General features: G+C 41.3%; 3 protein-coding genes across 5 annotated transcripts in view; all 3 read left to right on the forward strand.

Moving 5' to 3' along the window:
• The first annotated feature begins 1,738 nt into the window (after positions 1-1,738).
• On the forward strand, positions 1,739-37,017 carry MDM1 (Mdm1 nuclear protein). Of its 3 annotated transcripts, XM_074942087.1 has the most exons (15): positions 1,739-1,904; positions 3,157-3,271; positions 8,397-8,770; positions 9,217-9,351; positions 10,793-10,972; positions 13,964-14,103; positions 15,997-16,096; positions 21,917-21,955; positions 22,344-22,519; positions 25,802-26,086; positions 28,985-29,133; positions 29,228-29,352; positions 31,874-32,123; positions 34,044-34,112; positions 35,903-37,017. In XM_074942087.1, the coding sequence occupies exons 1-15, from the start codon at positions 1,887-1,889 to the stop codon at positions 36,010-36,012; spliced, it is 2,265 nt and encodes a 754-aa protein (XP_074798188.1). In that variant the 5' UTR covers positions 1,739-1,886; the 3' UTR covers positions 36,013-37,017. The 3 variants fall into 3 exon arrangements, with proteins under 3 accessions (XP_074798188.1, XP_074798189.1, XP_074798190.1); XM_074942088.1 differs by lacking the exon at positions 21,917-21,955 and having other exon boundaries at positions 1,740-1,904; XM_074942089.1 differs by lacking the exon at positions 9,217-9,351 and having other exon boundaries at positions 1,744-1,904; positions 35,903-37,016.
• A 12,025-nt stretch (positions 37,018-49,042) lies between these two features.
• IL22 (interleukin 22) lies at positions 49,043-51,883 on the forward strand. Its single transcript, XM_074951614.1, has 5 exons — positions 49,043-49,263; positions 49,853-49,918; positions 50,014-50,157; positions 50,458-50,523; positions 51,723-51,883. The coding sequence occupies exons 1-5, from the start codon at positions 49,063-49,065 to the stop codon at positions 51,849-51,851; spliced, it is 606 nt and encodes a 201-aa protein (XP_074807715.1). The 5' UTR covers positions 49,043-49,062; the 3' UTR covers positions 51,852-51,883.
• A 17,222-nt stretch (positions 51,884-69,105) lies between these two features.
• IL26 (interleukin 26) overlaps positions 69,106-72,089 on the forward strand; it is a 6,875-nt gene continuing 3,891 nt past the window's right edge. Inside the window, exons 1-3 of the mRNA XM_074951628.1 lie at positions 69,106-69,267; positions 69,719-69,775; positions 70,829-70,960. Of these exons, the coding sequence (XP_074807729.1) occupies positions 69,106-69,267; positions 69,719-69,775; positions 70,829-70,960 (351 nt within the window). The remainder of the gene's footprint in view (positions 69,268-69,718; positions 69,776-70,828; positions 70,961-72,089) is intronic.

Below are 72,089 nucleotides of genomic sequence, written 5' to 3' on the forward strand. Positions count from 1 at the left end.
GTATATTACATATCAACATTAGGATTTTTTGGCCTTTGATATCCCTTAATACAAGATGTGAAACTTCCTGAACATTTGGAATGCAGAACATCGCTTCCTCCTTTATTTCCTTGAATATACACAAATGTTTTATTTTGCTTATAAGGTAGTTATTAAGTTCCCCATCACCTCACACCAATCAACAAATTGCAGAGGAATGATTATTATTTACCTTTTATACAGGGCCCGGCCCCACCTAACTTTCGGTGAAATCAGTGGGAGCTGGATTAGGCCATATTTCAGTTGGAGCGCATAGTGCTTTCCAGACATAAAGACAATAAGATCCCTACCTCAAGAAGCTTAGTCTACACTAGACAGACAAATCAGTGAATAGCAACAGCAGATCATGCTAGGTACGAAGGTGGAGAGGGTCAACAGCAGAGGACAGAAAGGGTATGTAAAGTACTCCATAAAACTTGTTTAATATTTCTAGTGTTTTGCGCCTCTCTATACCATGTTCTTTTAATTCAGTATAATCAGGTACACATAGTGTCACAATGGAGATTAGGAGTGGAAAGCTAGTCAAAAGAAGTGAGCCTTGAGCAGAGATTTGGGAGGAGACAGATTAAGGTCTGCTGGCTCCATAAGGGTCAGTGAATGGCTGCAAAGAATGGAGGAAGTAGTGGCACAGTGCCTAAACAGGCTTCAGAAAGACATGAAACACAATTTTGCTCTATTTCTCTAAAACCTACTTTCAGGTTTGGTACTGATGTAAGTAACTAACAGATTAGGGATGTGATTTTTTTACCCATATAGTTAAACGGGTGTAACTCCCTAGTGCGAATTCAGGACAGGGCTACACTTAAAATGCTGCACTGATGCAGCTGCACCGCTGTAGCGGTTCAGTGAAGACACTACTACACCCACCGGAGAGGTTCTCCCATTGGGGTAGTTAATCCACCTCCCTGAGGTGGTAGCTATATAGAGGGGAGAAGCTCTCGAGTCAACATAGCCCTGTTTACATGGGGATTAGGTATTGCTCAGGGGTGTGAATTTTTCAGCCAGCAGTTATATCAATGGAAATTTATCGTTAGGGTGACCAGACAGCAAGTGTAAAAAATCGGGACAGGGGGTAGAGGGTAATAGGCGCCTATTATGAGAAAAAGACCCCAAAATCGGAACTGTCCCTAAACTTCGGGACACCTGGTCACCCTATTTATAGTGTACACCTGGCCTCGGTTACAGTGGACACTAGTAGTGCACCTTGTACCAGCACAGCTCATTCCCCTTCCTGGGCACGTGTAGCCCTGGGCTCCTCTCCGCCTTTCCTTCACTGGGAGCGGTGCGCCACGTACCCGCACCGCTCCCAGCAGCAAGCCGGCGCGTGTGCCCGCACCTCACAGCGAGCCCCTCCCCACCAAGCCACCAGCGACGCGCGGCTGGGGCCGAGCCCGCTCCTGCAGCCCTTCAGCACCGGGCCAGCGGACCCGCTGCCCGGTGCGGGGGGGGCGAGCGGCGGAAGGCCCAGCTAGGAGCCAGCCCGGGGAAGCAGAAGCCCCGTAGGGAGCGACCATCCCCTCCGCGGCAGCGTCTCGCGGCGGGGGAAGCCAGCGGGCTCGTGCTGGGCGCCGGCCTCGCGCTCGGGGCTCCCCGGAGCAGCCCCCGGCAGGGGCAGCCCGCGCGCGGATGGGCAGGGCCCGGGCCGGCTGCCTGGCAGCCGAGGCGTGGGGACACCAGGCTCCGCTCCCGCTGCGGCTCCTCTGTCCTGCCCCGCCGGGGAAGCCGGCTGCCGCGCCTGATTGGGCGGCTCCCCGCGCAGGCGCCGGGGGAGGGAAGCCAGGCCGGGGGCTTCGCCAGGGAAACGGGAGTGTTTACAGCCGCTTGCCCGCAGCGGCCCCGCCGCCGCTATGCCCGTGCGCTTCAAGGTGAGGGCGGCCGCCCGCCAGGCCTTCCCGGGCCCTGGCTTAGTCTCCGGCCTGCCCCCCGCGCCGTCCGGCCGAGCACCGGCGCTGTGCGAACCAAGCGGGCACGGAGCGGGTGATGAGCTGCGTGGAGTGGGGTCAGGGCCGGTCGGTCCTGGTCCTGTGTGGACACTGGGCTGGCAGGGGATGGTGCAGGACCCGTGTGGACACTGGGCTGGCAGGGGATGGGAGGATTGTACAGGACCTGTGTGGACTCTGGGCCGGCACAGGATGTGGGGATGGTACAGGACCTGTGTGGGCACTAGGCTGGCACGGGATGGGGGGGATGGTGCAGGACCTGTGTGAGCACTAGGCTGGCACGGGATGGGGGGGATGGTGCAGGACCTGTGTGGGCACTGGGCCGGCACGGGATGGGGGGATGTTACAAGACCTGTGTGGGCACGGGGCTGGCACAGGAAGGGGCGATGGTACAGGACCTGTGCGGGCACAGGGCTGGCATGGGATAAGGGGATGGTGCAGGACCTGTGTGGACACTGGGCTGGCATGGTATGGGGGGATGGTACAGGACCTGTGTGGGCACTAGGCTGGCATGGGATGGGGGGATGGTACAGGATAGGCGGATGGTGCAGGATCTGTGTGGGCACTGCACTGGCATAGAATCGTTTGTGTGGGCACTGGGGTACTGAGGTAGAGTACAGGAGGAGGGTTGCGTGTTGGTACAGGTACAGTGTGGCACCAGGCTAGCACAAGATGGGGGTGGCATGTGGGTGCTCATCCAGTAGCGGGTCTCTTATCTGAGACGAACTAAGGGGATGTGGCATCCCGCTCTTATTTATGTAGTACAAGAGATGTACGAGGTGTTCAGCAGAATATGTAGAAAAATAAGGTTCTTGCTTCAAAGAAGAGTGATTCAGACAAATATGATCCAAGGAACAAATTTGAGATGAACTGGATCCATAGTATTTATTTCTAAAAATGTAGTTAAAACTTAAAATAGTATGCAGATTCTAGATGGTATCCTTGACATGTGAAATGACTTTGTATTTGCACTGTTTCAGACATTACTGTCAGAAAACAGAACAAAAACTTTTTGCTTACTTTGATCAAGATTGTTTTAGAAGCAGAGTTACCTACCTGCTTATCTGACCGATTATGCTTTACAATGTGCCTGTGGATATTTAAGTGCTGGGAGATCTGTTGTTGGGAGGTAGGTGGAAAAATGGCACTACTCACAGTGTATGTCCATTTGCTGTAGGGATTGAGTGAATATAAGAGGAACTTCAAATGGAAAAAGTCAGATCTGTCAGAGTTTTGTAACCCTTCACGAGAGCAAAAATCCTCAAGGGCTGGACTTCGGTCTGATCAACTAGGTAAGCGATTAGAAATAACTGCCATAACTCATACATCATCTTTGCACAGAGCCCAAGTTTTGCAGAGAATGAACTAGTTTACATTATTTATCTAAAGTGAGAAATGTACATGTCGTTCAGTGGTGTATGTCCAGCTCTAAACATAGGCACAGAGTTAGCACAAGATGGGTTGTATTGCAGGGGTACAGGGTGGAGGTAATAAAGCAAATTAGTTATAGTAAAATAATTAGGCACTATTACTCTTTGCATGAAACAAGACAGAGGCAGGAATGGGAAGAGATGACAAAAGAGGCCACACATTAGGTGGAAGGCAAAAGATGAGTAGGAAAAGTTTGAACTAGTGAATAGGCATAAGAGATTAATGAAGGGATATAGATATGAAATAGTCTGCAGAGTGTACATATTAGAGTAAGATTGGTTGCCTTGTTTGAGCTTGACATTTAAGCATTATAAGAGTCATCTACTGGTAGTAAAATTGGTTGTCAATGTAAGCATCAGGCAATTTGATAGCTTTGTCAAGACAAGTAATTATCCTATCTTCCATCTCACCACCTTATGCTCTAAGTGCGAGGTAGTGTCTTTGACCTTGCCTTTTCTAACAATCATATAGCAATGTGTATGGTATTATTAAAAATATTCCCAAAACAGAACACTTGTTCCCCTGCCAAGAGAATGAGAATAAACACCTGACAGGTTGCAGTCATGTTGCTTAATGCGCTACTGGAAGTCTCTCAGACTTCCATATTATGGTGATGAGAGCAATATAAGAACATGCATAGTATAGAATAGAGGTGAGTTACAATGAGATTTCATGAAATGTGAATTATTAGGCACCTGGGACTCAATTCTGTGAGATGCTGAGTGCCTTTTCTATCAAGACCCAAGAGCTCAATTCTTCATGGAACTAGAGTTTTGTTGGAGGTGCTGAGCACATTCAGCTCCAAAGTGTCAGCACTGTGCTCAGCCCTGTGCACAATCAGGGCCCTGGTTTGGATAGTTCATCATGCCCTTCTCCTTGGCCTGGATCTTTTTTTTTTAAAATTGAACTGTAAGTAATCTCAGTTTAGGTTTTTAAAAAAAGATAACTTCAAGAAAGATCAAATCACAGGATAGGAAAATATCTACTTTAGGAAAACAGCAAGGTTTTTTTTTCTCTTGAGCTAAAAATAAATTACAATCCTTGTTAGCATGGAGAGTTAATTTAACAGTATCATGGCAGTTCTCTAACAAAAGTGCCATTGTTGTACAAGTCCCAACATTTGCACTTGCATTTTCTTATTAAGGAAACTGCACGTTTCTACCCATTGTTTTCATAGGAATACTACATTTTAAGTACCATTTGTGTCTTAAACTAGTACTTGCATTTTAACAATTTATAATCAACAAGTTGTCTCCATGTTACTGGATTTTATTAGTCAAATTATTTCCAAAATGAATATCTTAAAAATTGCAGTGATGCTTTTGAAATTGCTTTTCCATTCCTTTTGCTTCAGTCTGTTGCACAAGATGGAGTTTAATGTAACTTTGAATGAATTCAGCAGTGTTGATTTTTAAGTTAAACAGCTCCCCACACCCTTTTTGGAAAGTCCTCAGATGGAGTTTTGCAAGTGGCATTTAAAAATCACCTGGCCATCAGAGTCTTCTCTGTGTGTGTGTCTCAGGACACAAAATAAGAGTTTGGAACTGTGTTATCTGTGCTGGTTCTCTCTGGTCTCTCAAACCAACATGGTCTTCAAGTGGTCAGTGACAGCAAGACTCTCAAAGCAATTCCAAGAAAGCTACAAGCATTCCCTTTTATTTGAATCCAGTATTACTAACACCAAACATTCAAAAATCATGTCTTAGACCCAAAGTCACAGAAATGGCTAAAATCTCAATTAAAAAAATTGGGTAATTTTTATTGCCTTCTGATTTGAGCCTTTGTAAACTGTCACATTTTCAAGCTTTTTCCATAACTGTGAGGGCTAGAAACTTTAAACTAAGATTCTCATCTACTCACATGCCTCTGGGAGCTAGGGATTTAAGCTAAACATCAGATATCACAAGACTCAAAATCATGTGGGTTGGCAAAAAAGCCATCTGTTTTCATAGCTTTTGTTGTGCTTAGGTTATGTCTCCCAGACCTTTGCTTCCATTTTATATGCCCACCTCTTTTTCTGGTCACATTTAATCACACACATCCTTGGAACACTACTCACAGACACAGATTGGTGTCTCCACTGACTGATAATGTTTGGCTCACTTTTGGCTCTTTTCTGTTGAAATGCATACTTAATAGTTTCTCTTAACAGATTGTGGCAATTTAAGAATTACTCATAACACCTACCCAAACAAACAGATAGGTCAGCTTGAGTGCTGAAAATTTAATTCTGCCATATTCCCAGTGTTCCTCCAAATGTTACATTACTACTTTTGGCATTTATATGCTTTGTAGCCCAAACATTCTATGCATCTGACATTTTATATGCTACCTTCTGCCTGAAAGACAGTTTATTCTCTTTCCAGCTGTACCCTAGTTCCTCACAGATTAGTTTATATACTCTGCAACTATTCATCTCAGCCAAATAGAGTCCTTTGTTAGTTGTTTAACACTCTCCAGCAGGATTCTGTTGTCACACTTTAACTACTATATGTTTAACCACCCATTTCCCTCTTAAAATGACTAATTTTGTTCTCCTTATCTTACATAAATCAGCTATTTTTTTATTGTTTAAAACCATCTCAGATAATCAGTGTCTCTTTTTTGTGTCAATAGGGAAAGATGTTTCCTAAGCTTTAAAAATATTGTGTAATGTATTAAAGATATTAAGTTATTTTAAAGGCTACTCTCGAAGATTTTTTTTTTTTTTGAAAGAAGAAATCTGTGCAGGTGTCTGTGCAGAATGTTATTATGCATATGGTGACAGGTTACTGCTCTCCAGTGACTGTAAGGTTAAAACCTATTCAGCAATGCACCTATGCAACATACATAAGTAGTTTAGGAAGTTCCATGCCACGCTTGGCCAGTGCAGATTGATGATTTGATAATTTTAGCCAAATTAATCTTTGTAGTGACTGCGGGTTAAATTTCTGTCCTCAGCTATGCTCGCTGACTCCCATTGACTACACTGGAAGTTGCAAAAGAGGCTTGTACGACTTGATCTTGTGAGGTTTCAGAGTAACAGCCGTGTTAGTCTGTATTCGCAAAAAGAAAAGGAGTACTTGTGGCACCTTAGAGACTAACCAATTTATTTGAGCATAAGCTTTCGTGAGCTACAGCTCACTTCATCGGATGCATACTGTGAAAAGTACAGAAGATCTTTTTATACACACAAACCATGAAAAAATGGGTGTTTACCACTACAAAAGGTTTTCTCTCCCCCCACCCCACTCTCCTGCTGGTAATAGCTTATCTAAAGTGATCACTCTCCTTACAATGTGTATGATAATCAAGTTGGGCCATTTCCAGCACAAATCCAGGTTTTCTCCCAACCCCCCCACAAACCCACTCTCCTGTTGGTAATAGCAACAGAGACAAACACCTACAAGATCTCTATCAAGCATTCTTACAACTACAATACCCACCTGTGGAAGTGAAGAAACAGATTGATAGAGCCAGAAGAGTTCCCAGAAGTCACCTACAACAGGACAGGCCTAACAAAGAAAATAACAGAACGCCACTAGCCATCACCTTCAGCCCCCAACTAAAACCCCTCCAACGCATTATTAAGGATCTACAACCTATCCTTAAGGATGACCCAACACTCTCACAAATCTTGGGAGAGACAGGCCAGTCCTTGCCTACAGACAGCCTCCCGACCTGAATCAAATACTCACCAGCAACCACAAAGCACACAACAGAACCACTAACCCAGGAACCTATCCTTGCAACAAAGCCCGTTGCCAACTGTGCCCACATATCTATTCAGGGGACACCATCACAGGGCCTAATAACATCAGCCACACTATCAGAGGCTCGTTCACCTGCACATTCACCAATGTGATATATGCCATCATGTGCCAGCAATGCCCCTCCGCCATGTACATTGGTCAAACTGGACAGTCTCTACATAAAGAATAAATGGACACAAATCAGATGTCAAGAATTATAACATTCACAAACCAGTCAGAGAACACTTCAATCTCTCTGGTCACGCGACTACAGACATGAAAGTTGCGATATTACAACAGAAAAACTTCAAATCCAGACTCCAGCGAGAGACTGTTGAATTGGAATTCATTTGCAAATTGGATACAATTAACTTAGGCTTGAATAGAGACTGGGAGTGGCTAAGTCATTATGCAAGGTAACCTATTTCCCCTTGTTTTTCCTACCCCACCCCCCCCAGACGTTCTTGTTAAACCCTGGATTTGTGCTGGAAATGGCCCACCTTGATTATCATACACACTGTAAGGAGAGTGATCACTTTAGATAAGCTATTACCAACAGGAGAGTGGGTTTGTGGGGTGGTGGGGAGAAAACCTGGATTTGTGCTGGAAATGGCCCACCTTGATTATCATACACATTGTAAGGAGAGTGATCACTTTAGATAAGCTATTACCAACAGGAGAGTGGGTTTGTGGGGTGGTGGGGAGAAAACCTGGATTTGTGCTGGAAATGGCCCACCTTGATTATCATACACATTGTAAGGAGAGTGATCACTTTAGATAAGCTATTACCAGCAGGAGAGTGGGGTGGGGGGAGAGAAAACCTTTTGTAGTGGTAAACACCCATTTTTTCATGGTTTGTGTGTATAAAAAGATCTTCTGTACTTTTCACAGTATGCATCCGATGAAGTGAGCTGTAGCTCACGAAAGCTTATGCTCAAATAAATTGGTTAGTCTCTAAGGTGCCACAAGTACTCCTTTTCTTTTTGATCTTCTGACAGGCTAAGCACCCACATCTTCCACTGACTCAGCTGGGAATTAAAGGCACTCAGCATGTATGTAAGAGCTCAACATTTCACAGGCCCATAGTTTGTAAACTGTCTTTGCTCAAAGATCTACAAAATTTATTAAAAATCAATCTAGTGTTATATATTCAGATTCTCATCCCAGTATGTTAACATTCTGATCTTGTGTTCCAGTGTCTTTAAATCCTAATAGACTTATTTTATTGTGCTCAAGCTTAATGCATATTTTGTAGGAATCACAAGAGAGCCAAACTTCATTTCCAAGAGAAGGGTGCCTTACTTCAATGCACAGATTTCAAAGTCCTTTGATTGGAGAGGGGACAGCGATTTGGAGGGATATTTGGACGACGCACCAGAATTCGAAGGCGCTGGGCCTGCAGAGTCACACACAGATAACCACAATAATGATAGAAATCTGGAAAACATTGAAACACCTGAAGCACCCAGGCTTCCTAAAAAAATTCGGTCTCACTCTGCAGATTCTAGAATTGAATCACCCATCACCCTTGCAGAAAACAGTAGGAAGAAGTTGCCACCCGCAGCTCCAGTGAACCAGAAAGCAGTATTTGTATCTCCAAAAAAGCACTTAGAAAAAATGGATAATGGGGTAGGGATCATTAGAAAAACTTTTTCCCTTTCTTATAGTCTATGGTTGAAGTTAATAATGTGACTATTACAGTAAATTAAATACAGTTAAGCAAGCTTTCATGCTTAAAACTTTCTTCTTTTTGTTATAACTTTGTCTCTATGCAACTCTGTATTTTGATGTTAATCTATGTTAAGACCCCATTATGTTGGAAGAGCTGTTTGTTAGGACCAGATTCTGATTCCACTTAAGTCCATGGGAGTTTTACCATTTATTTCAAGTGAACTAGAATTTAGCCCATGATTTGTAGTCTTCCAAGATATTGTCGAGAATGAAATAGCATATCTTTCATTTAGTTAGTTGGCCTGATCTAAGGATGTGGATTATAACAGCTTAGTTAAAAGAAAATTGCAGCAGCAGAAAGTAGAGGAGAACAATAAGTGGAGATTTTTCTGGTTCATTGACAGTTTCACAGAGTCCTGCAAAAGAAATCGGGCATGAATATTTCACCTTCAAATAGTTTCCCCAGAAATTCTGAATATCAAAGGCAGTTTTTATGGAAAACCCCCCAAAAAAACTCTCCAATGCTTGCAGCTGACCAGGTAATTTTAAAGAATCTGAAAAGTAAATATATAATTTAGTTTATCAGTCAATAAAGTCATTTAATTACCATACTTTCCTTATATTTTGTTATGGTAGATTGGTATGTTATTTACAGTGCCACTTTTGTTTTATAATATATAAAAGCCCATTTATTCACATATGATCCCTTATAAAAGGATCTGATCCTGCCTCCCCCTATGCAAGCAAAACTCTCATTGCAATTTCATGTACTTCAGTGGGAATTTTGCTTGTGTAGAGTCTGCAGGATCAGTTCAATAATAGGTAGGTGTTGTAATATCACATTGTTTAAATTATGAAAGACTTCACAGAGCGCTCCTTTTCATTGAGATTTTATTACTAATCTGTACGATGCTCTCCTAATTGGTGGTCATTAAAACAGCTGTTCCATTGCAAAGAACAGGAAGTCTGAAGCTGTAAGGTGTTTTTTTTCTTTTGAAGTTTACTCCAAAAACATACAGTGTAAGGGCCCTGACCCTGCAAATGTTTACACGTGTGTTTAAATTTACTGCTGTTTACTACAAATTTGAGATCAGTGGGACTACTCAGAATAGTAAAGTTATACATATGTAAAGTGTTAGCAGTATCAGGATTTAAGATTGAAATTTTTATCATGAGATTCTAGTGTTATTAACAGAGTATTGTATCTTGACTTTCTGACGTATATCTGTAAACAACCTGATGAAAAGTACATCTGAATATTACAGTAGTAGAGATACCTGATCCTTAAACAGGTGTATTAAGAATGCCCAAATTATCTTGACCTCAAGATAATTGTTCTAATCCAAGCCCATATAGCAAAGTTGAGGAAAATTTATCTCTATGGCATATGGCGTGTCCTTTAAGTTTCAATAATCTGTGGGAAGATCAGGTCTGACCAGTTGTAGAATTTGCTTGACTATTACATCTTCGTTTATAATACAGAATTAATTGCAGAAAAAGGAATGGATCAAATTACTGTGCAATAAGAGCCTTATTTTAAACCATGAAAGAGTCCATCAGTACTTACTGACAGGCTGTAATGTAGGTTTTATCGTGTATTGTTTCAAAAATCTGTGATCCCGAATACCAATCTAAAGGTGAATTGCAAAGATTTGCCAACTACCTTTGTCCCCAACCGAAGAAAATATGCTTTTTTAAAAAAAAATAAAATAAAGTCACAAATAAGGAAAAGTAGTTGGGTCTAGACTTAGAAATGTCTCTGAATTACATTCATGCAAAGGAATAAACTGAAAAATAATTACTGAAATTAAGTAATTTCCCCATTTAGCCTATAAATCTAATAGGTAACTTTTCCTCATGCAGTATTTGTTCACCCTTTGCTTCTCTGTGTGCATATTGGAGGAATCACTAAGGTAACTAATTTTGAAAATTTGACTTTAAGATTAGGAAATTAACTTCTTTTGTTTTTTAAATTCAAAGGTTATTCACAATACAAGTAAATCCATTCCCCCATTTAAGTCTCCCACAATTATCCCTGAAACTGAATATGAGAGAAGTTTCAAAGTTTCTCCTCCAGCGATGGGACCAAAACTGAGGTGTGATTTGGAAGAGAGAGAATTTCCTGTATGTGCACCAGTAAATATCTCCCCTGAAAGAAAGGTATTCATATACATCTTTGAATGGTATTTCAGTAGTCTGTTTATAGTGTTTTTTTCTGTTAAGTTTTATAATTATTCCATTTGACATTGCAGTCCATTGGGAATGATTCTGCTCTAAAAAAGGACTCTAAAAATAACATTGTGAGGCTCCCTGGTTTTGTCTCTGTGATTTCTGTGTCAAGTGTGCTCAGTTTCCAAAATAAAAGATTTTTCTTTTTGCTAACTGCCAACCCAAATCCTTAGCTTGGCTCTGAGATTCTTTCCTTTCTATGTACTGCTGCTAGCAATATGGATTCTGCCAGGCAAGTTATGCACTGCTTGGCACCTGTGCAGTCTCTTGATGACCAAGAAGGAGTAGAATTCAGTTAACTTTCTATTGAGTGTGTTGGTTCTCAAAGTCTAACAGGAGTAAAAAGCAATAATTTTTTTGTAATCACAAAACTCCAAAGCTATGCATTTGAACATGTACAAGGAACAAATCCAGTGTGTGTAAAGGTACCAATTTTACAGTCAATTTTCAGACTATAGTTACACTTAAAGAAAAAAATGGGTGCAGGGATTGTAACTTTTATTCAACTCACTTTTTAAGTTGATAGCACACCATGTAGTATAGACAGATTCCAGTGTCTAGTTCAAACGTTAGGATGTCTTTTGTAAAGCCCAGACAGCAGTCAACTACCTTTTAGGTCTTACATACACTAAATTATTTTTGCAAAGATTTCTTAACCATTGCTATTGCCAGTTCAGCTGCACTACCACCAGCGCACTTGAAGTTTAGAGAAGGTGTGGGTTGTTGGTGCAGGTTTGGCACCAATTCGTCTTGAGTTGGTTTAGAATACACTATGGTAAAAACACTGGTAGTGACAGGGGCTTTTTTTCCTGGTAGCAGAGCTGAACTAATTATACCAGTAGTAAAAAATGTTTAGAAAAAATATCGGTGTAGACACAGCCTTCAGGGAACATGACGATAGTCTTTTTATTAAATTCAGATCCACTGGAATAATGGTATTCTGTCTGGCTGAGAGTTCCAAACTACGTAAAATCTAACCTACTTTGCACAGTAGTAGGATAAACAAGATTTTTCTAGTATGCTGCTCACTGTTTTACCCATTTTAAAGCCCTACAGAGTAGGCTATGCATCCTTCAGTAATGAGGTCTGGATGGGACTCTGTTCAGTCCATCATATCTGTTTCTTGATAAACTAGCTTTTGCCCTCTGTTTTGCTTCTCTAGCAAGTATGAAGAAAGTCTGAAAAGTTTGGGGTTTGGTTTAAGTTTTCTGCTTATTTTTAAACATTGGAAATACAGGTTATAGTGTACCCTGGAAGAGAACAGGAGAATTAAGTAAAATTATAACAAGAGAAGAGACAGTTGAGCAAATGAAGGAGTAAGGAATTTTTAGTTACGCTGTCTGAAACATTTTTTATATATATTTATCTTCAGTGATGAATATATATTTTGGAGAACAGTGTGTTTCTAAAGATTCATCACACCCACCCCTTCAGTTACAGTGTGCTCTTGCAATATACATCTGAGGGCCTCCAGCAAAACCAGACAGCCACATGTGACAAAGCTGAGATTTAAGGTAAAAAACAAGCAGGAAAAATGACAAATTTGAACAGGGGAAAAACCCTCAAACCTTTTGTAAATCACAACGCAGCAAAAAAGAGCGCAAGCCAAGTTTTCTAAAAAATCCTAAAATTCTTCTCACGTCACTTTTAGGGGCTTTCTCACAAAATAATAGAAGAAATACAAAAATTCCCCCTACTTTAGTGCAACATTAAAGATGTACCATATTTTTTAAATTTCAGAAATGCAAAGATAAGATTTATATAGCAGTATTAACTTAGCCACCTTGCATAGGTGTAGTGCTATTTTATTCCTGTGGTTTCTTATTAAATGTGTAGTTTTATGTTAAATGTATTCCATAAAGTATATAGGATGTATGATGTGGCTGAGTGAATGTTGCAGTAGGAACCTGAATATTGGCATTTCCAGGCTTTGAGATTTTTTCAAAACAAGCAAGCTTAACATTGTTGTCTTGTAGAGATTACATTAAATATGTGTATGAGAGCTTGTCTACATGTATGTTAGTGCGCAACATGTGGGTGTGCACTAACTGGCCATGTAGACCCTGCTGGCGTACACTAAAAGTTCCCTAGTGTGCACTGAATAGCTGGCTAGCCAACAGTACTGCAGAAAAGGATTGGGGGTTATAGTGGATCATAAACTGAATATAAGCCAACAACGGGATGCAGTTGCAAAAAAGGCTAATATAATTCTGGGATGTATTAACAAGAGTGTCATATGTAAAACGCAGGAGGTAAACATTCCACTTTACTGAGCATTGGTGAGGCCTCAACTGGAGACTGTGTCCAGTTTTGGGCTCCACACTTTAAGAATGGTGGGGACAAATTGGAGATAGTTCAGAGGAAAGCAATAAAAATGATAAAAGGTTTAGAAAACCTGACCTGTGAAGAAAGGTTTAAAAAACTGGACATGTTTAGTCTTGAGAAAAGGAGGCTGGGGGAGACCTCAGAACAGTCATCAGATATATTAAGGGGTGTTATAAAAAGGACTATGATCAATTGTTCTCCATGTCCGCTGAAGGTAGGACATGATGTAAAGGGCTTAATTTGCAGCAATGGATATGCAGATTAGATATTAGGAAAAACTTTCTACCTATAAGGGTATTTAAGTTCTGAAATAGACTTCCTAGGAAGGTTGTGGAATTTGCATCATAGGAGGTTTTAAAAAACAGATTGGACAAGCACCTGTCAGGGATGGCCTTGGGGTACTTGGTCCTGCATCAGTGCAGGGTACTGGACTTGATAACTTCTTGAGGTCCCTTCCAGCCCTATATTTCTATGATTCTATCATTTAGAATGTTAAAAAAAAAAAAAAAAAAGGCTAGTGTGACATAGAATTTGCATTTGCGGAGTTTGTTTAGTTTGTTAGCTAATATGGTATTTCTAAAATTATCTTTGCCTTAGAATGAAAGGAAAGAAACATTCCTAAAGCCAGCGGGAGATTCACCAAAACAAGGGAAATCAGAAACAGAACAGAAACCACCCAAACGAAAAAATAAACAACATATTACTCAAAAGCCCCGCTCTTTACATACAAGTCTTGGGTATGTATATATAGAAAAACTGAACTTAGGTATTCAGCACCCTAATATTGTGAGGGGTGGTGGGCATTCATCATTTTGACATTGGAATCAAGTGTATTACCTTAGCATATCTGTCTAACACCTCTTGTCCACATACCTCTTTTTTTTCAACTTCATACTAGCATTGTGATTGTGCTTGCTGTGGATAAACCAAAACACTGCTTCATCCTTCACCAGCTCATGCTGGATCAGTGTAGTGCTGGAAACAAAAGCAGGAGTTCGGTTAGTTCTCCCAGTCCAGTCCCCTATTGCTGCTGTTTATCTTTCAGTGACTGCTTTGAAAATGTAGACTGCTAACTCAGTCACCTGTCAAACTGCTCACTTACTGGTTGCATGCTGGCCTTGAGGTACTTGGTTGTTCTCTGCTCTGCCCAGTTCCCACCATGCCTCATCATAGGAAGGCACACAAGATTAACATGAAAACTTTCCTGAGCCATAGAGTCACCTGAAAAACATGGAGAAAACTGAGTTAGTCAGATGATGCTATGGGTATTGCATATACCTTCTGCCTCTCAGCATTACTTACATTGCCAGGATTGCCTTGGTAGTCCATACACTTTTTTAAATTTTTTTTTAAAGCAGCAGCTCCTATGCTTCTAAGATTTGAAAAAGAGAAAAAGAAAACCCCAGAAAATGGACATTAATCAGAAACGTACAATCCACCCCACCACCTTCATTCTCTAGTAAATCCATGTGCCTCCCCATTGTGCTCCTTCACCCACTTGTCATCTTTAAGGTTTTACTGGGATGGGGTGGCTCTGTGTCTTCTGTCTAAGCCTGGGCCACTCCTGTCTCTGGACCTTGGAAGATAAGTTTGTTTTGCTACAAACCAAGAAAAAACACAAAGGCAACAGATGCATTTATTCATGGAAAAATAAATGAAAATAAAATGAGATTAGGCTCCTTAACTCTTTGGTTGTCAGTGTTTCGGCGTTCAGGCTCAGAGTCAGTTTGGCAGTGGCTTTTGAGGGAAGGCTGGTGATCGTCTGCCATGGTATCTGATTTCTGTAAGACTGTAGCCGCTGCCCTTCATGATTCTACAGTGGCTATTTGTGCAGGACAGAAGCATTCAAAGCAGTTACTAGAGCAAATCCAAATTGTGAACATGCAAACACACAACACTTATCTATTGATAGAAAGAAACTGCATCTGATATGTGTCAATGCTTTGCAGTATATACTCCTGAAACAGAATGACTAGTGTGGATGCGCTGCAGTGTTGCTTCTTGAGCTGGTTCAATCACACCATCATAGTAGAACATACGGGACCAAGTTGTGTCAGTTTCAGGGAAGGGAAAACAGGACTCTGTTTGGTCAAAAGTTAGGAGAGATGTCAACTATGAATTTTTCCTACATATTAATATATACTGGGTTAATTTCACTTTTTAACTTTTGCCTTTTATAGTCTGTATTCCTGAAGAGATGTTGGACAAAAGGTTATTTCAAGTTTATGCTGAAAATGAAGTTAGTTGTATTTTGGGCCAAGATTAAAAGAGGATGATTGAAGTGCTCAGCAATTTTTTAGGTAGACAGAGCTAATTTCAGTATATGTGTTTATGTTTGTACGTTTCACATGAGGGGAAATGTGTGAAGACTAATTAATTTTAGTAAGTGCTGAGCACTATTGAAAATCACAGTACTTTGTTAGGTGCCTAAATATGCCTAACTTGAGGCACACGTTTTTCAAAGTTTTGGCTTTGGAATTCATCTTTAATTGTCATGCAGCTTTTACTGTGCAATAGCACTTATAATTATATTTATGTAATTATGAAATTTGTTTTTAAACAGTCTCCTAGATGATAAACAAAATAAATTAAATTTTACTGTCTTCCCCCCCTCCCCCTTAATGTTCTAGGAAGGTGAACACTGAATATAGATCAAAATTTTTGTCCCCAGCTCAATATTTATACAAAGATGGAGCTTGGTCACGTATCAGGAGAAACATGCCAGATCAAGTGAGTATCCATATAAAATTTTCTAAGCATTCTTTTAGGGCCCCAGTGAGCAAGGTGCTGAGGGTCCTCATCTCCCATTGAGGAAATTCAGGATTCACCCCCTTTGTAGGGGGACCAACCCCAAGGTACTCCATTCTATCAAATCCTTGCAATATCTTTGTGTGGTTCATGGGGCAGACATTGTGACTCCACAGTGGGACTTCCGTGCCTAGGACATGCTGAGAAGGTAGGGTCCAACTAGTTATGACCAAACCAGAGTGGAAATGTAATTGAGATGGTCTGTGGGAAAGGCCTCTCATTCTGAGTGTTTGCAGAGTCAGTGTTCAAAGAAACTAATGCAGAGGGAGTGAAAAGGAATTGTATTCCGACCCCTTGCTTCACTTGCTATACCAAGCAAGTTTACTTTGCTTTGTTGAGATAAAGATATGTTTTGCCTAAATGTGTATATATAGTATTGTATGGGGAACTAATTTTGTAGTTTGTTCAGATGTGTCACTGTAAAATTTTAGAACAACTGAACCTCATAATAATTACTGTGAAACCAAACTCATGAGGACCTAAGAGGACTAAAAACAAACAGTATTTTTTACTTTTGGTATGTATTAAACCTCAGCTTAGTACAATTAAAATTTTAGGAATTTCTAAGTTATTGAGCACACTCTGATTGCAAGTGTTATGGAAACCCTTTGCTTTTAAAGTGAAATACCATTTTGTCAGATGACGACTTCCCATGCCCGTAGGATTTGAGATATTGTGAAGGTAACACTCAAAACTCCAGGGAGGGAGTTTGAGATAGTGTGTGGCTGTAAGGTAACCCAAACTGGTTATGGGGTGGGTGAGGACAAGGAAATAAAATGTTTATCTGCTAGAATCTTTTTTCCTACTACTTTTTAGTCTAATCATGCAGTACTTATCAAAATCATGGATGAAGCGGCTGTTAATGGAGAACTACTTTGTGCCTTATCAGGCAATAGTGATCCTTACTGGGGTGAGGTGGAGAGTTTTAGGAGGTAAATGTTTGTGGCCTTTCATTAGAGAGTAAGAGAAATGAGGAAATTCCCACATTCTAGGATAATAGACCTATGTTTCCAGTTGAGCCTGGCCTTCCCCAAGAGATTTTTTGTTTATGGGGAGTCACAGAGAAAGCTAGTTGGAAGTCACATGGGAACAAAGAGGTTCCATGATGAAGTATTCAAAACAAAACTGGTAGGATTGTACACTCACTCACTCTTCTCTCCACCAGATTCTCGTTTACTTATGACAGTATATTTTTATAGTGTATACTTCAAAAGTTGTTTAACTTTCCCTTTCATCTTCCTTGACTGGGCTCTGCCATTCAGATTCTGATTTATACTTCACCTGAGAGTATATCAGGCTAGTTCTGCCTGTAGACAGAGAGCAGTATATAGCTCTTAGAGCAGGGGTGCAGCAGCACCCCCTGGCTTAAAGTGCTTTCCCTCATATACACGGTTTACAGTTTGGTTCAATGGCTTTGAGCACTCCCACTATAAAAAGTGTTCCAACACCACTGTTCTAGAGGGGTGTTCTCATCTTGCTGGCTCTTATTACTGTGTCTGACTAATATCCTCACACAATGAAATGAGAATACAATATAACCCTTTGTCTCTGAAATAGTTTCACTAGGGAGGCTTGTAGTTATTTTTATTATACCTTTTAACTAATTAAAAATGAGTTGAAGTAGTAAAGGCTGAAAAGTAAGTTAAAGCTGGGAATTTACCAAGCTTCAGGAGAAAAGGTACAAGAAGGACTTAAAACAAGTTAATAACTCTTATGGACCTGATCTTTGCTTCTCCACTAGTTTTTCTTGAGTTAAGGCCTGCAAGATCAGGCCATATGTGACAAATAATAAATAGAACTGAATAAAATATTTCAGATACATTTGCAATTTAAAAGATTTCCACCATCTGAGAAATAGATTTCTGTAAATCAGTGAGACGAATATAGATCCCTAACTGGAAGAAAAAGTGAAGCTATGATCAGTTAAATAAAAACCCCCAAAACAATCGCCCCTCCTTTTCCCCAAAAAAGAAAATAAAAAACAGTGACACAAATGTGCTTTGGCCCTTCACAACTTAGACCTTTTCTGCCTAGCTGATCTTGTAATTTATCACGCTGTCATCCACCACTGTCACTTTGCCAACAACGCTAGCTTTTACTGCCCACCCTGTCAGCTTCTCCGTTCAACCACCACCCTGCCTTCTCCATGCCATCCCGGATGCATGTGGAAAAGTTCCATGAAAAGATGTATACAACTACTATCTTAACTCTATCAAATCTCTCCTTAAAACTGGCCTCTGCTCTGACATCTACAAAACATTGCTTGCTGATTGTAGCTAGATAGGTTCCCGCATTCCTACCATTCCTCTTACTTTACCTCTACCTCCAATTTAAAAAGTGTAACAAAACTGTGCCAGTCATGCCTGTATTTATTTCCTTGAGTGTTATATCCCCATTCCCAGGCCTTTGGTCAGATCTACACTCTGAAGGTTTTACCAATATAGTTATATCAGCAAAAATAACGAGGAGTCCTTGTGGCACCTTAGAGACTAACAAATTTATTTATAACTCCTCGTTATTTTTGCTGATACAGACTAACATGGCTACCACTCTAATAGTTATATCAGTATTCTGTTCTGGCAACGTGCTCCTAGAGCGGACGCAGAATATAATGACAAAACTGCATTTTTACTGGTATAGTCATGGCAACCGCACCTGTGTTTCCGCAGCAAAGGGACCCACTCTCAGGCTTCCAGATCCTCAGTTGATGCCTTTCTGGGTGAAGACCTGCATCTCTCTCCCTCCCAACAGGGGTATTTCCAGCATACACAGTTCTCTGCCTTCACTGTATTATCCCCAGCACAGACAGGTTGCTCAAGGACACATGCTTGCTTTCTCTTCAGAGACGGTTAATAGGTATAATTGCTACAGTTATAAGGTACTACACAGCACTTCCTATGCAAGCCTACTTTATTCTTAAGATAAAAAACATTACAGAGAAAATATATTAAAAATAAAAGAAATTACATGCATGCTAATAAGTTTACCAGAGTTCACCCTAACATGGATCCTGACATCCAAAGGGACTGCTTGTAGCTACAAGTTCATCACAGCTTCAGTTCAGAACAAGCACCCAGATTTATGAGGCCTCAGTAGATCCAGTCCTTTTAACTCTTCCCAAAGAATAAGGGCCCTCAGGACAAAGAGTCCTCTCCATTTGCTGGATCCGGAAGAAGGCCATGAGCCAGTTTAAAACCAGGGTGTTTATCCAAAAAGCCTTTCTTTGTCTGTTGTTCCCTGGAGAATCCAGTTTGAATTAGTATATGTACATCTTACCAGAGAGGTCGCCTCAAAGGGCTGATAATGGAGGAGGTGCATTAGCATCCCCCTTCCTACTAGAGAAGGTATCTATAGTGCCACAATAGCACATACACAATTGCATTTTTAATACAGTGTAGCCCAAAGGTACTAACCCTAATTGAATAAGGTTTAACCAAATTCAAAAAAGTTTCTTAATTCAATAAGATTTATTCAAGATATTGTCAGTCGGCCACATAGCTTATTCAAGCCTCTCCTCAGCAAAAGTGCAGTTTTGCTGGTGTAACTGTATCTACAGTACGGGGGTCCTTGCCAGCACACACATGTCAGTCAGGGGTTCACACATCATCACACCCCCATAAACTAAACTGTTTTTTCACTCTTTAGTAATTTAAACACCTGAAGCTGTTCTCAAATTTTGCAAAAGCGTTCACCTATGAGCTGAGACCACACAATTTCAGCCCCAAAAGAGATGTTCTAAAGCATGTGAAAACAAGGGTTATAATGAAAATCTCATTATAGCTTTAGCTATAGTGACTGCTTCCAGGAAACTGTTCTAATATATTTTAGAATGGTAGTGGCAATTCTTCAACAAAAAACCTTCAAAAACAGACTCCCAACGTGAAGCTGCAGAACTGGAATTAATTTGCAAACTGGATACCATCAGATTAGGCCTGAATAGAGACTGGGAGTGGTTGGGCCATTACAAAACCTAAACTTAATTTCCCCAATACTAATTTCTCCCTACTGTTACTCACACCTTCTTGTCAACTATTTGTAATGGGCCACTCTCTTACCACTTCAAAAGTTATTTTTCCTCTCTTGGTATCCTGCTGTTAATTGATTTATCTCGTTAGACTGACCTCACACTTGGTAAAGCACCCCCATCCTTTCATGTATTTATACCTGCTCCTGTATTTTCACTCCATGTGTCTGATGAAGTGCGTTCTAACCCATGACAGCTTATGCCCAAATAAATTTGTTAGTCTCTACAGTGCTACATGGACTCCTTGTTATTTTTGTTCTAAGATGTATTAGTAAGGGTTATTTTTCAGCAGTAGAATAAAAATCGCCTTGAATTATCCTTTTAAAAAATTAATGTGAGGTAATTCATAATCACAGTAGGACTGTCTAGGGTCTGTGTCCTGCTGAGATAATGCTAGCTCCTGGGTCACTGAAAGAGCTTGGTTGTTCTTTGTACTTCACAATTCACTGGAGGCAGAGCATTCTCAGTATGCCTTTCCTTCCCATGCAGAGTCCTATTGCTCTGAATTTATATCCACCTGTTATAGTTCAGCCTATCAACTATCATTAATTTTCATCCCTCTGCTTAAACTGAATAATCTTACAAATTTCATTGTATTATCATCATGCAGTAGTCTTAAATGACAGATTCTCAAAGAATAGTTTGTTTGTTTTTAAATTGAGAGGCCCAGTGAGCCAAAGTCTGCAGTTACATCAATGCAACCCCAGTGAATTTTCACTCCTCTGTTCATTTGTCTGCACTGTGATTACATGGGTAAAACAGAAGGCAGAATTTGCCCCCTTAGTATAATTCTTCCAGCAGATAAACAGAGAAATCTAATATATGAATGAAGGGTAAATAAAATAAACTAGTTGAGATTTAATACAAAAGCATGCATGCTCTCAGCCATTATATTATTCTCCTGCATTTCCGTTAACCTTTTTCACGAGCCAGTATCAGTATAGCAGTAATACTGCTGCTATCAGGGACCTTGTATAATTCTTAAGAATATAAAAATATAAGCAAGATTTTTTTATTAGCAAACAGTGTTTGGGTGGAGGGCAAGATTGTGTGTATGTGTGTGTGTGTGTGTGTGAAATGGGAGAGCTCTCACAATCTAATTTCTTAATTTTGTGAAAATATTTTTAGCAATATTATTATGGTATTATAATGACTAAAACTAAGGAGTTAAAATGTTTATATTTTAAGGCCAAAAGTAATTTCTTACTATTCTTAAAATGTATGTTTTCCATCTCATGCCTCGATGTTACAGTGACTGGTATCTTAGCATGAATGCCGTAGCTATTGATATTGATATTATAGTAGCATCTAGAGGCCCCTTGCAAAATCAGTTCCCCATTGTGCTAGGTGGTGTACAAATGTATAGCAAATGACTATTGCAGTGTCAAAGAACTCAGTCTAAGGTCCTGATCCTGCAAATGCATTTGCACATACTTAACTTTATACATAGGAGAAGGTCTATTGACTTAAACATCCACCTTGAAGTATTCAGAAGTTACGGATTTAAAAGTGATCAGTTAGACTTAGATGCTTAAATGCATCACTGCAAGAAATGCAAAATATTGCTAAAATATAACGGATTACAACATTTTTGTACCTAATCTCTAGGAGGCAGCATAGTGCTACGGTGACAGTTTTACAATGGTTCACACAGTAGTTATGTTAACGTTATGTCTTAGAAAAGAAATATTAAGACTGTTTCTGTATTCCTCCCCTAGGATTCTCAAAACATCCTAAATTACATGTGGTATATGGAGGTTGGTTGAACCTAAGTTCTTGTTTTAATGCTTGGAACAATTACATGGTTTCTGAACATTGACGAAGAAATAGAATCCAGCACTAAACTTGTCCATAGATGCTGCATAATTTTTTCATGCTTATTGAATAAGTGATCGGTAACTATGCATTAGCTTGACTGCTCAAACACATGCTTTCTAAATAAATACATTTGCTATTTTGGCTTAACTTTTTGTTTTTTTTGCTTTTATTGCACCTTGCAGTATTTTTGCTGTGACTGGTCCTGTTCTGTGTGTAACATGCCTTTCTACTGTAATTAGCATTAGCAAGCGCAAATAATACTTCACAATAACTTAACTGATTTTTAAAATATCAAACAAATGTACCCTGTGACATCTGTATGTGCAGGTGAAAGAACTTCGAGAGAAAGCCGAGGCTTACAGGCAACGAGTACAGGGAACCCACTTCTCTCGGTATCATCTGAATCAGATTCTTTCAGATAACAACAGACTTTGGGACGTGTCCTCAAATTCCAGTTCAGAAGAAACCATTAGCAACACCATCAGAGCTCTAGATCTAGCTGGGTAAGGTGCTTATCCTGGATGTGAAGGGAATGTAGAATTGTAGCTTTAAAAACTGAAATTTTTAAAAAGTAAATTGAGATTTTAACACAACTTTAAGATCCCTAATGTTTACTAGACTTTGCATAAATGTATGCAGATGGAATGTCAAATACTTTTCTACTAAAATTTTATTGTAATGTGTTGAGAACCCAAATAAGAAGTTTGACTTCATTTACTGAAGGAACAAGATAGGATACGCTCCCCCGCAGCCTGCTTCTCACTTGGCAAGCAGTCCTCACACACTCCTGTGTAGGTTCACCAGTGTTTTATTTGTCATTAGGGGTGCTAGAACAATTTGTATAGTGGGAGTGCTGAGAGCCACTGAACCAAACTGTAAACCCTGGATATAATGGAAACCACTTCAAGTCAGGGAGTGCGGTAGCACCCCTACTTCCATCACCTATGTTTGTCATGTACAGTTGTGTCCATAGGCATGCGTACGGGGTGTGTCGGGTGAGTCCAGTCACACCCTAATGCAGGAGTGGGCAAGCTCGTCTTGCCCGGCCCGCCTGAGCTCCCAGCCAGGGAGGCTCCCCCCCCGCCCCTGCCTTCCCTCATCCCCCAGAGCCTCAGCGTGCTGCGTCCAGGAGCGGCCCTGGACAGTGGCATGGCTCCGGCGGGACCTGAGCTCCTGCCGCTCGGAGCCGCGTGGTAAGGGGGCGGGGCTGCGAGCTCCCTCCGGCCAAGCAGCAGGAGCTCAGGTCCCGCCGGAGCCACGCCGCTGCAGCAGGGGAGGCGAGGGTAAGCGGCATGATAAGGGGGCCGGGGGAGTTGGATAAGGGGCAGGGAGTCCCGGGGACAGTCAGGGGACAGGGAGCGGGGCGGTTGGATGGGACAGAGGTTCTGGGGGTGGTGGTCAGGGGACGGGGAATGGGGGGTTGGATCGTGGGAAACCTGGGGGTCTGTCAGGAGGCAGGGGGGTGGATAAGAGTTGGGGCAGTCGGGGCCAGGGAGCAGGGAGGGTTGGGTAGGGGGTGGGACCTTGGGTTGGGGGGGGCGGTCAGGGGACAAGGAGCAGGATAGGTCAGGGATTCTGAGGGGGGGCAGGAAATGTGTGGGGGGCAGGGCCAGGCTGTTTGGGGAGGCACAGCCTTTCCTACCAGGCCCTTCATACAATTTTGGAACCCCGATGTGGCCCTTGGGCCAAAAAGTTTGCCCACGCCTGCCCTAATGTCTCAAAAAGAAAAAAGTGGCTTTGCGTTTTAATTTAATTGCATGGTATGCTCTATATAGAAAGCCCATGTTTGCTCACAGCATGCGTCCCCACTACTGTGGTGCCACATTACCATTGGTCCTCCCCTCCCCCTCCGACTACTATTCTAGAAAATTCTTTGACCTACGTAAGTGGCCGCGTGAGGCGTGCCCAGTGCAGTGTCTACTGTGTTGGTAATGTTTGTCACGTGCACTCTACTGAAACAGCATAACAAGCCCGTGGCTTTACGTTTTAATTCAATCGTATGGTACCCCCTTTTAATTTTAAAATATGGATCGGTTTGTTGTTAAGATAAGAAAAGGAGCAGACAAGCTGTTCATGTGAAAGAGCATTTTTGAAACTAGCATATGTGAAAAACAAACTCGCAACAGCGCCTCGACTCACTTATTATTTTGTACATTGAACAAGAATTCGCTTCGTCAGTTAATTATAGTGATGTGTTTGAGGAATTTAAGTCCATAAAACCTGGTGAGTGACGTCATTCTCTAGGACAGGAAGATGAAGAAACCTTAATCTGTTTTGGTCAATTTGGGTTAGCTCATTATCTGGTTTAAGATAAAGATCATGAAAATTGACTGTATCTTTGTATACGCCTGGTTATCACTACAGCAAAAATTTAGTATTTTGTGTCTCATTTTTTAAGTAAAGTTTAGTTGTTAATTTTAAAAAAAATTAAATTTAGTTTAAGTTTTAGTTTCTTTAGTTTGTTTGATAAATAAAAATAATGTCCTTTATGATTGAGTATTTAATAAATGTTCGCCTTAAAAAAAGAAATTCCCTGGGTGCACACCCTAATGAAATGTGCTGCGCATGCCTATGGTTGTCTCTCTGCAGAATAAGACTTTCCCCAAGCTTCACCCTTCTCTCTAGGTACAAGCTGGGGGTGGAGGGAAGAAATCTCCTCTCTCTGAGATCCTGGGCTGCTTTGCCCTTCCTTTTCCCTCTCTGTTCCTGTCTCCCTTTTAACCATCCCCATCTGATGAACTGAATACCCCTGTTAACTGATTAATCACCCAGTCCTTAATCAATTATCTCCCAATTTAGCACAAGCAGGGAAGTTTACAGAGTGGTGAGTTAGCCTTGGGCTACTCCCACTCTATCACAACCCTACATTATGTAAATTTTGTCATGCCTACATACATTTGTATTGGTGTGTTTGTAGAAACAAATCAATAGGCTTGTGATTAGCAGATCTAGTCCCACTGCACTTCTGTTTCTAAAATCAAGAAAAAGCAATTATGTATTCACATTTTTTTGCCTCTGCCCCTTGGGGACCATAAAGATGGATTGAGCAGATACTAATTTTGTCATTTATTGCTAATAAGTTTTAGAGACTTTTATTAATAATGTTGTATAGGTAATTATTCCTAAACCAAAAAAAGGAGTTTGGTCACCTCACCTTAAATCTGATTGTTCAAAACATTGTATGGGATACTATATATACAACCCACTTTCTCCCAGGCAGTGTCTTGGAGGCACGGGGTTAGGGGGGAGGGAGAATAATTGATCTATTTGTGTAATTGTAGCCATAATAAAAGCAAGATGAAACTTAAGACATTATGGTTTATTACACCATAATGTCTGATATCAAATACAAGGCCAGATTTTCAAAACTGTCTGGTTTGTTTTTGTGCAAAATGGATCTTTGTACACTAACTTCATTTGCATGCACAAATGCCTGATTTCTATGAACAATTTAAAGACCAAGATTTTCAAAAGATGGAGCCTTAAGATAGGCTCTAAAGTCTGTTTAACGCCAGCCTAATTTTCAAAAGTGTTCAGCATCAAACAATTCCCATTTTCACATGTGAAAATTAAGTAGGTGCTGAAGTATGGACTTAGAAGTCTACTGTAAGCTCCTTTTTTGGAAAATGACTGCTTAATCTGTATTCATTTTAATAACTAAACTCTTAATTTCTGACAGGTTCTTGAATTGGATGTATGCAGTTTATGGAGACACATACGTAGTAAATTGGAAAAAAAACAAGTGAATATTTGGTGAGGGAAACATAGTTTGCTTTGTTTTATAGAGTTCCTGAGAAACAGATGTCTGCAAGCCAAAACATACTGCAGCAGCCTGACTCAATAGAACAGTCCCAACAGAACAATACAGAGAAGTTAGGCACGTCAAATGCCTCTACTGTACCAGTCAGAAGACGTCTAGCTTGGGGTGAACAAGACAGTACTGAACAAGTGGAAAATCAGCCACCAGGATTAGAGGAAGATGAAGAAAAAGAAAATAAACAAGAGTCAGCAGAGGCTCAGAAATTGAAAGAAAATGATAAGGATCCTACTGTGGACAACAAAGTAAAAGGGTACATTTTAAAATTTCATTGTCTTTCTTCTTACCTTTCCATGCTTTATGGGGTGATTTAAAAATAAACTAAACTTTACATGCTAGTGCACTTAACAGGTAATTAGCTAGGGCACTAGTTTGACAAGTTCTGTATGTTAATAATTAGCAACAAGTGTCTTAAATTTCAGAATAAGAGAGGATTTGTTTCTTACACCAATTTCCTTCAGAGGTGAAGGGCAAAATGGAGGAAGAAATAGACCCTGAGCTGCTTCACAGATTTGGCTCAGCGAATGATTTCTGTCAAAGAAAATTAGATTTTAGTAATGCAAAACTTTTTTTTTTAAAGTGTAATTTGTAGAAACTAAACACAAAATACTATTTTGATTAATATGAGTAAACTTAATGCATAACATTTAAAATGTTAAAAGTTGTACAGAAGGCCACTCAAAGTAGGCAAGTGATAGCGCAACATATAGTCATGTGGAAAACTAAAATTAGGAGTCTGCTTCATACTTCATACAATTTTGAAGGATTGGTAGGACTGAAAGGATAGTCTGTTCTGTCACTGCTGAATGGACTGCATAATATAGTGCTTAAGAGTATGTCTACACTGCAGATGGAAGAGTGCCTCCCAGTGTGGGAAGACAGACATGCACTAGCTCCGCCCGAGCTAGCACACTAAAAATAGCAGGGTGGCATGTATGTACCCAGAGGATTAGGCAGGACTGTACTCAGGTGGCTAGCCCAATCTGCTCCCCATGCTGATGCATCCACACTGCTGTTTTTAGCGTGCTAGCTTGAGCAGAGTTAGTGTGTCTATCTACGTGCACTGGGAAGCACCCCCCTAGCTGCTGTGTAGACATACCCTTTGACTTTTTCAGCAAACTTGAACAGTGTTGATGGGCTTTGCAGGAAGCTATGTCCTGATCTCCCTGGGTGTGGTTTCCTGTTACGGGGGAGAGGGAGGGGATGTATTGGTAACCTTGGAGTTCTGAAAATGTCTGGGTGTAGGAAAAAAAGTAGGAAGATATTTAGAAATATCAAGGACTTATTTCTGAGTACAGTATTTGGCAGTCAACTTTCCCGTGTTTCCTCTAATTACAGTTGAGTTCTAGGCCTTTTACCATGCATGTTTTACAAACTCTGTTAGTAACACATGATGTTCAGTCATATTTTCTATCTTAGAAAATACTTTTATGACTCTCCATCACTGTAGTATCTGACAGGTTTCAGAGTAACAGCCGTGTTAGTCTGTATTCGTAAAAAGAAAAAAGAAAAGGAGTACTTGTGGCACCTTAGAGACTAACCAGTTTATTTGAGCATGAGCTTTCGTGAGCTACAGCTCACTTCATCGGATGCATAGCATATCGTGGAAACTGCAGAAGACATTATATACACACAGAGACCATGAAACAAAACTTCCTCCCACCCCACTCTCCTGCTGGTAACAGCTTATCTAAAGTGATCATCAAGGAGGGCCATTTCCAGCACAAATCCAGGTTTTCTCACCCTTCCCCCGACAGGCCTAACAAAGAAAATAACAGAACGCCACTAGCCGTCACCTTCAGCCCCCAACTAAAACCCCTCCAACGCATTATTAAGGATCTACAACCTATCCTGAAGGATGACCCAACACTCTCACAAATCTTGGGAGAAAGGCCAGTCCTTGCCTACAGACAGCCCCCCAACCTGAAGCGAATACTCACCAACAACCACATACCACACAACAGAACCACTAACCCAGGAACCTATCCTTGCAACAAAGCCCGTTGCCAACTGTGCCCACATATCTATTCAGGGGACACCATCACAGGGCCTAACAACATCAGCCACACTATCAGAGGCTCGTTCACCTGCACATCCACCAATGTGATATATGCCATCATGTGCCAGCAATGCCCCTCTGCCATGTACATTGGTCAAACTGGACAGTCTCTACGTAAAAGAATAAATGGACACAAATCAGATGTTAAGAATTATAACATTCATAAACCAGTCGGAGAACACTTCAATCTCTCTGGTCACGCAATCACAGACATGAGGGTCGCTATCTTAAAGCAAAAAAACTTCAAATCCAGACTCCAGCGAGAAACTGCTGAATTGGAATTCATTTGCAAATTGGATACTATTAATTTGGGCTTGAATAGAGACTGGGAGTGGCTAAGTCATTATGCAAGGTAGCCTATCTCCCCTTGTTTTTTTCCTACAAACCCCCCCCCCAAGACGTTCTGGTTAAACTTGGATTATTGCTGTGCACATTGTAAGATGAGCTATTGCCAGCAGGAGAGTGAGTTTGTGTGTGTGGTTTTTGGAGGGGGGTGTGTGTGGGGGGGGGTGAGAACACCTGGATTAGTGCTGGAAATGACCCACCTTGATTATCATGCGCATTATAAAGAGAGGTTTCAAAGAGGGATGGGCTATTACCAGCAGGAGAGTGAGTTTGTATGTGTGTCGGGGGGGGGGGGGGAAGGGTGAGAAAACCTGGATTTGTGCTGGAAATGGCCCTCCTTGATGATCACTTTAGATAAGCTGTTACCAGCAGGAGAGTGGGGTGGGAGGAAGTTTTGTTTCATGGTCTCTGTGTGTATATAATGTCTTCTGCAGTTTCCACGATATGCTATGCATCCGATGAAGTGAGCTGTAGCTCACGAAAGCTCATGCTCAAATAAACTGGTTAGTCTCTAAGGTGCCACAAGTACTCCTTTTTTTTTTTTTTTGGTAGTATCTGAGCATCTGTGTCTTTAACATATTTATCCTCACAACACTCATGTGAGATAGAGAAGTGCTGTTATCTCATTCTACAGACTGGGGACAAATAGACTAAGTGACATGCCCAGGGTCACGCAGGAAGTCTGTGATAGAACAGGGACCGAGGCCAGAGCCCTAACCACTGGACCATCCTTCCTCATTTTTGCAGAGAAAATGCCTCACTACCGAAACCTTCAGCAGATAGGTCAGATTCTTCTTCAGTATCTTCAGGAAAACGTGGCAGGCTTTCTACTCCAAAGTTGAAAACAATTGGTGGAGCCCAAAGAACTCATCATGATCTTACCACGCCAGCTATCGGTAACAATATTTAAAATGAAAAGCAACATTCTGAGGGAATTAATTTATTAAAAGTTTTTAATGTAACAAAATATTTTATCTTCTGTTACTCTAGGAGGTGCACTTTTAGTGTCTCCATCTAAAGTGAAGTCTTCATCGCCACAGCAGAGAAAGAAAAAGTCTTTAGAAACACAGTATTCTTCATCTAAACAAGCCTCAGGAGAAAGAAAATCCAGAAGGGTGAGACAAAGCAAGCATTTTTCAATATGCAGTGTAGAAAGATACAGATAGGATATCCTTTTTATGTCAATTTGAATAATTGTTTTAAGCTTGTTTAAGGATTGGGACGTTCCAGTCTAAAATTTTCAATGTTATCTGTGATGGAGAGGCTGATAGTCATAGGCGCCAACTTCCCCTCTTCCCTGTGGGTGCTCAACCCTCCTCCTGCCCCCGCCCCTGCCCCACCTCTTTCTACCCCTGCCCCAACCCTGTCCCCTCCCTGCCCCTATTCCAACTCCTACCCCAAATCCCTGCCCCAGCCCCGCCTCTTCCCTGCCTCCTCCCCTGAGCATGCTATGTTTCCACTGGTCCCCCTCCCTCCCGGAGTGTGCTAACCCTGCCAAACAGCTGTTTGGTGGCGGTCGGGTGGGAAGCGCTGGGAGGTAGGCAGAGGAGACTCAGCGAGCTCAGGGGAGGGGGAGGAGGAGGAGGTAGGGCATGGGGGGAGCTTGGCTGCCAGTGGGTGCAGAGTACCCACCAATTTTTTACCATGGGTGCTCCAGCCCTGGAGCACCCACGGAGTGAGCACCTATGCCGATAGTTACATATTTTTGTTAAGCAATGGAAACTGAAGGACTATGGGAGGGAATGCTGCATTATTTCCCATATATATTTCTGCTCTGAAGTGTGCGGAGTCCAGCGGAAAGCCTGCTGCCAAGAGCAGCTGGTTTCCCTGCTACCCTTATCCCAGCTCATTCCTGAAGTCATGCAGAGCTCCAAACTCCATGAGTTGGGTAGAGAAGTATGCCGCATTGGTGTCAGTCTCCCTTTCCATTGTTCTTGGAATTTTCTGCTTCATTTTACTTCAGATTTGATTTCTCTGTACATCCTAGCATAGGGGTCAAAAAGATACTAGGACAGTATTTAGTTTCACGGGTCTTTGTGGCTTATAGATTCTAAGGCCAGACAGGACCACTGTGGTCATCTGGTCTGGCATCTTGCATAACAGGTCACAGAATTTTCCTGAATTAATTCATATTTGAACTAGAGCATATCTTTTAGAGAAACATCCAATCTTGATTTTAAAACTGTCAGTGATGGAGAATCCACTACAACACTTGGCAAGTTTTTCCAATGGTTAATTACCCTCATTGTTAAAAATGTACGTTTTATTTCCAGTCTGAGTTAGTCTAGCTTCAATTTCTGACAATTGGATTTTGTTATGCTTCTGTATTCTAGAGCCCATTATATTTTTGTTCCCCATGTAAGTACTTATAAACTCTGATTAATTCACCGCTTAGCTTTCTGTTTAAGTGAAATAGATTGAGCTTCTTGCGTTCCAAAAACCTTCCCAGTCCTTAGTCACATCACTTCACAAGCAGGTGTGTGGTCTCAATTTCTAAATATGTATAGGATTTCACTGCAGATTTCTCCCAGTGAGGTAGAATATATAGTAGAAGCAGGAACACTAATGAAATTTTTTTTTAAATTCAGAGTTCAACTTTTGCCCTGGGTAATAAGCCTCAGTCTGAAATGACAAGTCAGCTATAACTATCCTACGGCTTCAGCTTTCCTATTTGGCTACCCACTAAAATTTATTCATAATCATAATTCCTTCTCTCTTTATATCCTTCGCTGTTTTCCCTCATGGATATAAAATATTGGTTGTTCCCTTTATTCAGGATTTTCCTCAATATCTAATAGTTGGTATTTTAACAGTGCCACAAATATTATTGCATCCTGTCTCCCAATTTCCTGGTTGGGATACCTAGGATCCTGTCACTGTAGCAATGTTCCTGGCTTCCCAAGTGTTCCAAACATCTTTTAGTTGCTGGCTGTCTTTTAGTAGTGTTTTAAATCCTTTAGGGGTTTTGTGACTAAGTTAATGCTGTTTTATTGTTATAAAAGAGTCAGCCCACTTTTCAAAGTCCTACACTGGCCTTCAGTATTAATAATACTGAGCAATTCATAAACATTAACCTTCACAAAGCTCCTCTGAGGTAACTGAGTATTAATCCCCATATTAATCTCATAGTCCCGCTTTGCAGATGGGGAATCAAAACACAGAGATTGTGACCACAAAGTTGTTGTTAGAGGTAGGATTAGAAATTCAGGAATCCAACTACCAGGCTTTTGCTCAGTCCATTAGTTTATACTGTCTCCATGTTTTCTCTGCTCCTAGAGATGGTAATGGAAGCTTGGAAGTGATTTATTTTTCCAAAGGCAAGAATCTGACCTGGTATTGTATGTGAATGCATACATGGCCTAATGGTGTAGGGCCAGATGAAATTGAGAAAGCAGTCTAGTGCTTTTACACATGTGTAAAGCCTTTTTTGGGTCATGTTTAGATTATCCCTCATAATGTGAGCTTTGCTTAACACTGTCCCAAAGCCTTAAGTCACTTGCCTGGCCTGGAAGCTCCAGCAAGACACAGCCAACATGTACCAGCTGCATATGCCTCTGTACTTGATGTTTGATATAACTCAAACAAATTTTCAGTTGTGTGTATAAACTAATAGTAGCCTTTTCTATGGTATTTCAGTTTGAAGGGGAAGCAGAAGCTGTATCACTACTTGCCTCCCAAGCTGCTGGATTGAAAACTTTAGATCCTTTGCCTCTGAGGAAGGATTCTTGGCCCACTGTCAATGCTGCTGATGAAAGAGCGTCTCCCACTTCAGCACATCCAACTACAGCTCCTGTGCAGAAATCAGTCAAAAGCGCTACTCTCCCCTCCTGGAATCCAAGCTGTCGCATTCAAGGGACTCTCAGGGATCCAGAGTTCCAGCATAATGGTTGTTTTTTTTTCTTAAATAGGATTTTTCCATCCACTTAGTTTGTATGGTAATTGCTATCTTGCAAATGTGCAGGGCCCAAAATTTTGTGACTTCAACAAAGAATGACTGCTTATTGCCGAGAAACTCTTTTGTACCAGCATGTTTCATCTTGCTAGAACAACTGTACTATTCTCCACCTAAATGAGATACTTTGAGCTACACTGCTATGGGGAGATCTGGCCTTTGTTCTATGCTTAGGTTCCAGTATCTGTCTGTCTAATAGAGCTTTCTTGATTTTAGTAAGGAATTACTGGATACCTCAAATAATTGGTTCTGTGTGAACAGTTTTGTTATCTCTTCTGTAGACAGCAGGGGGGGAATCTAGTACATTTCCCTTTAGGGTTACTCACACAGATGAGTAATTGGACACCTCCACAACATCATCATACCACTCTACAGTGCACCCTGTGTGAGGAGAAGAGCAAGGAAGTAGGCTAGGTTTGATACAACCCTTATTTCCCTCTCTCACCATAGTTTTCCAGGGGGAATCAGCTGAAAAGCTGAGGCTGTGATGTTTACATGCCCTTTTATGTGCTGTGGAACACCCACCTTTGCAGGGCTGGGATGTTCAGGAGAGAGTTGCTGGCAGACGAAAATCTGTCATCATAGTCCCATCTGTGAGGTGGCCCTGGCCTCTACAGGATCTACAGACATCTATGTGGATTTTGAGAGAACTGTAGGTTTTTGAGGACCCTTGTGTGTGGAGTGGGAGAGAAGGGGACAATCCAACCTTCTCTATCTTTAAAAGGTCTGTTGGAATCTCAGCAGCATTTCCTGGTCCCTGCAGCTGTGTCTAAACTGCACAGTAAGTCCATGCTCTAACTCACATTTGAGCCCACGCCACCCTTCCATCCTCACACAAATCAGTCTGACTTAGGTCAGCAAGTACTCAGGACCCAGGTCCTAAGGCCCTGCTAGTAGGGTGAGTCAGAGCCCCAGTACCTGCTGTGACTTGGGTCCAATCCTTGTCATGTTGCAGTGTAGATGCAGTTGAAGCCAAAGACCAGAGTCAGAAGGTCTGCATACCGCAGTATGGATGTGTTAGGACAACTGAGAGACCTGGGTCCAGGCTTACAATGCAGTGTGGACACTCAAGCACAGGATTGTAAACACTGAGTCCATAAGCCTGGGTCCCACAGACCAGGTTTACAATGCAGTGTACACATACCCTGTGTGAACTCTTCATTAGAGGAGCAATTTGGGCCAGAGTGGCTCAGAGTAGTTTTAAACGACAATAGTAACCATACTATGGTGGCATCTATGTGATAAATAACAAAACCCCTCAAGCACTTAGACGCCAAAGTGAAATTTATATACTTAAATCCCAGTTCCACAAAACTTTAATCACATGCTTAAGGTCCTGCTCTTGAAAAGCACACAAAGTCCTTGCATCTTCAGAGATGGATGAAGTAAGGTAATAGTTCCATTTTACAATGGAGCAAGTGGTAAACAGGTTCAGTGAGTTGCCTAAATCCAGAGAAAAGTCACTTAGAGCTGGGATTAGAACTAGGGCCATATCCTACCTCCAAGGCCTGAATGCAAATCATTAGATCTTATTTCACTGTGTAACTACAGTAACAGCCTCCAAAGATGCTGCCTTGAAAAGTATACAGTCCAATACGCTTATTCCATCCTCATCTCAGCACCATTTTCAGGGTACCCTTATAAGAAACTTATTACAATAGGAGTTGTTATTATGGGGATAAGGGAGTCTCAGTCCTGTAACTAGCAAGTATGCAGTATCCTAATTGATAGTTACATTTTTAGAAGTAATGTTCTAAATAGTTTTGACATGAAGTGTCATCCCATATAGGGTTCTGATGCAGAAACAGCTCTTTTTAATGGTATAAAAATAACACCTGTGGTCTTTTCTTCTAGGGAACATTGCAAGTCCAAAGATGAGCCATTTCCAGTTACCACTGCAGGAAAGAAACTATAATGATGAAGGTATTTTTCATTCTGAAATATTAAACAGTATGTATCATATGGATGACTTCTGACTTTATTTGCACCCCAATGGGAGATGGGTGTATACAGGACATAATGCAGCCATCTCATACGTAGACCAGTAAAACCTTTATGCATACCCAGATCATCATCATATCAAAAGAAATCCAAATATTTTTCTCTGCCCAGTAATCTGAAAAGTTAAGTACAAACCCTATGAATAAACCATGAAATGTCGTTAAAAATGAAACCATTCATAACTGTGGTTCAGTATAGCTAATATAAATGTTTGTTCCAAACTCGGATTTAACTACCCCTTTAGCCCCCCGACATTTTCACAAGCCTTTCTGCTTTCTGGTTCAAGCCTTGACTACATGCAAAGTGCAAAAGTATTATGCCTGGGGGTGCTTTGGTATTTTTAATCCAACTAGATAGAACATAGAAGTATTTGTAATCTTATTGGATATCCTGTTCTCATGAGAATTTGAATACAGGCTCTATGTATTCTCCAAGGGAGCTTTCAAAATTGAGTGTCTATGCCAAGAGACTGCCTCTCTGACCTGATGCACTGCTGTACATCCATAGCGTCATTACAGATTTTGTCACTGCTCTAGCAAAATGGTCACTATCAGGAACAGTCTTAGATTATCAGTTTTCCAGACAAAGAGAACAAATAGTACTGTGACTTTTCAGAAATCAAACAGAACTTGACACTACACGCCACAATGTGCTGTGTTTTCTGTGATTTTAAATCAGATTGTTTAACATTTAGTACCATCTCTGAAACTTGCCTTAGATCTTTGAAAGCCTTTGGTCAAAACATTCTTAAAATAGGTTCCTAAATTGCACGTACAAAAAAATCCCCTTTATGAGCATACTGCTAATTGTAGCTGTGTATATAAGTATATGGTTGGGATTTCAATGCATTTGTATGCATAATAAATTTGTACACTCAAAATGCCTGCATTTGGGCATAATTGAATCTATTTATGACAGCTCATGCTTTGTCACTAGTTTTTAGTAACAAAGATGCAGTCTGGTACAGCGCTGTTATCTAAAATGTGTGGTGAGGTTGTGGGATGCTACAGAGTTTCACATACTTTATGCAGATATACAGATGCTTTGCTGAGCAATTTGCACTGCCCACATGCTTTCCAGCCAGCTGTGGTGACTAAAATAAAAAGAATTGCCCTGATCCTCATCTACAACCAAGGAGCACACAATGCATCTCAAGGCCGGGGGAGGGGAGAGGGTACAGAGGAGCTTTAAGCTGGTCCCCTGGTGTAACTGAGAGCAGCTTGAGGACAGCTCTAATTTACACTAGCTGCCATAAGCGCCAAGGAACCATACAGCACCCAGGGATTACTAGAACACACTAACCAAAACCACACCAAATATGCTGGGGAAGGGGAAAAAAGCATAGGAGTTACTATGCCAATTCTGTACTACTGGAGGATCATTTAATGCTGTAAAGATTGGGCACAATGACTCCAGTTTTCAAAGGAGAGCTCGCTGCTCGACTCCCACTGCATTTCATTGGGAATTGAGCACCTAATTTAAAAATCCCAGTCAGTATGCTTGTAGCTTTCTAATTAGCTTTCCCTTCAACAACAAAGCTAACAATAATTTAGAAATTTGTTTGTATTTGATTTTGTAGCATTCATGGTCATAAGTGGCATAAAAACTTTTGTATCTGAGAAGTCAGCCACAGCTGTCTTAATTGTTTAAAATTTATGTCTGATCTGTGGATTTAGTTATAGATTTGTTTTCCTTGTTGCATGCACTCACAGATGACAGACTGTCCCAGATCTCTGCTCGCTCTGCAGCCTCTAGCTCACTAGCATCTCAGATTCTGGAACGAGCTCAGAAGAGGAAAGAGAATTTCTGGGGCAAGTCGTAGTGTGTTCCACCAGGGAGTCACTGTTTTGTACAATGATGTATTTTTGTTGCAGTTTTGTGGAATTTTTTGGGAAATTTTGTATTTTGGGCCTTTCATATACTGGTAAGATGGCCTGACCCTGAGAGGTGTCAAACATTTGACACTTCTGTTGAAAGAGATGGGAGCTGTGGGTAGACAGTATGTACTATTTTACAATAGCCTGCTTTTAATCTTTCAGTTACTGCATCTCTTGAAATTGACAGTAATTATTTGTATACAACTTGTATATAATTTCTAAAGATGTTTTACTACAAGAATATAGTATTCCAAGAACAGTATTATGAGACGATACCATCATTCACCTAATACTGTACCTCAGACATTTGATTTCAAGCATGGCTGAGTTAGGAGATAGTTATGTTAGGGGTTTGTTCATAATCCTGTCTGAATTCTGAATATGTACAGGACTGTGTTGTCATGAAGTCATTTAGCAGTATCTGACCCTACTACCAAAAAAGCCACATTTAATATTTCAACAAATGTGATGTAAAATATGCAACACATGTTGAGGTTTTGGTTAGGACTCTAGGGTTGTTCTAGTTAAAAATAAATAATTAAAAAAACCCACACACTTGTTTCTTGCCTAGAAGACTTTGACAGCTTACTGTATGGGATCACTGTTAGCCATGTCTGGAATATCCATATGGATGGCTGTACTGTTGTCAAGACCAGTTTTTAAATGTTGGTTTTAGATACTAGGGGGTAAACCTTCATTTCAAAAACGTATTTAATTACCCTCTCATACTCCTCAATTACCTCTTCTAGTTGTCCGTTTCTGGGTGAGTGAACTACTGTAATGATGGTCACAGCTAAAATTGATGGTGATTTATGCTGATGGCCTATTTTTTTTCTTTTTAATTGACAAAAGCAAGTTACATGAAGTAGGTGAAAATAATTGCTTAGCCATTTAAAAAAAGTTAATGTTTGCTGTTTTTAAATATATTTGTACAATGAAGAATTTGAATTTTGTATACATTTAAAAATAAAAAAAAAATCAAGTTTGCCTTGTTTCTGTTCAGCTTATTGTGCCCAACATGGGCAGTAGCTTGCCTTCGAGAAGGCCACTGAGAGTCAGTCTCAGTGGACCCGTCTCTTCCAACAGACAGAGGCAGCTGGTCAGACAATCTCTGTGGCCTTCTGGAAGACAAGCTGCTGCCCTGGAAGAGTCCAGAACTGCTCTTTATAAAAGCTCAGTTACTCATACTATAGACAAGTTGACATTTGGAATCATGATTAACTGGATCCAGAACCAAAGACCATAGTCCAAGTTGAAAGACCAAGGCTTCCTCTGAACTGGGCCCTTACAAACCAGCTTGCTGCTCTATGTTGGTATGAGGAATGAGCTCCTACCACTATAAACAAGATGTAAGAAACTTTTATACAACTGTTAACCCCAGAAGGGGAGGTTGTCTTAAAAAAAAAAAAAAAAAAAAAAAAGGGGGGGGGGGGGGAGAAAAGTTTCCTCAGCTGAATGATTTCCTTTAGAAATGTTTACCCTTTCCTATCAAGCTCTTCATGCACATTTCACAAGGACTCAGATACCATTTAAAATGCTGTTGGTTGAAAATTTTCAAGAGCATTTGATAGAAAACTGGGTTTTCGATAAAGCAAATTTTTGTTTAAAAAAAAAAATTTCCCACCCTGTCTTTCCATTTTTTGCCCAAATGGAATGGCTGGAACCAGAAATACTTATTTGGAAATAGTGCTGTGGTGCCTTAGGGATAGGGCCCTACTCAATTCTCAGTCTATTTTGGTTAATTTCACAGTCACAGGATTTAAAAAATCATACATTTCATTATTTCAGATATTTAAATCTGAAATTTCACAGTGTTGTAACTTTAGGGTCCTGACCCAAAATGGGGTTGTGGGATATGTCACCATGCCTCTGTGGGTCACAACTTAGAATACCAAATTTAGGACAAGCTGCTGGGGAAAAGGGCAGACACACCCCAATACTGGTGCTTATTCTTCCATGAGATGTACCAAACCAGCAACAAAAGTAAACTTCTGTCTCACCACACTGGCTAATAAGAAGTCAGAAATGCAGCCTCTTTAGGTATTCCAGGCCTGGATTCAACACCCAGACACGAGACTTCATGATGAGTGGTTATTTAAAACCAATGTCATCAAACAAAAGGTTCTTTTAATCCCAAAGGACCAGCCATGCACCAAGGTCAATATATCTCTCAGATCTTATCCAATAATCACGCTGTTGCTAATCATTTTGTATCTAAAATTTAAAGGTTTATTTATAAAAAGAAAGAAAGGTGCGAGTTAAAATTAAAGGAATCAAATACACATAATTATTATGAAGTTCTTGGTTCAGGCTTGTAGCAGTGATGGAATAAACTGCTGGCTTGTTAAGTCTCTGGTGGCTTCTAAATCATTGGAAGGTCCTCAGTCCCTTGGTTAGAATGCTCCCATTAGTATACATTCATAGTCCACAGGTTTGGGCAGGAAAGAGGCAAAATGGAGATGGGCCTTTTATAGCTTCTGTCAAGTGAAGGAAAATTACTGTGGAAAATTACAGGTAACAAGATGGTGTTTGGAGTCACATGGGCAAGTCACATGTCCATGCATGATTTTGCTTAGTCATAGCAGAGGCCATCACGGGAAAGTCCACTAAGCGTAGATAAGCATCTTCCATGGTCCATTGTGAGTTAAGTGTTCCTTGATGAGCCTTTAAACTTGAATAGTCCCAAGACGTGCAGGCTAAATACCGTGTGGGGGTTACCACAGGAGCAATCATTTGAAATACAGGTACATAGTTAATCATAACTTCAGATACAAAAATGATACATGCATACAGATAGCATAATCATACTCAGCAAATCATAACCTTTGTCGACACCTTACTTGACAACCTTTGTACAAGATATTGTTGCAGTTATATAACTGTGGTAGCAACAATGATCTACCTGGTCATATTTTATCAGATAAGGTACCGGGGGAGATGGGGGGGTTGCAAGGTTATTGTAGGGAGGTTGCAGTATTGCCACCCTTACTTCTGCGATGTTGCTGGCAGCGGCACTGCCTTCAGAGCTGGGCTTCTAGTCATCAGCTGCCGCTCTCCAACTGCTCAGCTCTGAAGGCAGCGCCGTCGCCAGCAACAGCGCAGCAGTAAGGGTGGCATGGTTTGGTATTGCCACCCTTCCTTCTGTGCTGCTGCCTACAGAGCTGGGCACCTGGCCAGCAGCCGCCGTTCTCTGGCCACCCAGGTCTGAAGGCAGCACAGAAGTAAGGGTGGCAATACCGCGACCCCCCTGCAACCCTTTTTTGGGTCAGGACCCCCAGTTTGAGAAACGCTGGTCTCCCTCTGTGAAATCTGTATAGTATAGCGTAGAAGCACACAAAAGACTAGATTTCATGGGGGAGACCAGGTTTCACAGTCCATGACGTGTTTTTCACAGCCGTGAATTTGGTAGGGCCTTACTTATGGGAGTTGTGGTTCGGTGGCCTCATTTATGCTAATCTTTGGCCTGAGTTTCCCTCACCTATTGCTGCAGATACCTTGAACGATTATGTAATAAGACCTAGTCTACTGGATAAATTCAGTGCGAGGTAATATTAAGGCAGCATTGAACTTCAGATTTTAACACAGCTTTGAAAAATTCTACTCCCATTAGCAGCAGGGTTTTTGCAAATGCAAGTAATTCCACTTTGCCAAGTCACTGAGTCACTGCCTTGTAGTCAGAGCAACCACCACACAACAGGAAATACAGAAGTTTCAGTACACCTGACCTAACTTCTCAAGAGTTGTATATATGTAGGTCACTAAGTAGATCAGCAGTATCTCATAATTAGCATGATATAGCTTGGTTTTAATTTCTAAAAATTAAAGGGATCATACATATGGTGGAATAGCCGATAATGGTTTAGAATTTATTTACCATAACATTTTTAACAGGTACAATGAGATTCTGGTTTCTGGGTGTAAACCTCTACTTCTTCAGAGGGATGGCACCTACCACAGCAGATCTTATTAATAACTCTTGTTTATGCATTACTGTTGTACAATACATCTATGGATGATTACTATCACCAGACAATGGGCTAGCCTCCTTCTATTGTAGCACCGTTGAAATAAAGAAACTGAGTCCAATTTTATTTGTTTGCAAATTGTGTTGAATCTTCATGTCACTACAACAGAAGTTATAATCACATCTGGCAGAATAATACATGTAGCATCCATATACTGATATGTAAAATTGGCTCAGTAGGGGGTTCTATTGAGACCACATTCATCTCAGTGCTTTTGGCAGAAGAATAAGACTATTTAAAAAACCAGCCGCACAAGGTTGTTTAAAGATTAGCCCACAATTAGCTAATAGATCCTTCTCTATTCAGTTTCTTTATTAAAAAAGCATCACAGTATGACCCTTTCAAGAACAAAACCTTTAGATTATAATGTTTAAGTAGCATCTCTTATTTAATGTACCTAGAAATTACATAACTGCACCAATTTAAAGTCAGAGAGGACTCAACTTGTAGAGGAATCCCAGTAGTACGAGAGAAACTAGAAGTGTTATAACCATGGGAAATGGATGACACTCACATCCCTCATGCAATGCCGGAGTACACAGGCTTTGTGCCAAGGACCAGCCCATGAACTGGAGAGGACTGAATCTCCCTAACCTATACCTAGTCAACTACGAGCCAATTCCTGCATGACTGTCCTGATGGTGTGCATAATGGATGTACATCGAAGTACAGTGTTGGCTGTTTACTTCTGGGTTCATTGAACAGCAACGGGGAAGCTTTTGTGGCTTTAGGGGCAGAAGTGATGTAAACTTCCAGTCCTCCCCAAAAACGATATATGGGTTAGTAAGTCATTGTCGAGAATGTAAAACCACGATAGTTTCCCAGTGAATTAGGGAAACTCCATACGTAATTACACCTAAATGGTTATCATTGGGGGTCAGTCATGGGGGACACTGCTAATTTCTGAGACATCACTGGAAAAAATGAGGTTAAGGATATAGAAGCTCATCTTGTGCAGTTTTAATAGAGTTAGTTGGGCTGATTTTTCAAAAAACGTTAAGAACATTTTACTGAGGATCAATTTTTTTTTCAGTTTAAACAGAATTACCATGGATCAATTTACTTGATTTAGACACTGTTATGGGAGCATCCCCCTGGCAGCCCAGTGCAGCATCACCAGTACATCTCTGCCTCAGTTTCCCCAATGGGCTTTCACACACAAAGACTTATGTCTATGAGCAGTGCCCTTTCAGGGGTCTACTTTCTTTAACTCAGAGATGAAACTTTATACAAATAGGCCTCACCCCAGCATCTCAAGCAGGAGGAGAAGGGGACTGAGTTACCCTTCGTCCAGCAACCCCACTTACATCCAAGTCCCTTTAAAGAGTGAAGCCTTCTTGACCTGGAACCCTTTTCTGGAGCCAGGGCCTCTTGTTATCAGCTGGGGAAGTGTCTCTCCTCTTGGGTCTAGGTGCCCACAGAGGGGAAACTGCAATAACCCTTCCTCAGAACAGCATATACTCTCTCTGATCGGGGGACTCTGGTGCTACCTAGTGAAGTCCTTCCATCGGGGGCACATTCTGGTGAGACTAGGCCCTCATGGCTCATCCCATTCGGAACTTCTCCCATCTAGGAACATTCTTCCTTAGTTTCCTTTCCTGGTGAGCCCTCCTCACATGGTTCGTCATAAGAAGCCCTCCCCTTGGGAACACTCTCATACAGGGGATTGTTCCTTTCCTTTCATCAAGCCCAGGGACTTCCCTGCCTAATTAACTGCCTCCCAGTTACTCAATAAGTTAATTAGTCCTGTCTGAATCCGAGTTGCCTCATTTCTCTTGTGGAGCCTATCAGAGATATGCGGCACACTTGACCATTTCAGAAGGCTAGCTATCCTCTGGCAAGCACCTTTGGTAAACAGGGTGGCTAACCCCAAGCATTAAAAATTATATGAGTCAGGCCCTGCAAAAAAATCATAAGACTTAAAAAATATATAAGTTGTAATCTTTTCATTTGCCTTCTGTTTTCTGAGAGTTTTAGAGTTTGCACTTTCAAGCTTTCCTCTGCAATTGGAAGGGCTAGAAGGATGGGTTCATATAGTCCAGAATCCTGGACTCTCCAAGATTAGAGAGATTTAGGAAATTCATAAAAGTGAGTACTGTGCAATAGGAAGTAATTAATACGTGGGGGAGACTGTCAGTATAGCCAAATTAAATCTGAACTTCAGCTGTGGGACTAGGCAGACACAGTGAAGGGCAACATGGAAGGAAAGAGAAAATTCATGGCCAACTATGACTCTCAAGATTTCTGATCATAAGAGCAAAGGAGGGTGACCATGGAGTTAGACATGTGGCATAAAAAAAGCTTTTACCAGGAGGGGGTTAACATTTTGGAGGACTCGGCAGTAAGACGACATGAAGTAGTCAGCGGTTAGGATATGATTGAGACAGTCATTTACTATACAGATGGAAGAGAGAGGCTCATGAACTATTACTTGTGTTGTCTGGAAAACAACAACATATGTCCAAATTTGCAATTAGCAATACAGGAGAAGACAGGTGGAGAAAAGGACGAAGGTTAAGCCTTCAATCACTACATAAAAGCAGGGATGAAGGAAAGATTCAGGGCCCAGTTCTTCACTGCCTTGCACCTCATGTAATCATTTACACCTATGCCATGTCGGGGTGGGCACATGTAAAATGCTACCACAGCTGAATAGCATTTTACACCCATGTTTCATAAGTATAAATGATGAAACAAGGCCAAAAGCAGTGAGGAACTGGGCCTTCAAAGCCTTCAGCAGAAAGGAAAAAGACTGGCTGGGGTTGGACCAAATTCACCCCTGGTGTAGGTAGATACAGTTCCACTAAAGTCAATGGAGTCACTTACACAGTTGATAAGTCTGGCCCATAGGATTCAAACCCAGAGAGAAAAGTGCAGGCAAAACTGAGTCTTGATTGGCATGATCATGGAGAGGGTGATTGACAGAACAGACAAACAACCAGGGTGGGGTCAGGTCAGATCAGAGGAGACAGATGTGAAGCCCAGGGGTCAGTAGTTAATTACTGTGAGGGAGGATGTCTGAATCCTCATTGACAATGGTCGATCCCTGGCAGTTCTCTTGCAGTGGTGGATGGAAAGGTGAGAGAAGACCACCCAAGTCTTACTAAGGCAAAAGGGGGTTGGCTACAGGACAGCAGTTAGTAACAGGGGAATGGTTCAAGCAGGAAACTTGAAAGAAACTCGAGCCTCATACCCAACCTCTCTCTTTGTAGCTTTCCTCCCACTCTCCTTCCCGCCTTTTCACATGCTGCCTGTCTTATAGTGCCCTCCTCCCACTGGGCCAGGTTTTGCTCTTGCTGAGCCAGCTCACTCCCTGGGGCAGATCTGCCTGAGCTCACTCAAGGAATCCAGGGAAGCAGTTTCCAGTGGAGTTAGTAGTTTTATTTTAAGCCTTCTTCACAAAACAAATCAAAACCTGGCAGACTCTTCCCTCAAGAGCCTGTGCAGGCCGAGTAGTCCTCTCCCCAAGTCTGTCCCTCACACCAGTAACTTCAGCAACTCAAAATTTCCTGGCTCTTCCCTCAGAGCCTCAGCAATAAAGGACATCACAGTGTCTCCCTCAGCTTTCTGGACAGAATTGCAATCTCCCCTTCTCCATTGCCTGCTGCCCTCTTTTATAACAATCAGCTAATTAATTTCCAGCTCTTTTCTCAGATGCAGCAGGCCAGCGGCAGGCCTTTGACCCCAGAGGAATGGTATCCCATATACCTTGACATACCTCCCTGCCACCTCCATTTGAATGGCCCTGTAGGAACACTCACTACAGAGCCCTTTGCCTTCTTTGGTTCTTGGAAGGAAATCTGCTTTCCTGGGCCAATGTTCTGTTTGAAATCGAAAAGGCTGTAAAGCTAAGTAAGTACTAACTTGTCTCCTACAGGCATTTGAGTACTTTGAGGCCATTCGAGTCCTTAGTGCCGCATGATCAGTGACTAAGACAAAGGATGTTCCAACCAGGATGTTCCATCTCAGTGCCTTTATGGCCCAGTGTATGCCAGGCATTCCTTCTTGAGGACAGAGTACTGGGTTTCCCAGTCTAAAGGTTTTCTACTTTTGTAAAGGCAAGGGTTTTGTCTTGTCCGTGGAAAGTTTGGGATAGCACCACACCTCAGATGTCTCTTTGTAAACTGAATTCTTGAGAGAAATCAGGGATGTGCAATGCTGGCTTGCTGCAGAGAATCTGTTTAATTTTTTGAAATGCTTGATCACACATGGGGACCATGTAACTTGTCGAGGGACTGATTTTTTAACAAGGTCGGTAAGATATACAACCAATAAGGCAAAATTGGGCACAAATTTGCTATAATACCTTGCTAGGCCTAGGAAGGCCTAGACATGCTTTTTAGTTTTTTGTATGGGGTGTTTGCTAGGGTGTCAACTTTGTCCAGTAGGGCTTGGACATTACTGTTCCCTAGATAGCCCAAATATTTCTTTCCCATTTTCCCACCTTGCGTTTCTTTGGGTTTGCTGTTAGCTGGGCCTCCTGTAGGCCTTGAAGTATGGCTGCTAGGTTCCAGAGGCATGTGGCCCAGTCCGGACAACCACATTATCTAGGTAGGTCACGGCACAGTGATGGTGGGGTCATAACACCTTGTACATCAGCCTTTGATAGGTGGCCAGAACCCCAGGCAGCCCAAAGGGAATGGTAACAAATTGGAACAGGCTCACTTGGGTAGAAAAGATGGTTTTTTTCAGCAGTTGGGAGTAAGGAGAATTTACCAATAGTCCTTAGTTAGATCTCATGTGATAAAATGGGCTTGACTGAGGTGATCCAGCAGGCAATCATTGACTTGGGGCATTGGATACGCATCAATGTCAGAAATGGTGTTTAACTGATGGAAACACAAAATTGTACAATTCCATCTGGCTTTGGTGCCAAAACCATCAGACTTCACCAGGGACTATGAAACTCTGCAGTTACTCCCAATCTTTACATTTCCTGGACTTCCTGAACTAACAGAGGTTTTACACCTTCTGGTATTTGATATGACTTCCAAATGGGCTTGGCCCCAGCCCTCTGTGGAGGTGGCAAGTCACCAGTAAGGTTTGTCCCTGAGTGGGAAGAACACCTCCTTATAAGATCCCAGGAGCTTGTTTATTTGTCTTCTCTGCCCATTAGACAGCTCCTCCCCAAGTGACATCTCCTCTATCCCAGTTTTGGCCCTGTTAGGGACCTGAGGCCCCAGATCCTCTTCTCCTCCTCCAGGTGGATGAAGGATTTCCTTTACCCCTCCCCTGCCAGGGTTTTAATGATAAATGATACATGATAAATCTGCTTTGTTTTTGCTGGTCTGGGCAATAAATTTTGTAATCTATTGGTCCCACCCCATGGAACACTTCATACAGGCCCTGCCATTTGGCCGGAACTTTCTGTATGAGTGGGGAGGGAGTAGGAGCACTCAGTCTCCCAGAAATCATATTGTTGCATCTGGGTCTATTGGGCCTGAGAGAGAGAGGTTAGTTTGGGCCAAGTGGTCCAATCTTTCTAACCTTTCCCTCATTTGAATGACATATTGGAAGACAGTGGTAGAGTGGGTGGAGGTGAGCTCCCCAAAACTTCCTAACCAAGTCTAATCTTTCTCAAGGCTGACTCCCATTAAAAAGCTCGAAAGGGGAGAAGCCCATGGAGGACTGTGGTACCTCTTGCACTCCAAAGAAATGATAGGGGAGCAGCTGTCTTTGGCCTCTGTTCCCAGAAACTTATTTAACATATCTGTCTAGGGAAAGTAGATTGAGGTCCAGAGCGGTCATACTTTCAACAGTGCCCAAACTTGTTGGAACACCTGGGATATGAAATTAATCCCTTGATCAGTGATGACTTCTGATGAAAGGCCAACCCAGTAAAACATCTGGAGTAGCTCTCACACTAGGGTGGAGGCAAAGGTGTTTCATAAAGGAATTGCCTCTAGCTATTGGGCAATATAGTCCACAAGTACCAAAATAATGACCTTAGGTGAACTTCTCCTGAGGGTCTATTATATCAATCCCCACCCCCTCAAAGGGGGTTGCCATGAGGAAAGGGAACTGCTGGGGGCCCAGTCCTGATCCTTTGGGGCTACTTTTTGGCAACTGAGGCATGATAAACAGAAATTGGCTACCTCTTTATATATCCCTGGCCAAAAGAATTGGGCCAACAATCTTTCTTGGTTTTTCACCTTACCTAGGTGTCTGTTGGGAAGAGTATGAGGTAGCCATAGGAACTCCTGTCAGATGGGCTTGGGGACTAGGAGTTGATATCTGTGTTCTTCAGTTTGGGGATGTCTCTCTACTTTGTACAAAAAAATCTCATCCCATAATTCAAAGCAGGGAAACTGATGAGATGCATGTTGAGTGGTGACCACCCTGTTGACTGTGGGGAGTTTGTTGAAACATTCCTGGAGTGTTTGGTTGTCATGTTGAGTTGCCGCATCATCACAGATGTCACTCAGGATGCTGCAGTCTAGGTTGTGAAGGGGGTCTGTGGATGGGGATAACCTACAAACAGTTGGAATGTTCCCTCCCCAGGGTCTACCCTTTGGGAAGGTTCTTCTCCAGGCTCCATGGAGTTGCCTCCAGCACAGGCCCAGGTTCGTCCTCCATCCAAGGCTTCTTTTGCTGTTTTTCTGATCTCTGGGACCTTCTTGAGACTTCAAAAAGATCGGATGGAGTGATGGGGAAATATGTCCTAGGTATCCTCAGGGGCGGAGGGTGTCTTTTCTTGTGGCTGAAGGGGGTCTGGGCTGGAGGGAACAATTTCTCTTCCAGGAGGGTCCAAAGATGTTCCCAGTTGCATTCCAGGATCACTGGCCAGGGTAGGCAATCTGCCACTCCTGCCTGGAGGCGCCCTATCTGGTCTGCTTCCTACAAAATGACAGAGATCGTTGGGTATGTATTGATTTCTCCATGGATGCAGGAATACTGGACGTATTGCTCAGGATCCAGGGCTTTGGGTAAGACTAAGTCCAGTTGAAGTAGATTTTGTCCACACCCCAAATCTATCAATTCTTCCTCCATGTTTGGCCCTATTTTTATCAAGACCACGAAGTACCTTGGGATCAGTTCTATTGATGGGTTTGGATTCTCACCCACTTGATTAAAGTGGCATCCTATCTAGTCACTTTCCATTGTAGGGGATTCCTGTTGAATGTGCCCAGGTTGCCCACAGTTATAACATACCACTGGCCCTTTGCAGGAGGGCGATAGTAGTCTCTTGAAAGTCTGGGATCTTGGGGCCCCTGTTCCGGGTGGGGACCTTGTGATGGGGAGGAACGATTCAGTCGCTCGAGGTGGACCAATACCGTAACCCTTGCGAGGTTGGTAGGTTATCATCTCTCACCTCCGTTCTAAATGTGGCCAACCAACAGGTAGACCAGCCTTCCCATTCCTTGCTAAGTTGACCTCCAAGAACCAATTAGTTGTCTTAGACTGCCTCCACAGTAGATGTAGGGCAAAACCATCAAACCCAGGTTTGTACCAACATAGGGAGAACATGCCGTTATTGTTCTAGGACAATATTGTCCATGGGCTCTGCCACTGCGTTGGCTTCTGGGTTTAGCCATTGGGTAGCCAAATCCTCAAGCCCTCCCATCTTCTAATCCTCTCCTTCCTTTTCCCAGCCTAGGACTATAATTAACCCACATTAAGTGCCCTTCCCATCACAACATTATATTAAAAATAAAACATAATCTTAGTTAACTCTCCTTTCACTCTCCCAGCTCATCTTGTCTTACCCGTGTCCATCTTTTACACCTCAGTTTGCCAGTGACTGTACACGGGAACTGCCCTGCACCTGCCCTGGATCCAGTTACAGGGATGGCCCCCTGCACAGTTAGCTGCAGGATTGGGGCCTTAATTTGCAAGCGCGTCAGGACATGGACTATCTCGATATTCGTTACTAGTGCACATTGTCGGTGCCTAATAAAGAATAATAATACATCTTTCTTACCATTTGATTTTGGGTAATATTTACAAAAAGTTAAATTCCTCCTTAGCTTGTAGCCCTTCCACCACCCCCACCATTATTTTAAGCACAAAGTGTAGTATTTGTGCTCTGAAGACCCTGGTTTATCTGAACAGAATGAAGAACACGGAATTCATTTAGATAAACAGTTGTACAAATGTGAGGCGGTTCAGTGCAAATGATGCTCACTGTGGGACGTTTCAATTTTGGAAAATGAGGATTTGGGAGCAAAGGGGGGTCCTATAAATGAGGTCTTACTATATTGATTATATTTGGACCTTGATCTTTCAAAGAGAGCTGTGTGGACACAGGCAGAACTCCATCAATGTCAGTAGGGCTCTGGGCAGGTGCATGGACCCCAACTCTTGGGGGGCAGGGACAGCGTCTGACGGTATATCTGACAGCACCTAGCACAATGGGGCCCCAGTCTCCACTAATGCCTCTCGGCACTACAGTAATACAAATAATAAATAAGTATAAATGTAGAACAGGTTTACAAAATTGAATCAAGTCTAAAATCAAACTGCTGAGTGAGCTGGTGTGTTATGATCAAGACAAAGGTCACAAAACCTGTCAACTTTACAATAAACAATTTTTTCAAAAGAGCATCCCGGGTTCACATCCGTGTAACTTCAACCATATGTCAGGAAAAGCCCCTGTCTACCCCAACATTAAAATGGGGTTACTTCTTATAAGAAACGGAAGAGTGCAAAGCCCTTGTGGTTGTGTTCTGTGTGGGTTTGGGTGGTGGTTATTCTCAGAAGAGGATGCTGGAAAGTAAGAGACTTGCTGATGTCATTTTTAATTCATCACCAGACACCCAGGAAAAAGATGCTGATGGGTCTATATAAGATGCACCTAGACTCCAGCACAGCACAACAAGAATCCCGGCAAAGGTAAGATTTGAAGTCTACCTGGCTTTCTTGCTTTGTCTTACCCAGTCTCTCTCTCTGATGATGGCCGTCTCTCTTTCCCATCGGTGCAGAATACTGTAGCTGCGGCCCAGCTGAACTCACTACTTTGGATTTTGAGCCATGGTGTCCATACAGAACTGGATGAGGTGCTCCCCAGCCTGGATCTTTTTCTGCTTCTGCTGTCTTCCTCTCCTTCTCCTGGCCCTCCCCATGCCTCCAAAAGGAGCAAGAGTTGCTCCTGCCAGTCACTCCTGCAGACTGAGAAAGATCAGCTTCCAGCAATCCTACATCAGGAATCGCACCTACACGTTGGCCAAACTGGTATAGTAACCTATCTATCTATTATGGTAGTACTTGAGTGTCCTCTCTCCTCTCCATTGCAATGGGTCTCCCCTCCCATATTCCACTTGCTTTCTACCCCCGCCCCCCACCTCTACATGGACATGTACTTATGCTGCAGTGATGCTTTTAGAGGCAGGTATAGCATACTACCTGCTAAATACATAGTTTTGTGAAACTCCCTCAACGATCTGTGGAGGGATAACCCACTGGTGAAGCACAGCTCATTTCTAATGAACTGCTGTGCACTCCACTAAATTTCTTCTGCTTTCCCTGGGGCTGGCAAATTTTGAAAAAAGAGTTTTCATTTCTCTCTCCCCCTAGCCCCATTCAAAGCTGGCCATGGACATTACTCTAGGAATAACTAGTAAGCTCCTCCGAAGAGTACAACCCTACCTATACACTTCTTCTGACTCTCCCTCCTCCCCGGTAGGCTCAGCCTTCTCCATCTCACCCGGGGTCCCCTCTGAGGTCTAATCCCTCAATCTGGCAGCTGTCACTCAAAGCAGGGTGTCAGTTGTAGTGTCCTGCACTATTGTTGTAGAATATTGACTTCCTTTCTACTTCTCAGGCTAGTCTCTCGGACCAGGACACAGACAACAGGCTCATTGGACAGCAGCTGTACATTAATGTCCAGGTGAGCTTTACATACGCTGCACAAAGCCAGCTGCCTAAGCTGCATTTATTGGTATATTATTATATAGGGTGACCCTCCTACTCTGTGTTTTGTAGGAGACTAATCGCTGCTATGTGATGAAGAGGGTAATAGAGATCATAGTGAACGAAGTACTTCTCTCTGTGACCAGCAACCGTTATCCATATATCCATGAGGTGGCACAGTTCTTAGCAGCTCTGAGCACAGAGCTAAGTGGCTGCGTAAGTATTGCACACGTATATAGACCCTGGCTGTTTCCCATCCTACCTCTCCTGCACCTTCTCGTGTCTGGTTCCCATCCTTCGTTCTGCTCTCAGGTGGCTTTTGAATTTCAAGTGTAGCCTTAGCAGTGTGCTGTAGTGGCAAGGTGAGCACCCACTGGGTGCTGAAATCAAAGGAAACCTCAGATCAAGATACCCAAATTTAGGCTTGTGAAATCAAATAGATTAATAGAAAGGTGTGAAACAGAAAAACCGCACTGTCACACATTCACCAACCAAACCCTGGCTTTTGTTTTTCAGAAATTCTCAGGACACAGAGAACATGTCGAAAAGAACCTGGAAGAAATGAAAGACAAAATTAAGCAGGTACGTTTATTTTAACAAGACCAGTGCCAGGCCCCCAAGTAGCTATTTCAAATAACTTACTTGCTGATTTTAAGACTAACAGATTAATGAATTGGCTGTGATTTGCCAGGTCATTATTTTTCATTGTTGTTCCAATGTCCCTATTGAGCTTGATCCAAAGCCCACTGAAGTCAGTTGGGGTCTTTCTGTTGACTCCAATGAATTTTGGATTAGGCCCATTATCAGCTGTGACTAATGATGAAAAAATACCCATTTCAGTTGGCTCTTGTGTAATCCAAAACTATAAACAGTTTAATGCAGAAAAAAACACAGTTGTGAAGCTAACCTTCTAAAGTGAGCAGACATTATTTAAGGGGTAAGGGCTGCAGTGGTGATAGGGGGGCTAGGGACATTTCTACTTCTCCTTTGTCTTATTTAGATTGTAAGATTTTTGGCATAGAGATCATTTCTTATCTATAGCTCTGAACCAGCAAGTGAATATTTCCAGTGAAGTTAAGAGACTACTCACTTGCATAAAATTACTCCCATGTGTAAGCACTGGCAGGATTGGGGCCTGTGTTTGTTAATGGTGCTATGCAAGTATGTCCCTGAAATGGTAACCTGGACTTACTGAGATTATAATGATATGCAAACTGTAATAGAGATATCACCATGTGCACTTAATGACTGAATGAATGTAACGTTACAGACAAGTCATTGCAATTTTTAACCTTAAAAGAAAATAAATAGATTTTTAGAACTTAAAAACTTCCTCCATCAACTGTGACATGGTTGCTGTAGTGTACAATGTGATCTTTTACTGGAAAGAGACTGTAGGCTGGACTGTTCAGCCAATCGGGCAATCAGTTAGGGACAACTTCCTCAGATGTCATATTAAAAGCATCATAAGCCAAACCTCAGCACTGTTATGAAGCTACTGTATATTGTGTGATTTCTATGTTCACTTGATACATCTCTTGAGTAATTTAAAATGGAATTGGGCAAGGTCATGGAATATAGACTGGAGGGAACAATCCAGCATTGCCATGGTTTGGATTAGGTAGTTTCCATCTTGATGTCTACTGACATTAACAGGATTATTTGTAAGAGTAAAGTGAACAGAATTTAGCCCTATTTCTATGAAAATATTATATTCCAATCTAAATCTTTGGTGACATAATGAGATATTAAAGAATTTTCTTTTTTTTCTCTCTATATAGTTGGGAGTTAGTGGAAAGAACAAAGCAATTGGGGAGCTGGATTTGCTCTTTGATTACCTGGAAAATGCATGCACTGAAGCACCGAAGAAAACTGTTACTAGTAAGGGAGGAAACAAGAGGAAAAACTGAAAGAACCTCCAGGAAACCACTGCTATGATACAAACCATATATCTATTAGGAAGAAGCACCTATAGGAGTGGTAGTTATTTAACAGTGCCAAACATTTCAACTTTAACCAAGTGCTTAAGTATTTTGTTGATTGGGGCCTATGTGCACAAGCACAAGTGGATATTTTGAAAGCTATGCAGTGGTGCTTGCCTGCATCTGTCCCAATGTCTTTAACTTGAAAAATCTTTCTAGGAAATGTTGCCGTCTTTTTGTCAAATTGATCCTTCTCTAGAAAACAAATATTTCAGGTTCTTTTAGCAAAAAGTATTTACAGGCTTTTAATATTTAATGCTAATTTATTGAACAGCAATAATTATACATTTATTTATATAAATTAATAGTGTGAATTTATTTATAAAAATGTACCAGAGGCTTTTACATGAAATATGGTATAACTTACAACTGTTATTATAATATTTATAGAATGATACATTTGAAAGAGCTGCTTATTTGATATCTCTTTCATTGTTATTTATTATAATAAATACTTTGATTTTCCAAATATTGCAGTTTCCTGAGGCTTTCCTTTCTAACTCAAACACTTGCACATGCAGGAAGATGCTGCTTGGCTGACGGTCCACTGGCCGCACAGTACACTATCATGGGGGATGCAGGGTCAAGTTCTGGGACATGCTTCTCCCTCTGTAGTGAGAATTCAATGGAACAGTGCAGGGCCTCAGAGGGGCACCTTTGCATTTCCCCTATGCAGGGCCAGGCAGGTGGAACCAGATCAGCCCCGGGTGGTCATTGCAGCAGTGAGTAACAGACAGAGTAAAGGAATGCCCTATGCTCGGGAGTCCTGCTGCACAGGATTTGGGCACGAAACTGGTGTAGCTAACTCTGCACCTCCCTTGTGCCAAGTGCAATTCATCCCTGCCTGCCCCACCTTATCAACTCCACTGGTTATAGCTCAGTAATGAATTCCCACCTGCCCTTTTGTAATAGATTTGCACTGGGGAAGGGACATTAACGTCAGTGGAGTTATTCCTGATTTACACTGGTTGAAGTGAGAGGTAATTCAGGCTCCTGAGGCTGGTCGTTCACTGCCTGAACTGGTAGGCTCACCTGGAGAACATAAAGGGAACATTTTGTGTTGCCTGCTGGTGAGCCTTTGTGGGTGACCCAGGGATAGCCCATTCTTTGTCTGGCCCTAATTTTTCTATTAATTCTAATATTTATTTATATAGCTTTTAAAATAATAAAGATGCCTGTCAAGGCTGATTCCGTACTCTGGACTTTGAGTGCGGAAGGTGGGCCCCGCAAGGATTTTAAAAATTAATACTGGCCACTCCAGGCTGGTATTAAACTCCCAAGGTCACAGCTTCTCTCTGACCTTGGATAGCTAGATGCCACCGCCACCCAAGTGCAAGCTCTCCCCCCCCACTCTTTTGAGAACCCAGGAAGGAACACTTGGGAATTCCTTCCTGTGAGGTAGCCTCAAGCCCTTTCACCACCCTTCCCGGGAAGAACTGAGAAAATAACAAAGGAAATCAGCTGTTGCCACAAGCTAATTAAACAACATATGCATAAACCTCTTAGGGACACAAAAATCCAATCCTAATCTTAAAAAAGGTAAATTTTATTAAATCCCTAAAAGAAAGGAAATACATTTGGAACTTAGGCTTTTTGCTAGATCCAAAAAATTACAAAAGAAACAATTACAAAAATTAAGCATCAAGATAGCTCTCTTGAGGTTCAGCTTAAAGGTTACAAGCAAAACAAATGCATCTGGGGTTAGCACAGAGGAGTCCACAAGCCAATAAGAAATAAAAGAAATAACCCTAATTGCATCTTCCTAGACATTCCCTTATTACTTACATATCTGGGGTTTCAGATAAGTAGGGTTGAGGTATGATTTGATGCTTTTCCTACCTGGTTTTAAAGCTTTTTACAGCATAGCTCCAGCCCTGTCCTACTCTGTCCCCTCTCTCCAGAGAACAACAGCAAACAAAGGGAAGTTTTTTTCCCCAATTTTAAAAAGTTCTAGCCCTCCCATGGGCTCTTTTGGTCAGGTGCCCAGTCCCTTTCTTTTAAATAGCCAGGGAGACTTTTTAACCCTTTGCATGTAAAGCAAGCAGAAAACAGCCACCAAGAAGGACTTTATAGCTAACTGGCTGGGTGTCCATAAAAAGCAGCTACTTCCCCCCCCTCCCCCCCGCCTTCATTTATCACAATGACTATCCCCGGCTCTAGGCACCCTACCATAACTAATCATGGAATAAACACAATTATTTTAAACCTCAGCCAATCTGAAAGTCATTCCATAGGAACGCGGTTGGCCAGCCAGACAGCCACCGGTCCTCTGCATCACTGTGGGATGCATATCCTCAGCTCTCTCCAGGAGGCCTCTCAAACAGCTGTCTTTTGCAGCATGCCCGCAAAGTCACCACACTTGAGCTCTTTTGGACCAGGCAAGCAATAGGCAGCCTGCCCTCTCTGAAAGAAGCCTTGACAATCTCCACACAAAAGGGACCCATTACTTCCCTACTGCCTTTCACCAGCCAGAAAAGACATGGATCCAAGGCACAGGTTGTGGTATGAAGTTCTTCCAACAACTCTGGAGCATTGTTGGCCAAAACTCTAGCAGAGAAGAGAAGGCCTTTGTCCCCTCAGGCGTTTGCACTGTGACCACTGAAGAAGAAAACCTATCCCTAATGTGATCAGTCTCGTCAGCAAAATAGTAAACAATGCCCTCTCAATGGGAAGATCTCAGACCAGCTACTGAGCTGAGATAGCCTGGTAAATCCAAACTATCTACCATCTAAAATGAACTTGCTGACTGTGATTTTGTAGATGCTATGGTGGAGGAAAAGAACTTTTTTTTTGCCCTCTACCCGGAGCCTCAGCAACAGAGTTCTTAAAAAATCTGCATGTTGGAACCAATCAGCCTTGGCATGAGACTTCCACTATTGTCACTCCAGATGTCTTCCCTCTTGCTTCATTTATCGCAGATCATCCATAAACTAGGGTGACCTGGGAGAACAAGGGGCCGGGGGAGGGGCAAGAGACACCTCAGAATACAGAGCAAGCAGACCTGCTTTTTTGCTCATAGATAATTACAAAGCAACTTCTGGACTTCACACAGCAGAGATAGTGAAGCCCAAAGCTTGGAGAGCAGTTTCCACATCTTGCTGAGTAAGTATGGGTGACAGCCTAACTATCTCTTAGTCACAGTAATCACAGGGTTTCTCAATGATGACATTTCCATGCTTTACAAGTGACCCAGAATCAATGAGAGCACTGACATGTCTAATATCTGCTGTTGCTGGATGCAAAATCTGGACAACAAAAAGGTGCAAATATCCAGAGGGGCTGCCCAAAAACGGTTCTATCATGTCAACTTGTGGCTTTGAGATACAAATAGTAGTCCAAGCCCAGATCTGAATAATCTAAAGGGTGAGCTGAATAAATCTTCCCCATTGGGATCCCTAGCAATAGATACCTAGGACCTGATATTGCTCTTACTCACTTCAGTGTAACTCAGGCGTCAGTAGATTTACAACCTGTATAAAACAGGTTTAACTGAGAGGAGAATCTGGCCCCTAGAGTGAGCTAATATTGGCACAGAGGTTACAATCAGTCCCAGGTCTATGAATGATGCTGTCATGAGAAAGATTATAAAAATGCAAAAGAATAAAGCCTGGAATACAACCGTGAGGGGTTGTATAGTTTAAAGGACATCTACCCAACAACATGCCACATATTCAAATATAAGACTGAAAATAACATACCATCCCTAAGATTCCTGACCATAATTCAAGAAAATCGAACAATGTTGCTAATAAGCCACATGTGCAAGATAGGCAAATGGTGTAATTGAAACTTTGGTAGGGGTGATAACAGTTCTGTGTCTGTAATACATCGCTATCGATTTACACATTTGTAATATATTTCTCCTGGTGTGTGGATTGTTTGTTAATATGTAACTTCAGAGATAGTCAAATGAGAGTGGCTTTGGCCAATTAGGCATGTTCATCACGAACAAAAGTATTAAGCATTTCAGAAGTTACGTAAATCAGAGGAGTCTGTCTCTGTTTAACATTAGGTACCAATCCTCAGGTGAAATGCACAGATTTTGGTTTCCTTACTATTAATAGGACTATATTGATGAATGTTTTTAAAAAGAAAAGTATTCCTATTCCTTCCCACCTCCAGGGAGAAAATAAAAAATATTTTGAAAACAACCATTCACTTTCCTTCAGCAAAAATAACCCAAAAGCGCACCCAAATAAATAAACAAAAGTAGTCTTTAAACTAATGGTTCTCAACCTGCGGCCCATGGGTTACTTGTGGCCCGATCAGCACACAGCTGCGGCCCATGTGACATCCTGAAGGCCCTACAGGTAGTATATATATTGCGTGGATGTGGCCCACATAATGCATAGAGAACTGCATATGTGCTCCACAATGGTAAATAGGTTGAGAACCATTGTTTTAAACATATCATCACCATTTAAGGGGCAGGATTAAATACTGGCAGAACTGGGCCAGTTTTCTTTGTAGAAATTGAGGTATGGACACATGGCAAGTGTTTCGAAACCAAAAACCACTCCCTGTTTTAGTAAAAATAAGTCAGATTGAAATACTGTGAAGAAATTGAGTGAAAACTTATATTTGACTGTTGCCCCACTTAAAACTTTAGGGTATCCTTGTCTATGAGAACTTGTGAGACTCTACCATGGAAATCTGAGTCCCAGTTTCAGAATGACTGAATGTGAAACGATGTTGTTTCCTGAGAATTGCAAGGTTGCATTGATAAAAAACCTACCGTTTTAGCTTAGTTAGCTCTCCAATTGGCATCTGGCATAGGAGCCAGATGCCTGAAAATGTGCAGGGAGCCCGCTCATCTATTTGTGATAAATTTATTTGTGATAAATTTGTGATAAACTAGTCAGTTTTTTTGTGATAAATCTATTCTTGAGGTTTCTGGATTTGGTTTTCATTACTCATTGATATATATGGGTTGTATCAAACTACCCAGGTCCTCAAGAGCCCATTCCTGATCCCACTGACATTAGTGACAAAATTCCCACTGATTTCAAAGGGTGCAGGCTCAGGTTCTTAATCTGTGTTTATACTGACTGAATTATACTGCAATATTATCAACAGTTTAATACATGTGTTAAAGTGGAAGTGAAGAATCAATGCTGTCTTATGGGAGCTGTGCTCCAAAAACTCCCATTATTGACGATTCCCTGGGGAACTAGAGTTATTGTAGAATTCACTCATGTTAAGATTATATACAGATGTCCATTATAACACCTGATTGTCATTTGTTCCTAACTTTCCAAACTCTCCATCCTTCATCTTTGGTAAACTTTTCTCACAGATTTGAGTAAAACCTCTTCCGTCATTTTGGAATGAGGTCAGTGGTTTTTCAAGCCTTTCTATATTGTGAACCCTCGCATGTTATGAGAGGAAAAAATTGCAGTCTTCCCCGCGCTCTGTGCTCCCAACTAAAAGATAGTGGTTCTAACCCCAGGCTGAGAGTCCCTGAGTTAGGTAATGGCACTTTCTCAGCCTCGTTTTGTACACTGATAACTCAAAAATGGTTGAACTTGGAGGATTCCCACATTGCATGTGGCTCTTTCCCAGTGAAGAATAGTTGCTTTGCTAAGTGCAGCATTTACAAACAATATAATAAAAACATATATAGATGTTCACCTTTAACATTCACACAAGTGCAGTGCAACATTCTACTACTTCTGGTAGTGCTATGGTGGTGGTTAAAAGAAACAGTTATGCAACTCCACAATGCTGTGAAAAGGGTTCACATGCGTTTAAGTGGTGCACTTGAAAGGGTGATGCACAAAGCTTACTGGTGGGGCAGCTAGGGTGTGAGGGGTTTTCTGCTACATGGAGACCTGCCTAGAAGGAAGAAGTCTGAGATGGTCAACTCATTTTGTATCTTGCAGTGATGCGTTGGTCACATGGTAATGACTTTTGGACACTTCAGCTACGAAAGCTGAGGCTATGTCTACACTACAACCTATGTTGGCAAAACTTATGTTGCTCAGGGAGGTGAATATTACATTCCCCTGAGTGACATAAGTTACGCCAGCATAAGCGCAAGTGTGCACAGTGTTATGTTGGCAGGAGAGCTTCTCCCACTGACATAGCTACTGCTGCTCTTTGAGGGTGGATTAATTATGTCGATAGGAGAGCTCTTTCTCTTCAGCATAGGGTGGCTACATGAGAGATCATACAGAGGCGGTATACCTGCGTTGCCATAAGCTCCCTAGTGTAGACATAGCCTAAATAAAATCAGTGACTTAGGCCTTGATCCTTCAGAAATGTGCACACATGCTTAACTTTACTGACATGAATAATTTCACTGACTCCAATGGGACTGCTTACTTGTATAAGTGTTGGCAGGTGAAAAGCTTTAGATATTGTTATTGATTTTTACTTTAAGAACATCTAGGCAGCAACAGTGTGAATTCATATTTCCCCTGTAGATATTTCCTAAGTTTTCCATTTCTATTTTAAAATTAGTAACAGAACATTCCCTGTACACATCCTCTCATGTTGGTGACCCAGTAACATTGAAAATGAATATCAATATTAAAATTTGCATTTTATGCAAGAAAAGCCAGTGAAGAGTTTTTTAAAGTAAGGTGTTTGTAGAAACTCACCCTTTCCATACTTTTGAAAAGCAGAGAAGCAGTCTGAATTTTTGCCCGTGACTGTTAGGTTTCTTAGGTAACCTCATTATCTAAACCAAGATAAGGGAGAAGTTGCAGATTTATAAACTATCTCCGTCTTTGCTGTGTGGTTACAGGAATATGAGATAAATGCGATGTTAACATACAGTGGTGATAGATTAGCAAGAATAAACCTCGGTAGGTTCAAAATTTTGGATAAACATCTAAAAACCAGATGCTTATCAGGAACTTATTGAACGTATTGAAATAGTTTGGTTGAAAAAAACAGGCTGGAAATCTTGTGAGGATGTCTTTCTTGTGAGATTTTCAGAACTTTCAAGTTTGGATCAAGGGAGATGCAGGGGGAGAAACACCTTCTTTGAGGGATTTCCGCCCCAGGTTGTGACTTATAATAAGCACAGACATTTGAGAAAAATCTAAAACCAAAAAAGAGCTAATTAAATGTTTGGTTTTGGTCCAAATTGGACTAATGTGTGGGTTTATTCTTATTATATCAGGATGCTAGTGATAAAAGAATCTGAAGGCTGGAAAGAGATATCTTTAAATGAGATATCTTTAGGGGACTTGAGCTTATCACTCAGTGCAAGTGGTACAGACTTAACTTGCCTCTACAGCTGTAGATGAGAAAACCAGCAAGATTAAGGGATTTTCTGTACAGAATGATACAGGATGGGCAGGAATGGTGATCCTAGCCTGTGTTTGCCAGAAGCTGGGAATGGGTGACAGGGGATGGATCACTCGATGATTATCTGTTCTGTTCACTCCCTCTGGGGCATCTGGCATTGGCCACTGTCGGAAGACAGGATATGGGCTAGATGGACTTTGGTCTGACCCAGTATGACTGTTCTTATGTTCTTATCGTTAACTTTGCTCATGTGAGTAAGGTTAAGTGCATGCATCTATGTTTGCTGAATTGGTGCCTAAAGCTCTAATTGGAACACTTATCAAAGATAACTTGCTTGTTTGCTGTAAATTAGAACTCACTAAAAACTTCATTAAATCTACAAATATTTCGATTTGGGAGCATTCCTGAATTTATTGTTGCTAAGAAGCTCTTAGTTAAAGTTTCAACCTTTAAAATTTAATTGATTGCAATTGAGCCTCTTTTAAACATACTGTAAGTGTGTTATATATGTTTTATTCTATCCTCTATTTTTTAAAATACTTCTGCTGTAACTAGAAATATTATACTCGTTTTCACAACAGCATATCACAAAGATCAGATAATTAGGCCTGGAAATGCATACGCCATCTGCAGTTAAATGAAAATAATATTTCACTTTTTTCCTGATATTGCTAAAATAACACACAATTGATGCAACAAATATTATCTTTATCATCTGAATTATATTCTCTGGTGTTTTAGACATCAGTGTTATCATTATCATAAACTATATTTAATTCAAAATAAGTGATATATTTTTTCTATTATAATGCAAAGTCTCTAATTGTATTAGTTTAATAAATAATAGCACTTCTTACAGGTGAAGAACTGGAAACAGCTGTTGAAAGATCTGATGCAATCTCGCTATCTAAATATCAATAATATCTTGTGATGCTTTATTTTTCTATAACCTTTTATGCTTCATTTTTTAGTTCACTCTCTTATATATAAATGATAGCTAAAAGGAGACCAGTTTTTTCACTACACTTAACTGTTTCTATGGTGCTCATTTTTGTGCACTAGTCTTGTTGAATTTTATGTATTTTTAAAAATCAGTATGCTTTGTGTGACTCATCATTCAATTCCTGTATTTTGTATTTTGAAAGAACACAGACATGTAATTATTTCAGAGGGTTAATTAAAATAAATGAACTCTACCTGGCAAAAATATGTGAGATCAGAGAAATAATGAGATTCCCTAAGACCTGCAGCTAACAAAGAAAAGAAAGGAATACCCCCAGTGGGAAATGGAGAAGACAGAGGAGAGAAACGTAAAGAATGGTTAACCACAAAATAGAGAGAAGATTATAGAAGATCATCACATTTACCATGTGCCATTATCCCACCACCTTCCCAAGCAGGTCTCCTCCTTTTCCTGGGCCCACCACTGGAGAATAGGTTGTGGGATGTTTGTAATGCTTTGAACCTTCACCAAACAGATGGTTAGCTGCTGGAAGTACACTAAAAATGTTTGTTTTCAGCAACCAAAACCAGACACATTTCTGCCCAACATACAAAACTAACCAAAACTTGTTTGGGTTGTCAACACCCAGAAAGTGATTTTTGGTTGCCATAAGATTTTTCTTTTTTTAATAAAAATGAACATTTCCCATAGCAATTTCTGTTTGATGAAAAAAGCCATTCTGTGTTGAAAAAACATTTCAACCAAACAAAAAATTCTACCTGCTCTAATAATGATTTTTCTCAGGGCAGTTTCTGTCATCTGTTTTTCACCTGCCCAGTATATCAGTTCCAACACTTTTTCTACTGTCTGGCTATGTATCTCAAATTTTCCTATATAGATAATAAAGTATCACTGTAGTTTCAGGAGATTTTCCAGAAATTATATTATTTATTATTTCAGAAATTATATTGCAAAATTTCTTCCTTGATAAAGTTTGTATTAAGAATGATACTGTCTTTTCTAAAAGTTAAGTCTATCCTACTCACCACTGTAATGTTGTTTTCTCCATCCCCTGAAGTCTTTGCAGGATTGAGGCTTTAGTCACTGGAAGGTCGTAATTTTTTAGCTCATCTCTCAGTTCACCTCAGCCAGTACCCCTCCTATGGATTCCCTGCAGGAGCTAAAAGCTCTCCTGGTGCAACCTTGGATGAGGGAGCGAAGTGGGAAAAAAAAGTCAGAGTAAGAAATGGATGAAAAAATAGAGCAGAGAGTGGGCAGAGTGGAAAACAAATTCAGATAAACGTGAAAAATGGGGCAAAGAGGGGGAGGCAGAAAGAGAACATTTCTAATTAAAAATAGGTAGTGTTTATCATCTTACCTCTAGCTATTGCAGGGATTGCAGGGACTTTTCGAAAACCCTCTTGAAATTACAAGAGAAAAATGCTACACAGATTGGAACTAGTGGTGAACATCCATTCATTGTGTAAGCAAATAACAGCTAGGAATAGTATTATGTCTGTTGGTGGAAGTTCAATATTGATGTCTTCGGCTGCAGGGTATTCTCACAGATTAACTCTGCTTTGGGCTTTTGTTAATATGAATTTGGTGGCAGAAAAATAATAATGCTCCATGAGGAGTTTAGAATCATTGTAGTTAATTGAGTTGAGGATGAGACTAGCATGCCTACACTTGAATACTATCTTTCCCATGCCCTAATTGCTTTACCAAAAAAACACTTATTCAACAGCCGTCAAGAGTATGGACAGTGAAATCAGTATAAGTGGGTGTAGTTCTTAGCCTGTATCAAATAACTTAATTTTCAAAAGTGACTAGTGATTTTGGATGCCCCAGTTTTTCAATGTCCAACTTGAAATATTTTAAAGGGGACTGCTTTTCAAAAAGTGCTGAGCCCCAACTTCTGAAATGTAGACCCTTCGCAGGCATCCAGAATTGGACACTAAAAGTTACTAGTCACTTTTGAAAATTTAAGTTTTTATCTTTGTATGATCATGAAAGGGAAGGAGACTGATAAAAGATGCACAAGAGGAAAGTTTTAATATTTGTGCCTTGGAAATTTCAAACTGGAATCCGAATATAACCTGTAGACTGATTGAAGTCTAAGGAGTCTGATTGACCTGAGAAATTCTGATCAGATGATTGAGGTAAAATTTACAGTAATTTGAAAGAAATCTGTTGACAATCAGCTGTTTTACTAAAAGGCAAATGAAAACAGATCAGTTGATTAAGGTTAAAAAGATTAGACTCTCTGACCAATTGAACCATTACAAGCTTCCAAAGGAGGAGAGTAGATAACCAGAGTGTTTAAAAACAATTCACATTCTATACCACTGCCATGGTGTTATTTACATACTACAAACAGAGATAAATCTCCAGCATAAAAGTAACAATATTTTATTTTCTTTCTCCAAGTTTAAGTTTTCATTCTGCTTTATCTAATGCCTTTGGAGTGTTCTGAAGTTTCTCTTCCGACAACAACCTAAAATATTCTGGATGTGGTATTTATATAATCCCAGATTTAGTAATGTGCATTTTTACACTCATGATTGCATACGTATAATTGTGAACACCTAGTGGTCAACTAAAACACTGCATTTATGTATATTATATAAAGGTCCTTGCACTGAATCATCACATGCCCAGGTGCAAAGTGTGTATGCATAATTTAGGCATCCATGTCTGAAAACTTGGCTCATAATGTTTAGTAATTATAAAAACCTATTAACTCAAATGATTAGTAATAGTTCATAAATGTCATAGATGGTAACTGAAGGCTACAGGGAGTGGTATATAAATATAATCATATATTGCACCTATCTAGTGTATCTATACCTATCTACCTATGCACTGAACTGAAACACTTCCCCTAACGATGTTAAGACTCTTGCAGAGCCAGCTTTGGAAGCTGGGAGCTATTCCTTTCCAAACTTCTCTTCAAGAGGGTAGTCACTAGGGCTCCTCACGTCTTTCTGTCCCAAAGCCAACAGGGGTGCTGCCATCTACAAAACCCCACAAGAATCCATCACTTCAGATAATCTTGTTGAGCCCTAAGATTGCAGCCCTCTGTCATTTTGGGTCTTGCAAGTGTCCTCAAACTGGCTCTGGAGATTTGAGCACTGGTGTCCATATGAATCTTTGCAGGTTTCCTTAGCATGGACTGTTAGAAGTGCAGGCATTATGCTAAAAAGTTGGTGAACTGAATTTTTTCTCAGTTGAACCACATATATTTAAAGTACTGAATAGCTTCAGTGCTTCAGGATTCAGATATGTACCAAGAGCACTCTAAATATTATTTATTATTTGTGTTATGGGAGTGCCTAAGAGCCCCACTCAAGCACTGAGCTACCATAATCAACCCTTATTACGAAGACAGTCTTTGCTCCAAACAGTTTACAAACTAAGCAAGTACGCCGACTTTTAGCTCAACTTTTAATGGGCCAGTAGCTTAGTCTGCATTTCAACAGGATGTCAGCACTGCAGCTGATGTTCCAACTTGTGCTATAAAATGGTACCCGCCTACATATCTATGATTAGAATTAAGCCCTAAATGTTCATTGTATTGAACTATAAAGTTTTTATACGAGGGAGCCCTATTTTCTTTAGTGCTTTTTATTATTGGCATGCCAACCTTCTGCACCAGTTAATCTAGGTCTGAGCTGGATTCAAATGCTAGTTCCATGGCCACAGAAAGACTGCTCTCTGGCTTGCTGAGTCATGTGGGGAGCTCTGCAGAGGAGGAGAAGCCCAGGAGACTGAAGTCACTAATGCCTTCTCACTCTGTGGCAGGAGCATGCGGAAAGTGGAAAGTGAAACTTCCAGACCGAAGACCTTTCAGCCACGTCTGAAGTTTCAGTGGTGCAGACGATCATCAGACTTCTTGTGAAAGCCCATCACTGCTGGGCTACATGGCCCATTTAAAACTGGAACTCTCCTGACACTGCAGGGGGTGGGGAGGCAGGGGAGGTGATGCAGCTGCGAAATTTGCAGCAAAGTACGTCATGTTGAATATATTAGTCTTGCGCCCTGAGATCCACTTCCAGGCACAAACAAGGAGACAGCTGCTATAATGCTTAAAGCTATTTTAAACAACAGGTATTGTCGTGAAGTTCACTACAATCTGATCTGTCACGTTTGTTCACTATGGTATTTAAACAGTAAGCACAGAACCCAAAGCTTAAGGTAGCACTAAACACACCTAAGAAACCTTAGCTCTCCCCGCCTTCCATAATTCCAAAATGTTAAGTGATCCCCATTACTACCTCCTCTTTGTCTCTCTCTTTTTTAAAAAACTTTCCTAGGCCCTGATCCCACAAAGTGCTTCAGCACGTGTGTAAGTTTAAGCACGTGAGTAATCCCATTGAAGAACATAAGAATGACCATACTAGGTCAGATCAAAGGTGCCCAATGCCAGGTGGCCAATGCCAGGTGCCCCAGAGGGAATGAACAGAACAGGTAATCATCAAGTGATCCATCCCCTGTTGCCCATTCCTAGCTTCTGGCAAATAGAGGCAATGGACACCATCCCTGCCCATCCTGGCTAATAGCCATTGAATGGACTTATCCTCCATGAATTTACCTAGTTCTTTTTTGAACCCTGTTATAGTCTTGGCCTTCACAACATCCTCTGGCAAGGAGTTCCACAGATTGACTGTGTTTTGAGTGAAGAAATACTTCCTTTTATTTGTTTTAAATTTGCTGCTTATTAATTTCATTTGGTGACCCCTAGTTCTTGTGTTATGAGAAGGAGTAAATAACACTTCCTTATTTGCTTTCTCCACACTCGTCATGATTTTATAGACCTCAATCATATCACCCCTTAGTCATCTCTCTTCCAAGCTGAAAAGTCCCAGCCTTATTAATCTCTCCTCGTACAGAAGCCATTCCATACCCACTAATCATTGTTGTTGCCCTTTTCTGAACTTTTTCCAATTCCAATATATCTTTTTTGAGATGGGGTGACCACATCTGCACGCAGTATTCAAGATCTGGGCATACCATGGATTTATATAGAGGCAATATGATATTATCTGCCTTATTATCTATCCCTTTCTTAATAATTCCCAACATTCTGTTAGCTTTTTTGACTGCCACTGCACATTGAGTGTGTGTTTTCAGAGAACTATCCACAATGACTCCAAGATCACTTTTCTTGAGTGGTGGTAACAGCTAATTTAGACCCCATCATTTTATATGTATACTTGGGCTTATGCTTTCCAATGTGCATTACTTTGCATTTATCAACATTAATTTCATCTGCCATTTTGTTGCCCAGTCACCCAGTTTTGAGAGATCCTTTTGTAGCTCTTCGCAGTCTGCCTGGGACTTAATTATCTTGAGTAGTTTTGTATCATCTGCAAATTTGGCCACCTCACTGTTTACCCCATTTTCCAGATCATTTATGAATATGTTGAATAGGACTGGTCCCAGTACAGAGCCCTGGGGGACACCACTGTTTACCTCTCCATTCTGAAAACTGACCATTTAGTTCTACCCTTTGTTTCCTATCTTTTAACCAGTTACCGATACATGAGAAGACCTTCCCTCTTATCTCATGACAGCTTACTTTGCTTAAGAGCCTTTGGTGAGGGACCTTGTCAAAGGCTTTCTTTAAATCTAAGTACACTGTATTCACTGGTTCCCAACAAATTATGTTCATCTATGTGTCTGACAATTTTGTTCTTGACTATAGTTTCAACCAGTTTGCCAGGTACTGAAGTCAGGCTTACTGACCTGTAATTGCCGGGATCACCTCTGGAGCCCTTTTAAAAAATTGGCTTCACATTAGCTATCCTCCAATCATTTGGTACAGAAGCTGATTTAAATGATAGATTACAGATGACAGTTAGTAGTTCTGCAATTCACATTTGAGTTTCTTCAGAACTCTTGGGTGAATACCATCTGGTCCTGGTGACTTATTACTGTTTAGTTTATCAGCTTGTTCCAAAACCTCCTCCAATGACACCTCAATCTGGGACAGTTCCTCAGATCTGTCACCTAAAAAGAATGGCTCAGGTTTGGGAATCTCCCTCACATCCTCAGCCATGAAGACTGATGCAAAAAATTCATTTAGTTTCTCTGCAACGGCCTTATCGTTCTTGAGTGCTCCTTTAGCATCTCGATCGTCTACTGGCCTCACTAGTTGTTTAGCAGACTTCCTGCTTCTGATGTACTCACAATTTTTTTTGCTATTACTTTTTGAGTCTTTCGCTAGCTGTTCTTCAAATTCCTTTTTGGCCTTCCTAATTATATTTTTACACTTCATATGCCAGCGTTTATGCTCCTTTCTATTTTCCTCACTAGGATTTAACTTCCACTTTTTAAAGGATGCCTTTTTGCCTCTCACTGCTTCTTTTACTTTGTTGGTTAGCCACGGTGGCACTGTTTTGGTTCTCTTATTATGTTTTTTAATTCGGGGTATACATTTAAGTTGAGCCTTTATTATGTGTCTTTAAAATGTTTCCATGCAGCTTGCAGGGATTTCACTGTTGGCGCTGTACCTTTTCATTTCTGTTTAATTAACCTCCTCATTTTTGTGTAGTTCCCCCTTTCTGAAATTAAATGCTACAGTGTTGGGCTGCTGTGGTGTTTCCCCTGCCACAGGGATGTTAAATTTAATTATATTATGGTCACTATTACCAAGCGGTCCAGCTATATTCACCTCTTGGACCAGATGCTGTGCTCCACTTAGAGCATGGAATTACTCTCCATGAATACATTCCTCACCGCTGTTACAGCTGCGGTGACCAGAAGCAGAGAGGAGTCCATCTTGACTCAGAGGCTACGCATTACCTTATTAATTGGTAGTCAGATTCCCTCAATCTAGGTTCCGGTGAGTCTATTTGCTAGCTCCTTACACTGTTTCCTTCTTCCTACCAGCATCATGTCTGCCCTCTGTGCGTTAAACTTGAAGCAAACCTTGTCGTCTCTCGGTTTATTTCTTCCAGACCCTGGGACATCCTGGTGATGGCTACATCAGAATGTAAAGTTGAGAACAAAAAAGTACACTGATGACATTCAGATTTACAGAGGACACTGGAGTCCGTGGCATCTTATGATCTCTCTAACACTTGGTCTATGCTAGAAAATTATGTCAGTTTAATTATGTCAGTCAGGGGTGTGAAAAATCCACACCCTGAGCAGTGTAGTTAAGCTGACCTAAGTCCCCATGTAGACAGTGCTAGGTTGACGGAAGAATTCTTCCATTGACCTAGCTACTGCCTCTCAAGGAGATGGATTACCTAAGCCAACAGGAAACTCCCTCCCATCAGCATAGGTAATGTCTCCACTGAAGCCCTTCAGTGGTACAGCTATGCCATTGTAGCATTTTAAGCATACACAAGACCGTAGTGATCTCATATATACTTTAAGTCATTTTCTCTGGCCTGCTCAAACCCCTTTGGGCCACTCCAGCAGCATAAATGGGGGTAGAAAATTATAAGATCTTCCAGTTGGGTATTCCTAGAGACTATTCTAACTTCCAGTAGTGACTGAACTGGCCCTAGGATCAAGCGTCTATAAAAGTTGCTGAAAGCTGCTTTCTCCTGGCACATGGCCTTACACTGAGCACAGCTCAGCCAGATCGGGGAGCTTGGCCACTGGGGCAAATTCATCCCAGGTGTAACAACTTCTCATCTCTGGTTTAACTCTATTTACTGTAATGCAGTTCTAAATTTACCCTTGTTTTAACTTTATTAAAGTCAATGGAGTTACACTAGAAATGAGTTTGGTCCTTTGCTCCAATTTCATCTCAGAACCTGACAGTCCTAAACCCTAAAGTTTCTGGGCCAGATCCAAAGCTAGTGTAAATTGGCATCGCTCCATTTGGCCCTTTGTGTAGAAGTAACTATCTTACCCATAATGCTTTTAATTCTGTCACCCCTCTGTCAAGTTATAGCAGATTCTGACACCTTACAGATAGATTTCCCATTCAACAGCCTCTCGGTATATTCCTAATGCAACTTTTTTATTTCACTCTACAAGCACCAGCCCTTGAACAGAGGTGGTCACAAACAGTATATAGGCAATCCTGTCTTTTTGGGATCTCAATCCAAACAGCAGTGCTTGGTTCCCAGGAAGCAATTCTGCTTTGATAAGTGACTCTAATTAGAGAGATTAAGGAAGAGTACAAACTCCCATGCTACCTACCACAGCTCCCTGAAAAAATACAAACTTTTTTTTAACGACTGAACAGCACTCACATGCTCAGAAAAAGAACTGGGAAAACTACACAGAACAGCACCATGATGTGACTTCCACCACCACAACATCTTTCATGGTGGTTCCTTGTCACCCCTTAATACTTTCAAAAAAGCAACCCTTAAAAATTAAAATAAATGGTGTTTTCTCTATTATGACATAGGTTATTTCATAATGTACTGACAGAAAGAATTCATTCGCTCAAACAGAATCCTTAAAATACAAGATCACAGGTGTGATGCCAGCTTAGTCCATTTCCCTTGGGAATAACTGGCTTTCTAATGCTTTTAGAATAGTTTCAAACTATGGCATGTGTTTTGGAAAAAGCTACCATCACACTTTGCAGAAATCCTTTACGTTTGAGAAAATATTCAGAAACCCACTACCTTTTGTCACAAAACCAAGCTAACCAATTTAACCATTTTCTCTTCAATAGACCACTGAAGAAAAAGAAAGAAGCCTTTCAATGTGAGAGCAAAGCTCTTCTTTCTTGGAAACCTAGCCCTTATTGCCAGTAAATATGGAGATTGCTTTTACAAACGTCACAGCTGGTGTGGTCAAACTAGCTGAAAGTGGAGCAAGATGTATCAAAATAGAGCAACAAAAGTGATCTACCAACACATCAGCAATAAATTATCTATATGAACATCTCAACAGAGAAGCTGCTGTGAGGGTTCACAAAATTAGGTTAACCTTTGTCATCTAACCAGTCTTGTTATATCCCACAGGCTGCTGTGACTATACCAGAGGCAGGAAGGAGTGGGGAGAATGAGACCGTATTCTCTTTTCAGGTCTGGTCTTCTTTTAGTTCTACTGTGTCTTTTCATTGCTGAAGGCAAAAAGGCATCCTCAGGCTGTCGAAAAGGAATGATCTCCAAAGTGACAGAGAACCTATATGTCAAGGCAACTACTTTCAAAGCATCTATTCCAGTAAGTTAATCCCATTGGTTGGAAAGATTATATGTTCATTTTTACTTACTTACAGATGTTTCTGTGGCATCAGAGTATCTGAGCACCTGGCAATTTTAATAAATTAATCCTCACTACACTGCCGTGAGATTGGACAGTATTGTTATCCCAGTTTTAAAGATGGGTAAAACAAGGGGGCATAGACAGGTTAAGTGACTTTCCCAAGGTCATGGAGGAAGTGTGTGGCAGAGTTGGGAACAGAACTCAGATCTGCTGAGTTCTAGTCCTATGTATTAATGATCATTATTTACTTGTATTACCAGAGCACCTAGGAGCCCCAGCCATGGCCCACGACCCCATTGTGCTAGGTGCTATACAAACACAGAACAAAAAATCCATCTTTCCTCCTTCTGATCTGGAGGGGAAGGTTAGATGTACATTAATCTAAATTAAAATTCATTATTCTTCGTAGAAAGATCTCATCAAGAACAGAAGATTGTTAAAAAAGACAACCAAAAATTTGTTTATGGTAAGATCTGGATTCTTTGTTTTCCACTTCTTTACTTTGATCATATTTCATTCTGAATGAGGTCGGAGGGACTGATCAAAAGGAATGGTTTCTGTTAGAGAATTTGGTGATTTGTGTCTGATTTTGAGGGACAATATTAGACTGAGGACCATAGATTGAAAAACTCCCTACTGAGGGTACGAATAACACATTGGGCTATTGACACTGAAAAAGATTCTCTTACAGGCCACATAGCACTGGGATGTAGGGGGAGGGAATGGGAAAGGGAAGGGCTGAGTGACTGTAGTGCCAGGTGGGGGCAGTTGGAGGCACTCTGTCCCTGTATAAGGTAGAGGCTGGCATACTGTCTGGGATGATAACTGGGAAGACTAGTACTGGTGCTTGGGAAGGGGGGAACGGGGGGAAGCGCATGCTGCACCAGTGAAAATGGTATAGCAGGTGCTCTTCCCCAGCTGTACTTTCCAGGGACTAGCTAGTTCACCTGAGGGCCAAGACCATAGTTATGCCCCCATCTGCCCACATATGGCCTGTTAGGGTGTGTATTATGGCAGGAAGGCTAGTGGCCCCACATAGCATTCCGGAATCCCAAACAGCTGTGCTGAATTTGCCCCCTCCCCCAGCGCAATATTGCACTGGAAGAGGAGAATTGGACTCCTGCCTCCCAGTGAATCCACATAAGGACACCTATAATTTGGCCCAAATAATGTAATTTGGGGTTCACTATATTTGCTACATGTCTATGTTTCGCATTCTAGGACAGAAAATAATAGATTCATTGATTATACTTTTGTTAATGATCAGTCTCTGGTGTATTTCGCTTTCGGGTTAGCACAATATTGCATTGTCTGGGTTGCAATCCCCCCTGTGGTAATGTTTATTTGTTCAAAAAAATAAAAGCAAATGGCTGTCCATTGGGACGATAAAGAAATTGACGAAAGGATTCCTATTGCCTGTCTGTTTTATAAATGGTGAATTTGATAAAACTTAAATTTTAGGCCAGATTTGATGTGACGGTTTCACATTGAATTAATGTCTGACTTATTTTGTTTTCAGAAAAATTGCAGCGTTCGAGATCAGCTTCTCTCATTCTATGTGAAAAATGTTTTTGGAGGCCTTGATTTTGGAAGTGAAAAGGTGTACCTGGCTAGCGCCTTTCAGGCCCTGCAGGAGAACCTAAACAACTGTGTGAGTATCTTCTTTGAAGTGAAGTGAGCCAGGCTATCCTGAGCACCAGAAAAGGGCTAGATCATCCTTTTAGCAGGCGGGGTGATTCAGAGCTCTCTGAGGAGCTCAATGCTTTCCTGGGGCTTCCCAGTTGTGCGGGGGAAATTTTACTACACTCATTTAGCATACGCCTAATGCTAGCGCTGCTCTGTGTGTGCACATGTGTACCATAGAGCCTACTTCCAACTCACTCTCCACCTACTGCTTCCAGGGTGCAGCTACAACCTGAGCACTTTGGCTGCAGTTGGACAGGGTAGAGCTGGAAGAGGGGGACTCTGAACTCTATCCTATGTCCCAGCACAGCAGGGCACAATCTCCTGGAGATTAGCTGGAGGTTGTCTTGTGCCAACACAGAAAACACGCCATGTGAGGGAAGCCTGAAGACACGTTTTTTTCCCTCACAGAAGACTCCTAACTCCACTGACCTCCATAATAACTAGAGATGCTCACAGAGCATAATACCTGTTATGTGTTCCTACTTCAGCAATGTACCTTTAAGGAGTGGCTAATTCTTACCCACACTTCATTAATGCAGCAAAAAAATAATATTTCCATTTGAAACTGCTGCTCGTGTTTCATGAAAAATGAGACAAGAATCCCAAAGTATTTTGAAACAATTTTCACTGTATCATGAAACATCACTTATTTACTTTCCTGAGTTTTATTTGTATGAAAACAGGATTGTTGGTCCTTAGAAATTCATCCCCTCCACCTGCTTTTCTCTCACTTGAAATCACAATCCCTTGTCATAATCTCTTCCAGGATTGCCAGTCATGGTGTCACAAATAGAGGATTCTGATAATAAGTGACCATAGGTGCTGGAACTAGAAGTGTGGGAGGTGCTGGTGCACCCCACAGTTTGACGTGGTTTCGATCATATACAGGGTTTACAGTTCGGTTCAATGCCTCTCAGCACCCCCATTGTACAAATTGTTCCAGCACCCCTGGAAATGACTAGCCGTTTATATACAGATAAGGAATAAAAGAGGGTAGAAATGTATGACACAAGTTATAGAATCAAAATGTATCTAATTATATCTATTAATAAATGTATAAGTAGATATTAATTCCATACAAATATTTGCAGTAC

Source organism: Natator depressus, chromosome 1 (genome assembly GCF_965152275.1).
Source record: "Natator depressus isolate rNatDep1 chromosome 1, rNatDep2.hap1, whole genome shotgun sequence".
In the NCBI taxonomy this organism is placed as follows: domain Eukaryota; kingdom Metazoa; phylum Chordata; order Testudines; family Cheloniidae; genus Natator; species Natator depressus.

Coding starts and splice junctions, on each gene's coding strand:
- MDM1 (XM_074942087.1), top strand. Junction 3,272..8,396: donor ACTTCGGTCTGATCAACTAG/GTAAGCGATTAG, acceptor CATATTTTGTAG/GAATCACAAGAGAGCCAAAC. Junction 21,956..22,343: donor ATTACATGTGGTATATGGAG/GTTGGTTGAACC, acceptor CTGTATGTGCAG/GTGAAAGAACTTCGAGAGAA.
- IL22 (XM_074951614.1), top strand. CDS start 49,063: ATGGTGTCCATACAGAACTGGATGAGGTGCTCCCCAGCCTGGATCTTT. Junction 49,919..50,013: donor AGCTGTACATTAATGTCCAG/GTGAGCTTTACA, acceptor TGTGTTTTGTAG/GAGACTAATCGCTGCTATGT. Junction 50,158..50,457: donor GCACAGAGCTAAGTGGCTGC/GTAAGTATTGCA, acceptor TTTGTTTTTCAG/AAATTCTCAGGACACAGAGA.